Source organism: Megalobrama amblycephala, linkage group LG17 (assembly GCF_018812025.1).
Source record: "Megalobrama amblycephala isolate DHTTF-2021 linkage group LG17, ASM1881202v1, whole genome shotgun sequence".
Taxonomy (NCBI): domain Eukaryota; kingdom Metazoa; phylum Chordata; class Actinopteri; order Cypriniformes; family Xenocyprididae; genus Megalobrama; species Megalobrama amblycephala.
This window is the reverse complement of record NC_063060.1, coordinates 4,227,469-4,291,743: the sequence shown is the minus strand read 5'-3', so window position 1 is coordinate 4,291,743 and position 64,275 is coordinate 4,227,469. Positions and strand designations below refer to the sequence as shown.

The 64,275-nt window shown below is 36.9% G+C and overlaps 2 protein-coding genes across 4 annotated transcripts in view; one reads left to right on the top strand and one right to left on the bottom strand.

The window, feature by feature from the left end:
* Positions 1-14,727: 14,727 nt before the first annotated feature.
* sirt6 (sirtuin 6) lies at positions 14,728-48,249 on the bottom strand. Of its 3 annotated transcripts, none has more exons than XM_048163334.1 (8): positions 46,640-48,229; positions 46,026-46,153; positions 32,814-32,996; positions 32,167-32,226; positions 30,348-30,443; positions 29,884-29,964; positions 20,065-20,188; positions 14,728-17,269 (listed from the first exon to the last, which is right to left on the bottom strand). In XM_048163334.1, exons 1-8 carry the CDS (start codon positions 46,703-46,705, stop codon positions 16,910-16,912), a joined length of 1,098 nt encoding a protein of 365 aa, XP_048019291.1. In that variant the 5' UTR covers positions 46,706-48,229; the 3' UTR covers positions 14,728-16,909. The 3 variants fall into 3 exon arrangements, with proteins under 3 accessions (XP_048019291.1, XP_048019292.1, XP_048019293.1); XM_048163335.1 differs by lacking the exon at positions 46,640-48,229 and adding an exon at positions 46,497-46,637; XM_048163336.1 differs by lacking the exon at positions 14,728-17,269 and adding an exon at positions 18,046-18,212 and having other exon boundaries at positions 46,640-48,249.
* Positions 48,250-50,529: 2,280 nt separating this feature from the next.
* LOC125251008 (CUGBP Elav-like family member 5) overlaps positions 50,530-64,275 on the top strand; it is a 193,850-nt gene continuing 180,104 nt past the window's right edge. Inside the window, exon 1 of the mRNA XM_048163873.1 lies at positions 50,530-51,113. Within this exon, the coding sequence (XP_048019830.1) occupies positions 50,747-51,113 (367 nt within the window). The 5' untranslated portion in view covers positions 50,530-50,746. The remainder of the gene's footprint in view (positions 51,114-64,275) is intronic.

The window sequence follows — 64,275 nt, the reverse complement described above, 5'->3', positions numbered from 1 at the left end:
TGTAAAGTTCATCAATTATAAAATGATAAACACAAAAATGGCATGTTTTGCTCTCACCCAAATAGAGGCAAATTTGACAAGCTATAATAAATGATCCGTGGGGTATTTTGAGCTGAAACTTCACAAACACATTCTGGGGACACCAGAGACTTATATTACATTTTGTGTAAAGGAGCATAATAGGTCCCCTTTAAAGTGTTCCTATTATGCTGTAGTGATTTTTACTTTGTCCATCCAAGGACAGTAAAATAGGGATTTGTACTCACATCACCGCTGACGTTGTAATTTTAGGATCACACATCTCTTAAGGTGTGGTTATGAGTACATCAGATGACCACATCCCCCTTTTTCCTAGTATAGGGCACCAGTCAATGTCTTTTACCTTGGCAGTATGAGAACCCTCTCAACAGGGGCTTTTCATTCATTTAGAATTAATGTAAAGTGGTCAGCTGATTTATCTGAAAGATTGGTGAGATTGCTAACTTGTAGAGCCTCTTCTGTTTTATCAGCACAAGGAAGACGCAAGTGTAATAAAAATAAATTTTATTAACAAACAAGATCTACTAAATCTCATTCTGCCGCTGAGACATTTGCTGATCTCATGGACAGCACTCACAATCTCCTCTGGCTTCAGTTATTTCAGATTTTACTAGCCTGATTCTAATGTGACCCTCCAAGCTTGGCTTTTTAAAACTGTTTTTGGCAACTGACACAAAACCGACTACTAGGCATGTGCACCAAGACTAATTTCATTAACGTTTAAACAACTAGTGAACTAGTCTAACAAACCCCCAGAGGACAGTCAAAAAAGTCTGTAGGCCTATATGCAATACATTTTAAAATAGACAGCTTAATCTATCTGTTGATCAAAGTCAAATCTATGGAAGCCCATTTCTGCCACTACCCACTATAACACTTTAAATATGAACCTTTGGCAGCATGTTATTATTCAGCCATGCTTAACACTTCCACAGCATCAGCCTGACATTTCTCACCTTCAGACATAATTCTTCTACCCATTTGCATAATTACATGTGATAATGCACATGGAGTTTTGAAAAGAAGGAAATTGGGTTCATTGTTGGGGGGATCAATTGTCATATGTTGAAAAGAATTGCACTTCAGTATGAGCAGTTTAAATACGCATTACGGCATGATTCATAATTGTGCCCAAAGTACAAAATAATCAGACGTAAAGTTTCACTTTAGTAGCTGAAGTGATTATTCAACATATGAAATTAATCACATGGCTGGATTATAAATCATGTACCTTTAAATACTGATATAACAGGATGATGTAAACTATCCTCTATCCAGACTATTGTAGGAGATTTGACAGTTAAGAACCCAATGACCAAATATGATGAATGAAAACCCGGAGAAAGAGTTTAACATTTTACTGAACAGTAGTTTGCAGTTTCATCAGCGGAAGTCAGCTTCAACATTCACAAGGAGCTCGTAGGCTGTCCTGCGTACATTCACATTTCCACAACAGTTATATTCTCACACAAGTCACTAAATATGTCATTACTTCAGGTTAAATGTTTCTGATTGGCTAAGAATTAGATGAATTTAGAAAATGTCCATATATGGTCTTTGTCGCTTCATCTATTATACGGCTGACACCAGGACCCTGGTTTTTGGTTCAGACAGTATTCAACATTATTCTCTAGTATTTGGAGATGGAAAGTAAAATAAATGCTTTAAAATACGCTGAAGAATCATTCAAATAATGTTTAGAATGATATATATTGATTAATAACTTGATTATAAATCACTCAAAAGATATACATTGAAGCGTCAGTGGATTCCAGAATCCAGCCCCTTCACTATAGAAATAAAATGGGTTACAATTTTTCTCTAACATTGAGACTGGTGTCTCTTAGGTCAGAACTATACAGCTGCCCACAGCCAAACCCCAATCTTCACAGTGGTAACTGCAAAATTCAAAAATATTCTAAATATCAAACATAGAACTGAGCATTAAATGCTACCTTGGTTTTCGCTTTACTGAAAAAACACATAAAATAACACCTAATGTCTAGATTTACTTTCTTGCAAAGCATGCTGGGAACTACAGATCCACTCCTCAGTTAGCCATGTAAACAAAAATGATTTATGCAGTCCCACACAAATAGATTAAAGGATTAGTTCACTTTAAAATTAAAATTACCCCTAGCTTTACTCACCCTCAAGCCATCCTAGGTGTATATGACTTCAGACAAACACAATCAGAGTTATATTAATAAATATCCTGATGCATCCATATGGATGCATTACAATGGCAGTGAATGGGACCAATGAGTTTGAAGCTCAAGAAAGTGCGTCCATCCATCATAAACATACTCCACACGGCTCCGGGGGGTTAATAAAGGCCTCGTGATGCATTTATGTAAAAAAAAATATATCCATATTTAACAAGGTATAAAGTAAAATATCTAACTTCTGAAAAACTGCCTTATATATTTAACTTATGGAAAAAGCGTAATTGGCGTCACGTCAGTTAGGCTTTTTTCGTAAGTTGAATAGTTGAAAGGCGTAGTATGTAGTGTAAGTGTTTTGAACTGCGAGTGGCATTACACTTTCTTTGTAAGTTGAATACAGAAGGCGGTCTGGCGGAAGCTAGATATTTTACGCGTCAGGATATTTATTAATATAACTCTGATTGTGTTCATCAGAAAGAAGAAAGTCATATTCACACTGTTAGCCAGGATAAGTTGAATTTACTTACAAAATTTGAGAAAACTGGTTGCCCTAAAAAAATTAAGTAATGTTAACTTAATAATTCGAGTTCATTTAACTTAAAATGTTTTGTAAAATTAATTACTTTGTAGTTATTACACCTAGTATATTTAAGTTCAATGTACTAAGCAAGTTAACTTGCCACCAATCAAAATTCATCCATGCCTCCCATCATGCATTGCTGCATGAATAAATTATGAGCTGAATTGTCTTAGTAATTTTCTTTATTCTCACTATTTAAATTTTGCTGTTTTTCTGCAGGCACGTGCACAGGTAGGGCTCAACCTGTGCAGGGCACATGCCCTTTTTGTCTTTACACTCCGAAGTGCCCTTTTTTTTTGGAGGTGTTTTAATTTATTTATTTTCTTGAATAAATCAATGAATTTTCTTGAAAAAAATCAATAAATTTACAAATATATTTAGCCTAATAAAGGTATTAAAAAGAGCTTGTGACAAAATCTTTTTGGATCCGCTCAAACTGTCAGTCAAACCTCTTAACTCCGCCCCCTGAGTGTAGCAAACTGAAGTTCCACAGCAGAGCAGCTGAACGCCTTGCTACAGTAAATAAATATCTTGTTGTTTGAATAAGTAGGCTACAACGTTGTCTTTATGAAAGAAACATTAATATGTCTATAAAGTTTCATATTTTATGCATTTGAGGCCTGAGACGGGTGGCGAAGAGAGAGGGAGTGGGCTAGCATTTGCCTTCTAAGTCATAGCCAATACCAATAGCCTACAAATAGCCTTAAATAGCCTGTGCATACAGTACAGTAGTATTACATCTTTTATAAATTGAGATTTTGGCCAAACGTATTTTACAACAGGAAAAATTGAACGCTCATAACCTATTGATGACGACGTAACACATAGCCTAATGTGATGCCATCGTTTTAATGACGGACAAATTGCACATTTGCACATATTCGCTGGTCAAAAACCCGGCGTAACTGCATTTGAATTTGACAAAAAAGTGACTGAGTGATCCCCGTCGTCAGCTAGGTAAAATATATTTCTAAGGAATTTCTTCTTTGATTTATGATGGCTATCTGCATACACTTAATTAATTAACATTTAATCGTATTATATATGGTCACACAGTATGGTTAATGTTTACGATGTTAATATGTATTTGCTCGCTAGATAATATTTTTAATCTAGTATTGTATACTCCCCGCTCTTCACATGTATAAACATAGTAAAACATGGTTTTACTACAGTAATGTTGTAGGAACTAAAAAACATTACAGAATCATCAGGTCACTGTGCTTCTTTATATTTTATAATGCAGAATGTAATGTGTGTGTATTAATGTGTTGAGAGGGACATCCCTGGATCACAGTGAAGTCAAACATCTTGGCTCACAGAAGATTGCTGTTGTAATTATTTTTAAAGAAGCCCTGAAACCCTGTATATATGTGTGTGTGTGTATATATATATATATATATATATATATATATATATATATATATCGCCCTTTTTTTTCAGTTTCAGTACATGCCCCTCAAAAGGTCTGTGCACGGCCCTGTTTTTCTGTGACTTTTTAGTAGCTTGTTTTCTAATGTTCAGAGTTGATCTGTTGATCAGAATATGTTGCTTGTCACCGTTGTTGAGATTCATACGCTGATTTTTGATGTCTGTGTGTGCCTAATTTTTTTTTTTTTGTGATAAGGACAACTTTTAAAAAAAATTTGTATTGTAAAAGTTGATCTTCCGCTGTAGAATCACAGTGCTGCTGTAATCAATAATGTAAATCTAACTCAGAGATTGGGCTCTAAATGAGTTCAGTGATTCAGATCAAATAATGATTATATGAAAACATAACCAACACCAACTGATCATCTTTTAACTTTGCTTGTCTGGTTGGTTTTAATGCAGTTAAAACTGCCCAAACAAAATCTAATATTAAAAAGTCAAGGGTCAAGAGCTCAACTAAAACAAACCCTGACCTTGAAGATGGTAACTTAAAAATTGTGATTTTCTCCTTTGGTGAAAAACTATAAAAAGGTAAATGTTTGGAAAAAATGTCTGTAGAACAGCCAAAACAAATGTTCCAACTGCTCATCACCAGCTCCTTGAATTCACACACACCACGACAAAATGGCGTCATTACCTGCCGCAAACCAGTGTGTAGGAGGCGTGGTCAGGAGAAAAACTTCATAATTTAAGTGCATTTAACTTACATTTATTAACACATTCAAATACACCCACAAATTAGTAGAATATACTTATATTTTATAAGTAATGCAACCAAACTTAAATATTTTAAGTATATTGTAATTATATTTTTAAGTAAATATAAAATCCGGGCTAAGAGTGCACCTATGATGGCTTGAGGATGAGTAAAGTTTGGGTCATTTCATTTTAAAGTGAACTAATCCTTTAAGTAAACTTTAATTTTAAGATATTAGGTGGACTGAACTCAAATGTTCAAAAATCATGTTGCTTTAGCTAATTTTAATTGATTAATGCGGTCTGCACAGTGCCGATGCATCTCGAACAAGCCTGTTGTTTTCCCTTCGAAATGTCACTTCCTCGAGGATGATTAGGAACTGGCCTGAGAACTCAGGGAAATAAATATTAAACAATATCCCCAAGAATATATGAGTTGTTTGAAGCATTTCGTTTAGAGCAAGGAAAACATCTGGAATATTTCTTAATACATGTTTTTAAAGTTAATTGAAAGTTTGGGTCTGTAAGATATCTTGTTTTTGAAAAGAGTCTCTTATGTTCACCATGCAAGGCTGCATTTATGAAACAGTAATACTGTGAAATATTGCATTTTTAAATAACTGTTTTCTATATGAATATATGTTAAAATGTAATTTATTTCTGTGATGCAAATCTGAAATTTCAGCATCATTACTCAAGTCTTCAGTGTCACATGATCCTTCAGAAATCATTCTCATATGCTGATTTATTGCTCAAGAAACATTTATTATTATTATCAGTGTTGAAATCAGTTGTGCTCCTTCATATTTTTGTGGAAATGGAAGTAGAATGTTGAAGGACAGAATGTTTAAGATTCAATTGAACTGAATTTCTCCTTGTGGCAGATGTAAACAGCTAAATAAAATCAAATTTTAATAGAGATAAGAAAAATATGCTGCTGCTGTGGATAGGTCAGTAATATATTGAAGTGTCCGATAACAGCTGGAACAGATGAATGCAATCTCACCTTCTGCAGCAGAATTGCATTATCAGCATTTGACACCAACCGACGAGAACGTGAGAGTCCCTAAAGAGGCCCAGTGCTTCCCACAGGTTTGAAATATACTTGCGGTGGTAGCCTGGCAAAAAATCCTATTACCTATGGCACAAAAATGGTCTACTACATGTGACAAACAAATAATGTGTGATTTTTTTTTAACAGTATTTTTATTTATTGAAATTAATTTTAATTACATAGCATATTACATTTAATTACATACTAATATTATGCATTATTATGCATTGTAAATTATGCAAAATTACAGCATTTAAATGGTTCTCCTTTTCCTATGTTCTCCTTGCTGTCATATAGTGTCTCTCTCAGTGAATGGGACACACATTTTACTAGTAAAATTTATAAAATGAATAATATATGTGTCAAATAATGTTCTTAGTCTTTTTTTCCTGTGGGAGAGACTACAGTAATTAACTATGAATTAAATGGAAATAAAATTAAATACAATTTATTGTGTAACCAAAATACCAATAATTCCAAAAAGAAAAAGAAAACGCACATAACGAGCAAGTACGAAACGACCAGTTAATCGATCGCGGATGGTCTCATTATGTTGCGTGGATATAAAAGTATAAGAGGATAAAAATAATAAAAGCAAAAATGTGTCTCTGAATATACTTGGGCGGCCGTTATTATACGTGGGCGGGCCGCCCAAGTAAAGTCTGTGTGGGAAGCACTGGAGGCCCTTCTGCTGAAGAGGTTATTCATTTTAAAACAGTCCATTTTTGTTTTTAACCAGATTTGTTTTGCTAGCAGTGACCCTTTTTAATTAATATTGCAATTGGTCTGAGGGCTGAGGGAGCAACTTCTGGTGACACAAAAGTAAGGTGTTTCACTGTGAGATAAGGCAACACTAATGGCTCTTCGGCATCTCTGTGACAACGGAAGAGATGCGGTTGTATTTTGAGTCTTTCTATCTCTGAAGGGCAAATGGCTGTGACTGCATCTGAGCCAAGGATCATGGGATATGCCAGTGAGGTGTCTGATGTGATTTTAAGAAGCTTGTGCTGTTGTTATTTTTCAGGTTATTTATTTGGTGTTTTTTGATACTGCTCCTGGAGGCCACTTTTATGCACATTTGATGTTTCTCGGCTCATTAGTGGTGCTATGCTGTGCTTTGAATCAAGACTGCATTTCATTTGTTCAGAAGTGAATGTTTATCACTTCTATGCACCTCTCCCTGGGCGCTGCAATGTTCTTGTGATGTCACGCACACCCACATCTTCGTGAAATTGGAAGTGTTCGCTGCTCCCTACACACTCAGCAGGGGTGAAACATCATCAAATACAGATGGCACTTGAGTCATGCAAATTAGGGGTTTGGGTATGATGACATGAATATAAATACATATGATTAGTAAATTATATAATATTATATTGGTAATTAAATTGAATACAATATTTACAATATTTCATTAGTAAAATAATTTAGGCTAAATTATACCCTTTAAAAAAAAACTAAATTTAAAGGATTAGTTCACTTCAGAATAAAAATTTCCTGATAATTTCCTCACCCCCATGTCATCCAAGATGTTTATGTCTGTCTTTCTTCAGTTGAAAAGAAATTAAGGATTTTGAGGAAAACATTCCAGGATTTTTCTCCATATAGTGGACTTCACTGGGTTTCAACGGGTTGAAGGTCCAAATGTCAGTTTCAGTGCAGCTTCAAAGAGCTCTACATGATCCCAGATGAGTAATAAGAGTCTTATCTAGTGAAACGATCTGTCATTTTCTAAAAAAAAATAAAAATTGATATACTTTTTAACCACAAATGCTCGTCTTGCACTGCTCTGCGATGCTCCACACATTACATAATCATGTTACAAAGGTCACGCGTGACGTAGGTGAGAGTACAGATTAAGCCAAACTCCCTTTACAAAAGAAAAAAAAGGGCAAAACATTGACATCGGACAATTTTGAAGTTGGAGGAGAAAATGAGTTTTTCACCCAACTGCAGTACTTCTGCCTACGTCATGTGTGACATTTCTGGCGGATCGCAGAGCAGTGCAAGACGAGCGTTTGTGGTTAAAAAGTATATAAAATTTTACTTTTTTAGAAAATGGCTGTTTCGCTAGATAAGCCCCTTATTCCTCGTCTGGGATCATGTAGAGCTCTTTGAAGCTGCACTGAAACTGCAGTTTGGACCTTCAACCCGATGGCAACTGTTGAAGTCCACTATATGGAGAAAAATGATGGAATGTTTTCCTCAAAAACCTTAATTTCTTTTTGACTGAAGAAAGAAAGACATGAACATCTTGGATGACATGGGGGTGAGCTAATCATTTAATGACAAATATCTGTTGGTTTTAATATGAAAATAAATTATTTGTTTGGAGTCATCTCAACTAGGCTGTTTTGTACTCCAAGATCAAGATAATTGCTTCACTATCACTATGCTATTGACAATGGACCTTGTTCACAGAAATGGTAGGCTAATTGAACCGCAACTGAATTTTTGAGCGCTATATACCAAATACATTTGCAGAAATGCACGATGAGTGATTTTGTGTGTTTTACAAAACAAGTTGGACATTCCAATCTTCCGTGATGAGAGCAGCATTAGTTAGCACTAAATCAGTTAAAACGTAACCCCATGTTTTAACTAATGCAGATCAATAGTGATAAATCATTGATAAATGAGTTCATGTTTTACCTGACAGACTTCAGTCCTTTAGATGTGATGATGTTGACTTTTACACTCATTGACATTTAAAAAGCTTATCTTCTGCAAGAAATCCATTTAAACGGTGCAGTGTCCATTGTGCGTCACATGCTGGCGGTGCTGCAGTTTCAAAATGCCACCTGATGACACATAGATATGTATATATTTTTATATTACATTAGATTAGTCCAACCCTGTGTTAACAACTAGGCTATTCAGGAATGCCTGGTCATATAAAACTATAAAATTATTTAAAGATGTAATATTTTTACAAGATGTAAAAAGTCTCAGGTGTTCTCAGAATGTGTCTGTGAAGTTTCAGCTCAAAATACCCCACAGATCATTTATTATACCATATTTTAAATGCCCATTTTTGAGTGAAAGCAAAAACATGCTGTTTTCATGTGTGTATCGTTAAATGCAAATGAGTTGCTGCTCCCCGCCCCCTTTCCAGAAGAGGGTGAGCCCATACAGTTCATGCCTTGGATACTCTGCCAAAAACTAACAAAACATCTGTTTGGTTTTGATGATCATCTCTATCACGGCCACACTCAGGATACTTTGCAGTTCTTTATCATGAAGGTAATTATCTGCAGGTGTTTTAAAGCCATAACAGGTTAAACTTCTGATACATGATTTTCTGAGCTCACTATCCAAAGCAGAAAGCTGGCTGTCAGACTGTCAGTGTATTAAACTGATTTCTCTTACGCTTTGTCGCACTTAAACTGTGAAATACACACAAGGTTATGTCAAAAACACATAAAAGTTCACATAAACACAGTCATTTATGCAGTGTCAGACTGAGCAAAATTATGTCATTTGGTACTGCCAAAACATCTTCCCCAGAGATGTGAATTTCTGTGTGTGAGAGCGAGAGGTAGAAGTCTATATGAAAAGTTTTCTGCTGATAGTCATGACAAGGTAGTTGGGTAACAAAGCAGGAAGGTGTTAGTATGCTGCGGAGGCAACAGGACTGTTGAACAGCCTGGAGGGGGTGCTGAGATGTCCATACTGAGATGGGCTGGATGTCGAGACCGGGAATGATTGGATTGGAAAATGATCCAAGCTGTCTAAACGTTCAACAGCAGGTGGTCTGAGCTTGCAACATGGCAATCCAGGTGTCTGGCAACAGAATACTTGCCTGCTATTACAGCAATTTCTGCAGTGTCATTTTCTGGCAGACTGTACAAAATTCTGCAAAAGAGATGATTAAGGTGGTGTTTTACCCTTAAAGAAGTTGTGATAGTCTTTTCTTCTCTGTTGTGACATATATCAATTTATTCCATTGGCAGACATTTATGTTTGTTTTAAAGGAGCAATATGTACAATTTTTGCAGTAAAATATCCCAAAACCACTAGGCCAGTGTTATATATTTTGCTCACTTGAGTACTCACAATATCCCAAATGTTTCCAACTATTTGTAAATTGTGAGAAATTTGCTATTTTAACCAAGGCTCCGGGAAGTGTGAGGAGTCGCCTGTCAATGCTGTCATACCCGCGTTACCCTTGGTTTCCAGTTTTATTTTGTAGAAACCATGGATATATTACATGTTTTAATAGACAAGGGAACAACTGTTTGGTTTCATTTATAGACATAAAACTAAATTGTTATATAGCTCAACACGTTTAGTCTTATTGTTTAAATCTAATTTTCCATGCTTTACCGTGCCTCAGAGAAAAACACTATTTTGTCAAGTAGCTAACACAGCATAATCAGATGCAGCTTTATTTTTAGTAACAGTAATACAGCATTTTCTCCATCATACAATACGTTTTAAAATGAATTGCATGCCATTTATCAACACAAGCCATCCAGCATTTAATATGATATTCTAAAATCGAGATCTATCTTACTGCAGTGTGTCTCAAACAAGTGTCTCACAGCAGCCACCGAACGAACTCTCAGAGTAACATTATAACATCATTTTTAACACACTCAAATGTATCTAATATGATAAACAGTGCTGCGTTACCCCATACTTATGACCAGAAAAGCGGAAGCGGCGCCGACTACTGTGGCACAAGAAATGTTCCGCTGCTCACGGCGTGTGATGTGTTTGTCTCTAATTAACAATCGCTCCAGCGGCGTCGTTCAGCTCCACAACACTCGGTCCTGCTCTGCTTAGTAACATCTACAGTAACGTTAACAATTGCATCCATGAACATGATTTCTGCCCAAGTCCTATCCCGATTCTTTTCCACCGGCTGTGAGGTGAAGACCACATGTCCCAAGATTCCACACTCAAACTTGGCGCCATCAAGCTACGCCTTTGTTTTGAATAAGCGCCCCCTAGTTGACGTATGATGTCTGCGTGAACAGGCTGCGCAGTGCATGTAAACAAACATTGACAGGAAACATATGCTATCATTTTGTTCGGTCTGAATGCAATGATTGAACAAAGCACGGATGGTCCTACACCTTCCACAGGCAATATACATTTATAAAAATACATTTAGACCGCTTAACATAGTGATTACTATCAGGATATGAGGAGGATATCAGGAGGAGAAAATGTTTCTGTAGAGATTCACCCATTGCACCTTTAATTTTGAAATAAAATTTGTTTAATTTTTAGTTTTCAATTTCTTGATAATTTGCTCACCCCCAGGTCATCCAAGAGGTTTATGTCTTTCTTTCTTTAGTTGAAAAGAAATGAAGGTTTTTGAGGAAAACATTCCAGGATTTTTCTCCATATAGTGGACTTCAACAGTTACCAACAAGGTCCAAATATCAGTTTCAGTGCAGCTTCAAAGGGCTCTACACGATCCCAGATGAGGAATAAGAGTCTTTTTATATATAATTTATAATTTATATACTTTTTAATCACAAATGCTCGTCTTGCACTGCTCTGCGATGCACCACACGTTACGTAATCACGTTGGAAAGGTCACGCGTGACGTATGCAAAAGTACCGATCCAGTGTCTAAAAAGCGAACATGCAAAGACTAAGTCAAACGACCTTTACAAAAAAAGGTAAAACAAAGATGTTGGACAATTTTGAAGTTGGAGGAGAAAATTAGATGGATTTCTACGTCACGCGTGACCTTTCCAATGTGATTACATAATGTGTGGTGGATCGCAGAGCAGTGCACGATGAGCATTTATGGTTAAAAAGTATATCATTTATTTATTTTTTTTATATAAAATGACGAACGTTCCTCTAGATAAGCCCCTTATTCCTCGTCTAGGATCATGTAGAGCTCTTTGAAGCTGCACTGAAACTGAAATTTGAACCTTCAACCTGAAATCCACTATATGGAGAAAAATCCTGCAATGTTTTCCTCAAAAACCTTAATTTCTTTTCGACTGAAGAAAGAAAGATCTCAACATCTGGGATGACATGGGGGTGAGTAAATTATCAGGAAATTTTAATTCTGAAGTGAACTAATCCTCTAATATCTTAAGTGATTTTGCTTCTTAAGCAAATGTCTCTTGATTTAAGAATGTTTAGATATTTTTTTGCAGTCCATGCTGGGCATTTCATGTCAGTCAGGAACCAGATAAAACCAGCAGCCTTCTGATGACTGGACCGGAGCACCATTAAACACCTCCAAAAACATTTGTGCTTCAGTCTAGTATGAACTATAATTTGCTTCCTGCAACACAGCGGAATCCAGCTGGTTCTATACACACAGATCGATCTGTTGACAATCACTTCAATGACTCAACTGTTGCCATGCCTGGAAAATGAACTCATTTAGGCAAAGTGGATAAAATAGAGGACGCTTCTTCTTCTAAGACAGAATGTCCCACTTTTCAAGGTCTCTGCAGGGATTTTGTCAGAGCTATTGTTGACTAAAGGCTTTGTGCTGTTGAAAGTATCTCTGCAGACTTTTAAGGGTTCATGCGGTGAACGTACAACAGGGGGTTTCTGGAAGGAATCCAGGGCAGTGCAGCATATACGAAGACTTTGTTCTTTGCATTGTCAAAGTTCTTTGTCTGTTTTTTATAGATCTTTGATCATAAGAGAAGCTTCTGCTGACTTTACCAGAACAGCTCTGGTCCCTAGAGCGATCACAACATGAGCTGAAGCACACTTTCCCCATGCCTCTGTTGTTTCATTTGGGGTTTATGCATGAGTGCTTTTTGAAAAGGGAATGACACAAGAGGGTTAGAAAGGCTTTCAATTTTCTTTCAGAAGCGGCTGGATCACTAGAGGACTGTCAAAGCAGTCTTGATGGCACCTCGGGGACATGTTAATAGTCTCTGCGGCAGCTAGATGGATGGTTGACTTCTACTGTCCCCGCTCATCAGTCGGACACTCACCATCCAACACGAATACCCTCAGTTTAATGCAGCACTTTGAAAGGCTCGTCTGGAGAATTCAGTGGTTTGCTGCTGGTATTTTCTACATTGCTCTGTTCTGTGAGATAACATGTTTGCAAATAGCTGCCTTCTAAGGGAGAGTGGTTATCAGAATGAAACCCCACAAGTGACTGCCTTGTGTGCAAAAGCATCTATCAAATGTTTACATGTTGGAATGCTCTGAATAGTCAGTAAGTTGGTATGCTACACAAATGACTCAGTTGATTCCAATGGAGTTTAAGCGAACAACATGCTCATTTTGTGACAGTTTCATCTTTTTTATACAACTTTATTGTAAAAGTACAAAAACAATGAACTTACACAGTATGTCACTGAAGACAGAAACAAAATAATCAATAAACATCTCATCAATGTAGGGAAATTAGTAAAGAAGAGGACGTTATGAAGCATTACATGTTACACAACTAATATGAATAGCTCAAGCAAACACCAGCCTCCACACACACATAAAAAAATGTGTTTAACAAACTTATTAAATCTCATGCTAAAGCATTTGACTTTTTTTTTCTTTTAAGTTTGGAAGCTTGTCTGAGTTATTTTTCACCTCAAAATAAAAACAAAACAAAAATGTTGCATGAAATCAAAGCCTATTATTAAGTGTAGCATGACAATTAAGCATATTCCCCATGTGCCAAATGTGTCATTCTCATTGTTAAAATAATTGCATATACATACTCGTAGATTATAGTAGTACTTGTTGTACAATCATAACTACATTGTATTTTGAGAACCTAATAAAAATCATTGAGAATATAGAGAATTATATATTAAAAAAAAAAAAAGAAAGAAAAATAAGGCTACACTGTGGGAAAATGTGCTTAATTGTCATTTCATAATCTTGTATTTATTTATTTTGATATTGGGGTGAAATACAGGTGATGACAAAATTATTAGCCGCCTATGAATTATTTAATTATTTTTCAAATAATTCCCAAGTGCTGTTTAATGGAGCAAAGACTTTTTTCAAAACAGCATTTCTAAACAGTTTATAGTTTATTTAGTAAACGTGTTTATAATACAAATAGAAACTAAATTATAACCAAGAATTAAAAAAAGTCTACAGGTCAAAATTATTAGCCCTCTGATGTTAAAGGGGACCTATTATGCCCTTTTCACAAGATGTAATATAAGTCTCTGGTGTCCCCAAAATGTGTCTGTGAAGTTTCAGCTCAAAATCCCCCACAGATCATTTATTATAGCTTGTCAAATTTGCCCCTATTTGGGTGTGAGCAAAAACACGCCGTTTTTTGTGTGTCCCTTTAAATGCAAATGAGCTGCTGCTCCCGGCCCCCTTTCCAGAAGAGGGCGGAGCTTTAACAGCTCAACAACAACAAAGCTGGAGAATCTCACGCAGCCAAAATGAGGATTGCCAGGATAAATTTATGTAGTTGCTGTGGAGTTGATTCAACTCATCCACTAGCATGTGCCGTCATGTTCATCTTTTGTGTTGAATTGACCCTCGTTTGTGAAGCAGTCCGGCGTAAAATGACGGCATGACAACAACACTCTACTACAACAACTCTTCCTCTTCTCTAAAGCAGCCCAACATGGCCTGATCCCCTTTATTGTGTGTTCTCGGGGGCGGGTTTATGTAAATTCTGGGATTTGTGATGTCACCAACCCAGAAAGAAGCTTGTTGTAGTTCCTACCAGTCCTTTGTTGTAGTCCTTAAAAAGCAAATTCTGTAAAAGAAAATATCTCCCTTTGCATTGAACTTGAGCATCATAACTTTGCAGATGTTGTTTATGCTCAGACAGCAACATTACACACTAACTAAAGTTAAAAAAGTGAAATCATAATCAAGGACCCCTTTAATAGTCAATGTATCGTCATTTGTTGTTGTTTAGTTCAAGTTTCAGGCACGTCTTCTGAGTCGCCACAGCCCATTCCTCCTTAGCAAATCTCTCAAGCTCATCCAGATTTGTTGGCCACCTGGCATGGACTCTGGTCTTCGTTGTGCCCCACAGATATTTCTATTGGATTCAATTCTGGGCTTTGTGCTCATTTGGAAGTAGTTCTTCACCAGAAGTGAGGTATGTTTTGGGTCGTTATTATGCTGGAAGACAAAATATCGTCCCAAACCAAGTTTTGTTGCAGAGTGCCTGAGGTTGTCTTTCAAAATCTTCTCATCATCTTCCTTTTTCAGGATTCCCAGTCCCAAACGCACTGAAACATCCCCACAGCATTATACTCCCACTGCCATGTTTCACTGTGGGAATGATGTTCTTTGGGTTGAGCGTCTTCCCCTTCTTTCTCCAAACATATGCAACATCTCTATGGCCAAAGAGCTATAGTTTTGCCTCATTTGACCAAAGGACACATTTCCTGTATGCATCATTTTTCTCCAGGTTATCCTTGGCAAACTTCAGTCTAGCTTGGAGGTGTCTCTTCTTCAGAAGTTTTTCTTGGTCTGCAATCTCGCAGTCCATTCCTGTGCAGGGCTTTAGTGACCATCTTCGTTGAGACATCAATCCCAGACTTGGATAAATCATTCACTAGTGTCTTGGCAGTTGTTCTTGGGTCTTTAGAAACCTCTCTCACTAGTTTTCTTTCCAAAGTTTTTGAAATCTTTCGCTTCCTGCCTCTGCCAGTCTTGTGTGGGTCTCTTCAAACTTCTTGATAAAACTTCTCACAGTAGTTCTTGACACTTAAAAATGCTTTGATAAACGTGTATATCCTTCCCCTCCAGTATCTCATCAGCACATATTAATTTACTAGATGTTTTGCAAGATACTAATCCTCATCTTCAATGGACACACCCCCTACTGCTAATTGGCTCACTTTCTCTCCTCCTCCATCATAAGTGGACATGCCCCCTATTGCTGATTGGCTCACTCTGACTCCTCCCCCATTATGTGTGGACACACCCCTTCCCTTACAGCTGATCGGCTCACTTTGTCTCCTCCCTCATCATGAGTGGACACGCCCTACTGCTGATTGACTAACTCTCTCCTCTGCCATCAAGACTGGACACGCCCCCTACTGCCGATTAGCTACAAGTTTGTTGTGTTGCTTGGTCCGATCTACTTTCAATAGTGTTTCTCAGAAATCGCTTATTGCACTTTTAAGAGTGTGATTCAACTGAAATGCAAAATTACCTAAATAAACGGAAATGTTTTTAATAGATCTGAAAAAACACATACACATTACTGTTCAAAAGTTTGAAACTCTTGAAACGCTTTGATAAACGTGTATATCCTCTTCCTCCCTTGTGAGCATAAACAATTCTTTTTCTCAAGTCTAAACTAATTTCTTTTGTCTTTGCCATGATGACACTACGTATTATTTTACTAGTTGTTTTGCGAGATGCTAATCCTCAGCTTAAAGTGCAATTTAAAGGCTTACAAGATTAATTAGGTTAATTACGCAAATCATTGGATAACAGTGGTTTGTTCCGTAGCTAATAAAACATATAATTTCTTAAGGGGTGAATAATATTGACCTTTTTTTTTTTTTTTTTTTTTTTTTTTTTAATAATTCTTTTATTCCAGGCAAATAAAATAAAAAATAAGGCTTTTTCTCCAGAGGAAAATATAATAAGAAATGCCCTTGCTCTGTTAAACATCACTTGGGAAATGTTTGAAATTTTGTCTTAATTTTGTCTTCAGCTGTATCAGACGTGTTTCATGCAGTGAACCTTACTTTTACAAACCTGATTTATTAGAGGTTAAAAAAAGATCACATTATTTTACAGTACAAAACCATGATTCACCAAAACTGAATAACTGCAGGATCGGCTGACAAATAGAAATCATACCAAACTAAATTATCCACTAACTAGCTGTAATAGCACACACTCTATGACATCACTTCCTTCTGCTCAGTGTGCATACAAGAACTCAGCATCTAACAGGTTTGAGTCTAGGTTTTCCTCATGACGACGTAAACACGGGGCATATGGTGACCACACTTCCTGAGATGTGTCATTCAGTTTCTGTCTGATTGTGATACGGCTCTAAGAAGGGGGCTGTTCAATGTCCGTCTGTGCTTTGATTGGTCGAGAGTCACTAAACGCAGCTTCCTTTCCCTCTTCTTTTGTCTCTTCTTCTACTTTAACATCTTTCTTGCAGTTTATCTCGCCACCCTGCTCTTTCTTCTTTCGTTTCTTTGGGACAGCATCTTTATTTTCCTCTATCTTCAGCTCGATCTTTACTTCCTTTTTCCAGGCTCCAAAGGGGAGGATGTCCAGGTCTCCACCTGAGCTTTCACACAGCGTCGGCCCCGCCCACTCTGGAACCTCCAATCCCAGCAGCTTCATCAACTGGCCCATGACCTCATCTACATAGCCGTGGATAAGCAGGTGGGCGTGCTTGTCCTACAAAAACCAAGTAGCACTGTTAAGCAAAAACAACCAGACAGATTTTAAAGGGATTGTTCACTAAAATTTTAAATTCTGTCATTATTTACTCAAATCCCATGACTTTCTTTTTCATACAATGAAGATAAATGATGATGAACCATGTTATAAATAAAAAGGTTCCATAAACATAATAGTCATTATGACTTATGATCTCAAACAATAGCTTTTGTGAATGACAATTTAAGCCATTATTCACAGAAAACCATCACACATAGCTATTGTCTGACGACTAGAAGTACCCAAACAAACACACCCCTCCCTTCATTGCTCCGCCCCCAAAATGCACAAAATCCATTTTCAGGCCTTCCCACTTAGGTCTCTCCAGTGCTGGAAAGCGTCTCTAATATTAATGCAAATCCTAAAGCTCTTGCCTGATCATAACTCTTCTTTTTCCAGTGATATTCCTCTGATCCTTTCTCTTTTGTAATGTCTCTCAGCCATCTCTCTTTCTACAGTCTTTCTTCACATCTCCCTCTTGCTCACTCTGTCTCCTCCCACATCATGTGTGGACATGCCCCCTATTGCTGATTAGCTCACTCTCCTCCCCCATCATGATTGGACACGCCCCTTACTGCTGATTGGCTCACTCTCTCTCCTCCCCCTATCATGAGTGGACACGCCCCTTACTGCTGATTGGCTCACTCTCTCTCCTCCCCTATCATGAGTGGACACGCCCCTTACTGCTGACTGGCTCACTCTCTCCTCCCCCTATCATGAGTGGACACGCCCCATACTGCTGATTGGCTCACTCTGTCTCCTCCCCACTCATGAGTGGACACGCCCCATACTGCTGATTGGCTACAAGTGTGTTGTGCTGTTCAGTCTGATCCACTTTCAACAGCGTTTCTCTGAAATCTCTTATTGCACTTTTAAGAGTGCGACTGAGATGCAAAATTCCCTGAATAAACAGAACTGTTTTTCTGAAAAATAATATACATTACTGTTCAAAAGTTTAGGTTCACTAAGATTTTTTTTTTTTTTAAAGAAATTCATATTTTCATTCAGCAGGGACTCATCAAATTGATCAAAAGATTTGTTTAAAATAAAAATGCTGTTCTTTTGAACTTTGTATTCATCAATGAATCCTGAAAAACATGTATCACGTTTACACAAAAATATGAAGCAGCACAACTGTTTTCAACATTGATAATAATCAGAAATGTTTCTTGGGTTGCTGCAGGATTCATCATATTAGAATGATTTCTGAAGGATCATGTGACACTGAAGACTGGTGTAATGATGCTGAAAATTCAGCTTTGATCAAAGAAATAAATGACATTCTAAAATATATTCAATTAGAAAACAGCCATTTTAAATTGTAATAATATTTCAAAATATTACAGTTTTTTAAAATATAATATAATAACATTTTAACACCCCCAAACTTTTGAACCGTAGTGTATATGTGCTCCTTGAAAATTATTCGCCTGTTTCTTTCATTCTTTTTTTGCATTCTCTAGCCAGTCTGTGTGAAATGCACACTTTAATCAAACACAGCAGAGCCAGATTACCAACATTACAAAACTGCCCAAAAAATGTCAAATTCTATTTCTTTACATGTTAAGCAGCTATAATACCATAAACACCCCCACCCAAAATCTGACATGTGGAATAACACCTATATATGTCAGGCTTTGAATTTTAAACAAGATTTATAAAAAACAAATCCAATTTGGGAAATGAGATGTTGACAGGAAGTGGAATCAATGAGGCAAGTCGGAAAAAATAACCTTCAGATGAAACATGACTCAAACATGGGCCGATAACACGTCTTAAAATTAATAGGATTAATCCAATAAAAACATTCAAGCCACATGATGAGATCAGAAAGGAAACGAAAGACTGATGATATGAGCTTAAGAGAAAACCCATCTCGACTCTGACAAAGCTGCAAAGCTTCTTAATCAAAATTGTTTTAATAATGAGAATGAATGGTCAGAAAGGGTTTAGCGCAGCTGTGCTTTTGAAGGACACAAATTTGAGCGTGTGATGCTGTGTGTTCAAGCTCGCACATGCTGACAGATTTCAAACTTTCAAACTAAAATGTGTTTGTGTAAGTGTATGCATTTTAGTGTGGGTGAGGACTAAGATAAAGACTCTGCTGTCTGCATAGTCAGAATACTAACTGAAATTGATTCTAATACACTACTGCTCAAAAGTTTGGGGTCGGTAAGATACAGTACAAACAAATACAGTAAAAACAATTATACTGTGAAATATTATTACAATTTTAAAAAATCGTTTTCTATTTTAAAATGTAACTTATTCCTGTGTTTAAAGCAACATTTTCAGCATCATTACTCCAGTCTTCAGTGTCACATGATACTTCAGAAATCATTCTAATATGCTGATTTGCTGCTCAAGAAACATTTCTGATTATCATCAATGTTAAAAACAGTAGTACTGATTCATATTTTTGTGGAAACAATGATACATGTTTTCATCTTTGATGAATACAAAGTTCAAAAGAACAGCATTTATTTGAAATACAAATCTTTTCTAACATTATAAATGTCTTTACGGTCACTTTTGGTCAATTTAATGCGTCTTTGCTGAATAAATGTAGTAATTTCTTTAAAAATCTTACCGACCTCAAACTTTTGAACAGTAATGCAAGTGACTATTAAACACTGTTATACAAACAGTGCTCATCAAGTGAGATTTGACAATTAATTTCAAAAGACATCATATGCTAAAAACGTAAAATAGTCAAAACATGTTTGTGCATTTTGAGTGTTGGTGAGACATACATGTTTTGTAGGCTGAAGGTTGACTATAACCACCTTCCCTCCTGTACGTTTGGTTAGAAGAGGAAGATCTCCACTAGGTTTAATCTGAAGAGATGTACCCAACGTCAAGGCCAAGTCGGCTCGCCTGTGGAAACACACACACACACACACAATATCACCTGCTAGGGTCTGTTGTTCTCTTCTCAGAATTGGTGAATAGGTACATTCACATTAGTCTCAGCCTCTGTCGGTACACCCACAGGCCATCTGAGTCATAATGAACACACACAAATGTCACGTTTCAGTCTGAATAGCTTCAGCAATCACATTGTGGAAATGTGTTTATCCTTTTAATGATCCGTTTCTGCTCCATTAAGACCAATAAAAGGCTTAACAACTCTATAACCTTCAAGTGCTCATTATATACTGCAAATAAACTATTAAGCCAAACCTTCTGCTGTTTCTACCCAGTTTCTTCTCTGATTCCATTCATCATCATTTATTAATGCAAATTTGTATCATTAATATGCAAAACCTGTAAAGAACATGTTTCAGTCATATTTCGGCTCAAAGACAAAAGAAAGAAAGTAAGAAATTATATTTCACATATAGAAAGAATTCAGATCTTAAGAACCAAATTCTCATTATTGTAATGGCAAAAAAAAAAAAAGTCATTAAAGGTGCCATCGAACATTTTTTTACAAGATGTAATATAAGTCTAAGGTGTCCCCTGAATGTGTCTGTAAAGTTTCAGCTCAAAATACCCCATAGATTTTTTTTTAATTAAATTTTTTTAACTGCCTATTTTGGGGCATAATTAGAAATGCGCCAATTCAGGCTGCGGCCCCTTTAATAGCTCGCGCTCTCCGCCCCCTCCCGAGCTCTCGACTCCATTATTGCATAAACAAAGTTCACACAGCTAATATAACCCTCAAAACGGACCTTTACAAAGTGTCCGTCATACATGCTGCATGCATACATCGGATCATGTGAGTATAGTATTTATTTGGATGTTTACATTTGATTCTGAATGAGTTTGAGGCTGTGCTCCATCGCTAACAGCTAATGCTACACTGTTGGAGAGATTTATAAAGAATGAAGTTGTGTTTATGAATTATACAGACTGCAAGTGTTTAATAATGAAAATAATGACGGCTCTTGTCTCTGTGAATACAGTAAGAAACAATGGTGACTTTAACCACATTTAACAGTACATTAGCAACATGCTAACGAAACATTTAGAAAGGCAATTTACAAATATCACTAAAAATATCATGTTATCATGGATCATGTCAGTTATTATCGCTCCATCTGCCATTTTTCGCTGTTGTCCTTGCTTGCTTACCTAGTCTGATGATTCAGCTGTGCACAGATCCAGACGTTAATACTGGCTGCCCTTGTCTAATGCTTTGAACATGAGCTGGCATATGCAAATATTGGGGGCGTACATATTAATGATCCCGACTGTTACGTAACAGTCGGTGTTATGTTGAGATTTGCATAAGAAGGAGGAAACAATGATGTTTGAGACTCACTGTATGCCATTTCCATGTACTGAACTCTTGTTATTTAACTATGCCAAGGTAAATTCAATTTTTAATTCTAAGGCACCTTTAAAAGGTACTACAGAGGTTGTTTTCGATGACTGAGAAACCAAAGACTGTTACTGAGTTTTTGAAATGAGCGCATGCATAAGAACAACCCCCCTCCTTCACAGCTCATTTCGAGGGAACGCCTCCCAAAACCCATGCACGAGTACTGGAACACGAGTGTTTACCACCGGCATTCGCTGTGTCATATTAGTGGATTCATTATGTCGGACTCACCGCAGGTAACTCATAATCTGCAGTTGTTACTCCTGTCTCCTGACAAAAACATTTCATGTGGTGCCTGTGGAGTGTGGAAAGTTACTTGAGCGCGCAGCTGCCCACGTCTCTCACAAGGAACGTCATGGCAGTAATTGACAAGCCAGAGGGCCAATCCGCGCATGTCTCGCACAAGGAACGTAATGGCAGTGATTGACAAGCCAGAGGGCCAATCGTTTGGCTATTGAACTAGCATATTGCATATAAAAATTAGTTCAAAACCTGTGGAGGGCAGTAATACGCTTAGCAGCGTCTACACTGCTGGAATTCTAATAGAGGAGAAGAAGAAGAGAGCTAGTTCAAGATGAGCATTTCTGGTTAAAATTTATATAATTTTCAATTTTTTTCAGAAAATGAGTGATGGTTTCACTAGATAAGACCCTTATTTCTCATCTGGGATTGTGTTGAACAATTTGAAGCTGCAGTGAAACTAATTTTGACCTTCAACTGTTTGGTGCCCATTGAAGTCTACTATAAGGAGAAAAATCCTGGAATGTTTTCATCAAAAACTTTAATTTCTTTTCGACTGAAGAAAGAAAGACATGGACATCTTGGATGACATGGGGGTGAGTAAATTATCAGGAAAAGTTTATTTAAAAGTGGACTAATCCTTTAATTATCAACTAAATAATTTAACATTTTTTTTAGATTTTGAGCTGAAATACAGTATTTAAAAAAATAAAGAAAATTCTGAATCAAGCAGAATGGGTCAAAATGTCTGACTAGTCAGTTGTTGGATGGACCATTTTGTCTCCTAAATAAATGTCATTGCTATCCTGACATTTTAGAAAATATTTAATTACGAACACAAAATGCAACAGTAGTGGGGAAAAGGCTATAAGATTTTCACAGACCTGAACTGAACTGTAAAATGAGCAAAGCTGTAATAGCGCAATGACCTTGTACCTTTAATCACTCCTGAAATCTCTTTTCATCTGAATGGCATTAACTTTATAAAGTACAAGATTCAAAAGAAACCGCACAATACTTATATTTGATTAAATATTAATAAAAGAGCTGTTTACAAGATAAAGAATGCTGGTTCACTAAAAGCTCCATTAAATTTCCATTAACTATTATGACTTAGATGAAGAGCAACTTTCTGAATGCATGTGTAAAAGAGAGATTGGTTGAAAATCCAGACAAAAAAATCCAGACATCTTACAAAATGAATTATTGCAGAAGGCTAAGAAAATACAAGTTTTCTTCTAAAGAAACCACAAGTGACCTCAGACCATGAGAGAGAAAACTGAAAGAGTGAAAATCAGTGAATGTGAGAATTACGAATCTCCTTTAAGCCTGAACAGGAGCTTGCAGGAGTCTGATTGGTCTTCTCATGTGATTTCGGCATGTCCTGATTTCACCTGAATACACCATCAATCCCAGAATACTGTGCGTCCACTGTGAAAACTACATGCTTAGGCATGCTTTTGCCTAAAACACATTTGAAATACATCTAAAAAGGTGTGGTCACATTTCAAATACATTTTGCAAGCAAAAAAGGTCATTGTCTATTGTCAATAATGATGTATGAAGCACAGCTCACACATTACTCAATTTCAAACCAAGCAGCTTTCTGTTGGTCAATACAGTGAATCCGCATTACCAACACTAAACCCTGCGAGGGGTAATCTTTTGCCCTCATGCAAAATTCCTTTGTGCCTGGATTACTATCGAATCTATATCTACCTGACCTGCAGTTGAAGACATCAGCTGTTAAAGGGGACCTATTATGCAAAATTCACTTTTGCATGGTGTTTGGACATAAATGTGTGTTGGCAGTGTATGTACACAACCAACCTATGATGATAAAAATCTAACCACTCCTTTTTAAAAAAAAAAAAAAAAAAAAAAAAATCCCCATAAATCATAAAATCATAAGCAGTGTCTCAGAACAAGCAGTTTCCAGATCCCTGGCAATGTAAAGTCACAAAAGCCACACTGCCGTTTTAACATAGAACTGCCTTGAGCGAGCTCACAGCAAGTCCACAGTCCGCCATTGCTGCACTGATGAGAATGTCTCCCAGGCATTTTAGGTGTTCTGTAGCTGGATGGATTCATCCACATAGCTCTTTCCATTTGCTCCCTAAATCTGAGCCGCTGAAGACAAGGTGGATTCATTTTGTTTTTGAAGAAAATGCTCCGAAATTTGTTTATGTCTGCGCAAATCATTGCTTTGTGAAGAATGTCAATACAAAGGGACAATACGAAACATAAAGTCTCCAGAGTGATACTGGATACGGCAGTAATAAAGGTGAGGGGACTTTATCACAGTTCATCTGAGTTGATTTATGGATAAAGTTTACCAGTTTATTAAGCACCACCCGAAAAGGCATAATGTATATATTTGTTAGTTCTAATGAGTGTTTCTGTGTACTTCACTGTGTATCTTGATGATAATGCAAGGGAGAAAGAGAGAGAGAGAGAGTTTATGGATAATATTTTAATGCACATTTGCACTGTGTTTTATTAAGCTCTTACAGTGATTTTCTAGTGTGAAAACAGACGCTTCATATTTTGTGTGAAGTACAATAACCGTCATAAAACTCATCGGTAAACTGGCTTGTACTAATATAGTGGATAAAAAGAAGACAATATAAGTTATAACTGTAATTGAACTAAAATATACCTGTTCTATCTCCGTGCAGCATATTATGGCAAGCCGTTTTGACTTTTATTCACATCTCAGGATATGAATTCTTGATATCAACAATTCAGTTGTTGATATCAGGAATTACATTTCCACTAGTAACAATGTTCATTCTTGATATCAACATTTGAATTTCCACTAGTAAAAAGTAGCATTCTTGATATCTGTAATTGTATTTTCACTAGTGAAATGTCACCATAGGCTGCCATTCAAATTCAATTGTTGATATCAAGAATTGAGTTCTTACTAGTTGAAATTCCAATTTCACATATCAGAAATGCAGTTCTTACTAGTAAAAATAGTCATTTTTGATATCAATAATTACATTGCTACTAGTAAAATGCGAATTTTTGATATCAAGAATTCAATTGTCACTAGTTGAAATGTCAGTTCTTGAAATCAACAATTGAATTGCTACTAGTAAAAATGTTCATTTTTGATATCTGAAAATGTATTTCTGGAACATCAATTCCAGAACTCAATTCTTGATATCAACAATTGAATTTGGATGGCAGCCTATGGTGACATTTCACTAGTGAAAATACAATTACAGATATCAAGAATTCTAGTGGAAAATTAATATAAAAAATTTACCTTGTTACTAGTGGAAATGTAATTCTTGATACCAAAAATTGCCATTGTTACTAGTGGAAATCAGTGATGCACGGGTCAATGTATAAACAACCCGCACCCGACCGACGTTTTTAACTAACCCGCCCGCAACTAACCCGGACCGCAAAAAAAAGGAAAATATTGTACCCGACCCGCTTCCTGACCCGCATTTTTTTTTTAAGTAGTAAATGCTTATTGTAGCGTCATTGGGCCATAGACGTAAGAAATAGGGGTGTGGGGGGGTGTGGCCGCCCCCCTCCCATACGCCCCCCATCAGCCTCCCTGCCCAATAATATCCATTAATCCAGACTGTGGAGGAGAGAAATGTTTCAGGACCTGACGTGGTGCGCTCAGAGGTGCAGTGGCGAGAGCAGGCAGTTCTTGAGGCGGCCCATCATTTTCCATTTCAGCTGTCTAGATGCATATTATTGATGAATGCGATGTTTATGTTTCGACCTTGCTTGAAGAATTAATCAGCAGGTCAACTGAGAGAAGGCCCACGTTTGGAATAGTGTGAAAGCCCTTAGGAGCGCAAACTGTTCTTTTTCTGAATGTTGTATGATATAGCCTAGTGTTATGTAATAAAGGCTTGATTTATTCATTTATTTCGTTTCATTTTCTTAACAATTAAGATGCTGCATGTGTTTATCCAGTCTAAACGAAGTGTGCGTCTCTCCCCCGACTTTCCCAACAAAAATCCCGCCCCCTCTCAGAAAATACATAAAACTGACATTAATGAGCTATATGCGTTTAAAAGTAGCCTATTAAAATGGTACAATGGCATTGCTCAGTTCAACGTGTTGGGAAATCGGGCATTTTGTCCCGCGTCAGCATTTATTCAAAAGTTAATAACGCTCAACATTCAAAAGGTAAATAAGGATTTCCCACTTGTATTAGTAGGCTTAGGCTATTTCGCCACGTGAATGCCCAATTGAAGCTCTCACAAGCACAAAATGCAGGGATAGAATATGTTAATAAAGTATTTATTAATGCATTTTAGACGAACAAAAACAGGTAGGCTAAGCCAAAGACTGAGGCTACAATAGCTATCCATAAATAAATGTTCACAAATACCCATGAAAGTAAAACTGAAACCTTTAGTAAGTAAAACTGAAAATTACAAAGGTTTAATTGGCATCTTTATTTCAAACGACCCGACCGACCGCGACCCGAATATCATTAAAAATATTTTTGGATGACTCGTAACCGCGGGTGACCGCAGGCACCCACTCATTTTGGATCAACCCGCGCATCACTGGTGGAAATGTAATTCCTGATATCAAGAATTAGCATTTTAACTAGTGAAAACTGAATTGTTGATATCAAGAATTCATATCCTGAGAATGAATAAAAGTCAAAACGGCTTGCCATAGCATATATTCACAGTTTCTGACATTATAGTGTGTCCTGACTGAAACTTGACAGGGGAGAACAAGCTCTTGAAGCTCCGCCCTCTTAGGTCAGCACAGCAGCTCATTTGCATTTAAAGGGACCACACTGAAATGGCGCGTTTTTGCTCAACCCCAAAAAGTGGCAATTTTAACATGCTATAAAATATTGTCTGTGGGGTATTTTGAGCTAAAATGTCACATACACACTCTGGGGACATCAGAGGTTTATAAGCATAATATTAAAGAACTACAAGCTGCATCACATTATGAAATACAAAAACATAAAGACAAACCAATCGAACAATAAAAACTATCAAATTTTACTAGAAACTGGACTTCAGAGTAATGTTTACCTATACAAAATGTCACTAATCCCAAGTATGACCAATAGTATGTACTACTTATAGTAGGAAGCACCATTAATAACACACATCCCAATGTTTTTATATGAAGAAACTCATTCTTAAATCATGTAATATTGAGTGATCTTGTAAACTAGTAAACAAAAGGGCTTTTCACACTGCGCTTAAGCCCTGGGATGTCTTCGTTCTAAACACCGCTTTTAACCCCAGGTAAAGGAACGTTTCACATTTAGAATTTAGAAGCAGGGCTAGCACTGCTTTTTACCCAGGGTTTTGAAACCCTGCTCCGGAGCAATGACAGTGACACCGCAAATATGCAAATAAGAACGTTAACGCAGGGTAATGTACAGTGTAAAAGATTCATGATTACCCAGAATTAATCGTTAACCCTGGGTAAATTATGAGCAGTGTGAAACGTGAAGCAAGATAACCCAGGATTCCACTTACCTGGGGATTAGAATGACCCAGGGTTAACTATTTAAAGTGTGAAAAGCCCTAAAGTTATATTACAGGAAGGCACATGCAGCTTATGCCTTAAAGCAAACTCTTGACAGCCTAAAGAAACAAATCAATAAATCACTGGAGGAACTCAAATTGTAACTATTGTGAATTACAAAAAAGAAAGGGGAAAAAACCATATTCAAGCAATGCCTACTTCCAAATTCACATTTATTTTCCTTCAAACTCCAGTGGGTTTAAAAAAGCATGTGTAAGCCCAGAGGACAGTCACGACTCACGGGTCAGATGTGCAGCTGGTTTTGTGTGATTGTTTTGTATGTGTGTGTGTGTGTGTGTCTGTGTGTCGAGTTTTGTGAGACTGCAGTACATTCGCCGTATTATAATTAAGCTGGATCTGATGCTGTTGATAAAGATTGAGTATCTTAAGGATTTCTAGTTCTAGTTCTAGTTTTAATACTTGTAAATTAAAATGGCTATAAGTAATTACAAGCATAAACAATTTGCATGCAACACTTCAACAACCCTGAAGGTTTTACTGCAGTTGTACTTCAATATACTGCAGTTCTTTTTTTGTAAGGGAAATTTTGAGGATGTTATACAGGAAGGGAGGTCAAATTTACAATGCATCACTGCCAGAACACACTGTAGCAGTTTGGCTATATAAATAAATGTATAAATGAAATACAAAATTCATTTTACTTTTGCAATACTTTAACCTAAATCATGATTTATCTCTCTGCGCATTCATACGGATTCTTTAAAATCGGCATGTTGGCAAAAATTGGATAAATCATTTATAATAAACAACGTTCCATAACAAAAAAGAAGAAAAAAAGAATTGTCCTGTTTTCAAAGTCAATTTTAATGTCTGTCATGTGAAACAATTTGCATACATTACTGCAATTTATTTATCTTCACAAATCATTGCAAGTATCACCGTCACAATTCCCTGAGAATACCACATAATTTGGGTTACAGCTCCACAAACCAGTGTTATTTTAGTGTCATTGAGATACTACTACTGCTACTGTTTTTATTAATAGTTTGAATGAAGTTTTACTTGTTATTTTTATATTTTCCATTTTCATTTAAATACGTTTTTAGCAATTTTGTTGTGTTTTGTCAGTTTTATTAGTTTTTTTTTTTTTTAATGTTTATATGCCATTTACTTCGGTTTTGTTTTAGTTATGTTAGTATAGCAAGTTTAAAGGTGCCCTAGATTCAAAAATTGAATTTATCTTGGCATAGTTGAATAACAAGAGTTCAGTACATGGAAATGACATACAGTGAGTCTCAAACTTCATTGTTTCCTCCTTCTTATATAAATCTCATTTGTTTAAAAGACCTCCGAAGAACAGGTGAATCTCAACATAACACCGACTGTTACGTAACAGTCGGGGTGTACGCCCCCAATATTTGCATATGCCAGCCCATGTTCCCAACATTATGAAAGGCATTAGACAAGGGCAGAACGTCTGGATCTGTGCAGAGCTGAATCAACAGACTAGGTAAGCAAGCAAGGACAAGAGCAAAAAATTGCAGATGGAGCAATAATAACTGACATGATTCATGATAACATGATATTTTTAGTGATATTTGTAAATTGTCTTTCTAAATGTTTCGTTAGCATGTTGCTAATGTACTGTTAAATGTGGTTAAAGTTACCATCGTTTCTTACTGTATTCACGGAGACAAGAGAGCCGTTGCTATTTTCATTTTTAAACACTTGCAGTCTGTATAATTCATAAACACGACTTCATTCTTTATAAATCTCTCCAACAGTGTAGCATTAGCCGTTAGCCACGGAGCATAGCCTCAAACTCATTCAGAATCAAATGTAAACATCAAAATAAACACTGTACTTACGCGATTAGACATGCTGCATGACGAACACTTTGTAAAGATCCATTTTGAGGGTTATATTAGCTGTTTGAACTTTTTTTATGTTTTTTAAGGCAAGCGCGAGCTCTTGGGGCGTGGAGCACCAGATTTAAAGGGCCACACACACTGAATCGGCTCATTTCTAATTATGCCCCAAAATAGGCAGTTAAAAAAATGAATAAAAAAAAATCTATGGGGTATTTTGAGCTGAAACTTCACAGACACATTCAGGGGACACCTTAGACTTATATTACATCTTTTTAAAAAAAGTTCTAGGGCACCTTTAACTAAATGAAAATATGAAAGGCTACCTTGGCAACTAGCTAAAATAAAATATTTTAGTTTATTTCAGTTAGTATAGTTTCAGTTAACTATAATAACCCAGCCACCAACTGGTCAAAAGATACTTATAAAGTATACATAATAGTAAACCTAGTAACTGCCTTTGAATTGCATTTCCTAAATTCACCTGTCAATCACCAAACGAATGTGCTCAACCTGCTTGCCTTGTTCTCAATGAGCACCGTTGTTGATTCCCTAAATGTAATGTCCTTCTCTCTGTATTGTTAGTACACACCTTCCTCATTCAGTCTCAGTCTCGGGATATTCATCTTCCTTACCTACATGCCTCATCAGCTCTGTTCAGGTCTCTGTCAGGCAGCGAGTCCTCCCAGTCCAATATAGTGCTGATCAGCTTCCCTCTGCAGAGAAAACACACACACAGTGATGAGACAGAACAAATAGCTCATGACAAGCACAGAAATCTGAGGGGGCGCGTGGGCAGGATGCGTTCTAGCCATTTTAAAATTGTTTTATGTTTATATGCGTCAGATGAATGTCTTTGAGTGCTTCATCATGTCAAGTTAAGAAAGCAGCGCATAATTTCATAATTAAAATTCATAGGTTTTTGGGCCTGGAAACACCAGTTTAAAAATGACTGATATTCCCAGGGTTTCAATTATGGTAGTTCACAGCAATAAACATGTAGAAATGATTTGTGTGTACATAGTTGTGAAATTCCCACCATCATGGGAAATCATGATGGACCTGATTATGGTCTACTTCTCTAAAATGGTGCAATCACCTGCAAGATCGGAGTCCTCTGGAACGGGTGACATCGCAGTAGCGTCCGGTTGGCTTCAGACCCATCACTCCAATTACCGTGTCCCGAACATACTGCCTGAAACAGTCCAGGGCACAAGTGCTTATCGCTGTGGCAGTGACAGAACCTGCACACGACCCGTTGCCGCCTTTGATAAAGATTTGTGTCTGTGATCAATAGCACAGCATCAATACTGCACCTATTCATTGTCAAACATACAGTGTGAACTAGAAAAATAAACCTGAAATCAATGTGTTTGGAGACTGTAAATTTGGCAGCTTTAGGGCTGAGCACCAAAAACTTTTCTGTAAATAAAATGTTTTTTTTTAGCTATTTTTCTGTCCAAAACTGGTGGAATTATATATTTTAGGATACAATGCAGGATTTATTGTGTATACACTCCAGGTTAAAATAATTAGCATTTAGTGAATTTCGCAAACAAAAAATGCTGTGAAAGCACTTACACAGCATTAAGTTTCTAAAGTCTTTGAACATTTAAGGAATATCCTGGATTCAGCACAATTTAAGTTTAATTAACAACAACAGCATTATGGCATAAAGTTGATTACCACAAAAATAATAACTCATTGCATTTTTTTCTGAAAAAACAAAACAAAAAACAAAATCAGCTACAATGAAGTGCTTACAATGAAAGTGAATGGGGCCAATTCTGGAGGAGTTAGAAGCAGAAATGTAAAATGTATAATAAAATCACTTAAATAAATTCTTCTATTAAAATGTGTACATTCTTTGAACTAAGCTATGTAAAGCTGTTTAAATAATCTTTTTAGGGGTTAATGACAACAAAGTTGGGATATAAAGGTTAGTATGTTTTTTTTTTTTTCCATATTAAAATCATGTTAACACATTGTTTATCTGGTTGCTGTACTATTGAAAGAGTATTTTAATGTTTACAGATTGGCCCATTGACATTCATTGCAAGTACTTCAATGCATGTTTTAAAAATGAGGGACAAATGGAAATTATTTTTTTGTGGTAATGAACAACAAATGCTGTCGACTGAACTTAACTTGTAATGAAGCTGGAATATTGCTTTAAACTGGGATAAGAGAAAGTATTTTAACATACAAAAGTACACACTTTAAAGCCATTTAAAACTTTCTGTAAAAAAAAAAAAAAAAAAGCTGAAGATCATAGGAAACAGGGTTTCTGCTGGTCTTAAAAAGACTTAAAATCGCCTTTATACAAATTAAAGCCTAAAAAAGGTCTTAAATCAGAGCAGAAGGTCTTAAATTTGTAAAGTTATTGCATTAAATGTTGCATGCTATGCAAAATTATTAATTAATTAATATCTTGCTCAAAATTTTGTCCTGTTTTCCAATGCAAATATCTAAAAAAAAGAAAAAGAAAAGGCATTTAAGCTTTTTTTTTCTTTCTTTTTTTTATGTAAAATGAATTAAAAAATAATGGTTATCTTTTGGAGGTTGTATATTCAAAATCTGAAGTGTTGCTAATACAACTCATTGTGTTTCTCCCTAGACATTTACATTTAGATAACATATTAGAGGCATTGTGTTCACTTTAAATTATTCCTTAAATGTTCTTTATTTGGCTGTTTCTGCTACTATATGCTGCTGGTCAAATAAATGAGTTAAAGTCTGTTTTTTTTATACCATTATCTGCCCTTAGCAACCAGTAACACAGCAACAAGTTTAAATCCATTCTGAATGTCTTCTGCCTGTAAATGATTTATTAAACTACATCAGAAAATGCAATTATTCTTGGTCTTGACGTGTACAGACAGACTTCATTAACATGTTCAGAGAGATCGATTACATACTTGCCACACTTCTCACACTCTTCAACAAACATGTTCCCGTGCAGCTCCGACAATCGATCCCTAGCAGATACAGAGAAAAATTAACAAAGCCAATAAGACGAGAAGAATGAGAAATTAATCAAAATTCATAATGAGAGAATGGAGCTATTAAAGAAAAGATGACAATCATTCATATGCCATTACAGTTTTTATAAATATTTTGTAATATGCCATTTCATTTTATTTCAGTTAACGTTTATTTTATACCAAATAGCGATACTTTTTTTTTTAATGGTAGTTTTAGTAAGATAAATACCCTGATTTAAATACAAAACGTTAATAAAAAAGACAATATATGAAGACTGAGGGCTTTTAATTAGGTCTGCCTGAATATAATAGGCAATTCATCATGTCAATATGCTACATTTAATATGAACAGATTCAACTCATCTGATCAGAATAAGACATGCTGATTGCATTCGCTTATGGGAGGGGAAAATTAGAAGAGCTAATCAGCATGACACATCTGACATCACATGCAGGACAGAGGTCAAAACGGTTTCTAATCAAACCGTATGAGAGATGTGGGATCTGCATGAAGCCAGCCAATCAGACTGCAAATGTTTGAGAAAGCTTTTGCTATTTTTGTGTGCAATATCCAGCATTACCTGGGGAAGCCGGAGCGCAGGTGAAGGCCGTCTACATTCTGGCTGATGAGGTATTTAAGGTGTCCCGCCCTCTGCAGCTGTAGCAGAGCCATGTGAGTCACGCTGGGACGCGCATCCTCAAACGTGGTGTTAAAGTGAGGCGTCTCGCCTCTCTCTTCCATTGTCCACACTCCTTTAGGTCCTCTGATAATCACAGACATCAGAGCACAGTGATCACAAACATGCCTTTGTTGAAATACAGCCACTTGGCCTCAATTTCAGTGAGGAGTACATTCTGTCTAAGCATTTAAATGGACCCATTTAATGTTCAGAAAGACTGTACTGCTCACTGAAATTATAAAAAACTGAATGTTCCTTGATCTTTTGAAACATAGACCTTAATGAACTTTGAAAACATACTGTTACTTTCAAACTTAAAAAGTATGGGTGGAAAAAAAAAAAAATAATAATTTACTGCCAACAGATCTAGTTCTGAAATCTGTGCACAATGACGTGTGCATATTAATAGGGTACTTGATTATAATTTCACTTTTTTAACTTTAGTTAGTGTGTAATGTTACTGTTTGAGACATAAACCACATCTGCAAAGTTATGATGCTCAAAGTTCAATGCAAAGGGAGATATTTTCTTTTACAGAAATCGCTTTTTAAGGACTACAACAAACTGCTGGTAGGGACTACAACAAGCTTCTTCCTGGGTTGGTGACATCACAAACCCCAAAATTTACATAAACCCCACCCCTGGGAACATGCAACAAAGGGGGTGAGGCCATGTTGAGCTGCTTTACAGAAGAGGAAGAGTTGTTGTAGTAGAGTGTTGTTGTCATGCCGTCATTTTACGCCAGACTGCTTCACAAACCATTAAGAAACATCCATTTGCATTCTAAAACTCCTTCCTGAGTCTCTCCATCAGTGTCGACTCCAGTTTGAACAATGTAAGGCTGAACACCGTTACTGACAATCCTCATTTTGGCTGCGTGAGATTCTCCAGCTTTGTTGTTGTTGAGCAACCAAAGCATGAGCTGTTAAAGCTCCGCCCTCTTCTGGAAAGGGGGCGGGAGCAGCAGCTCATTTGCATTTAAAGGGACACAGAAAAACTGTTTTTGCTCACACCCAAATAGGGGCAAATTTGACAAGCTATAATCAATGATCTGTGGGGTATTTTGAGCTGAAACTTCACAGACACATTCTGGGGACACCAGAGACTTACATTACATCTTGTGAAAAGAGGCATAATAGGTACCCTTTAACATACAAACATGCATCTATATGAAGTGCATCTATGCTACCATTCAAAAGTTTGGCATTAGTAAGTTTTGTTTAAAAAAAATATTATTATTATTATTTTTTTTTAGCAAAGATGCATTAAATTGATAAAAAGTGACAGTAAAGACACTTATAATATTACAAAAGGTTTATTAAGCAGCATAACGGTTTTCAACAAATGTTTCTTGAGCAGCAAATCAGCGAATTAGAATGATTTCTGAAAGATCATGTGGCACTGAAGACTGGAGTAATGATGCTGAAAATTCAGCTTTGTATCACTGGAATAATTAAAAATTACATTTTACAATATATTCAAATAGAACAGTTATTTTAAATAGCAATAATATTTCAAATATTACAGTTTTTACTGTATTTTTGTTCAAATAAAATGCAACCTAGCTAAGCATTTTGTTAACATAAAAAAAAATTCTAAACTTTTGAACGCTACTGCGTATAGTAATAGCAACACCGAAGTCATGGGTTCGAATCCCAGAGAGTCAATTAAACGAACTGATAAAATACCATAACTTGAGAAATGCAATGTAATTTGCATAAAAGCATCTTCCAAATGCATAAATGTAAATTATTCCAGAATTACAGTGCTATGCATGTTTTGGTTTTTGGTGTAAGGTTTGAAAACCGTTATATAAAACTACACTCCGTCTGTGCAAAAAACCTTGGCTAACATTATAAGTGAACTTGAGAGGGAAAAAACAAAATGATTATGGATTTCCACAACCCTTGTTCCCCGGTCTGATCCTCCTCTCCCTCTGTGATTTCAGTAAGCACTGCTGAGCTGAGCTGCTGGGAATCTCAGATGACAAAGATGGGGTTTTAGTTATCATGGAGAACAGCAGGAGGTTACTGTGCTTTCTAATGACTGCAGATGCAGTTACTAAGAGGGAAGACTCAAAAGTTCACTTAAACAAGCTCTTGCGAGCAGAAACCTTGCTCTTGTGCACTTGGGAATTTGCATTAACACACACACACACACACATACACACACAACAGCCAATCCTTCTGAAATCCAGTTTGCTTTTTTCATGCCTTCCTAGTTAGACGCATGCAGCAGCTTTCCCTGCCTGACTTATCAAAAGTTTTCTGTTCTTACTAAACTTGGATAAGCTCTTTCAAGTACTGCATAAACCCCTAAATAAGTCCTAGTCAGACTTTAGGCTATTGATCAAAGTCTTGTACACACTGAAGCATATTCTGGCCAAGAATCACCCGCTTAGACAGAAAGAGGGCGTCTGACTGACATGTAAACCGTCAAACACAGTTAGCTTTTGCTTAATGTGACATTTAGGGGTGGGTAAATCTGAAATCGGATGAAAACAAAGTGGAAGATACATGTCTGTTCAAGGATTTCTTGTGAACTAAGTATCTCAAATGAAACTTTTGACTGTCTTGCAAAGATTCCATATCACAAACTTTAACAAATGCAGTGTTAAGTTCTTCCTAAAGCAAACTCAAGTTTGTGCATTTAAACCTGAGCACCTTGACTCTTGAAAACTGCATAAAGCCAGGCAATCAGAATTGAGCTCAGAATGTGCACTATACGCGAAAGGTCAGTAAACAGTCTGTGAGCTTGCCGTCTGAGCCTCAGACTATATGTCCCCACTAAGATCTCCACTTATGAAATACTGCATGGCACACCAACAAAGCTGACTAAACAGGCCGGTGTTAAGAACAGGAGGCAGTATAGTTGTGCAATTTTGGAAATTGGAATGAGATTGCAGTGCACTGCTGTTTAAATGCTTGCAGAAAAAATGTTAACCTGTTCTCCTGAAGCAATACCAGTGCGACGTTGTTTTGTCTTCATTTACTTACCCTCACATCACTCCAAACGTTCATTTCTTTCTTCAGAAGAAAAGCTTTAATCATTTCATTATATTTGTGCTAAGTGACAGTATTGTATTTCAAATAAATGCTGTTCTTTTAAACTTTCTATTCATCAAAGAAATCTGAAAAAATGTATCACTGTTTTAACAATATTAAGTAAATATGAAGCAGTACAACTGTTTCCAATAACAATATTAAATGTTTCTTGAGCAGAAAATCATCATATTAGAATGATTTCTGAAGGATCATGTGACACTGAAGACTGGAGTAATGATGCTGAAAAGCTGCTTTGATTTTTTTTTTTTTTTTTTTTTTTACATCTAGTTTTGATGAGGAAAAAAAGGCAGGGACATTCTGCTAAATAACTCAAAATAAGTAAAATTTCTGCAATTGGCAAATAGCTTTATCCATGACTTGCATTGCATTCAAACTACACATTTCATCAGTAGGATTGACCCTTGGGAATTAAACTCCTTTTGCATTCCACAGACAAATCTAATTTAGTTCAGATGGCATGAGGTGAATAAATGGTGACAAAATTGTCATTTTTTTAAGTGAATTTCTTTGCGTGTTATATGCGATCTTGACAGTCAGGCAGAGCCCTATTTGCACCTATAGAAGCATCGCCTCTGAAAATAGATTTGATAGACAGGTGTTCTTATGAAAATTTCATATAAGAAGAGAACACAGGAGGAAAAATGTGCAGTTGCCCAACGCATCACATACGTTCTCTGATAACAAGCCGATGGAATAACAAAGAGGAGAGAAAGGAAAACCAACCAGGTGAAAGGAGAATAAATGTAAGAGGAGGCATCATTCAACATGACGTCAGCACCCTCTAAAATTAAAACCCCTGCACAGTGTTAGCAAATTATAATGACAAACTAGATGAAGGTGAATCCAATTAAATCACCCTTAAATTCATGGAACATTAAAAATTTGTACATCAAACGCAAATCTAAAAAGTAAACCTAAGTGAATTGAGGTCATCTTGGATCAGCAGCATAAAAAAGCAGTGCAAACACACACACACACGCACTCATAATGAACATGAGATTGAGACTGTAGTACAAAATGAGATGAGACTGCAGTACTACACCCAGTTTAAATCTAGATTAAAGATGCATCTCTTTAGCCAAGCATTCACATAATGCATCTCATATCAGATCAATTGCACATGACTATCTTTGCTTAAAGGGCACCTATTATGCAAAATTCACTTTTACATGGTGTTTGACCATAAATGTGTGTTGGCAGTGTGTGAGCAAAACCACCCTAGAATGAGAAAAATCCACCCAGTGGTTTTTTTACAATCTCAATAATTCATAAGCACTGTCTCAGAACGCCCTGTTCTAAGATTGCTCTCACTGTGACGTAGAATTGCGCTAAGCCCCACCCACGTGGTTTGATTGACAATCTGGTTTTGGCATAGACCCCGCCCTCGGTGATCGGTCAACCATCCTCCATTGTTTCAACGACAGCCGGTAATGTCTCCTAAGAAACATAAGTGTTCTGTTGTGGGATGTAATAATGAACATAGTAGTTTTCACTTACTTCCGACATCAGAGCCACTGAAAACGCAGTGGATGGATTTTATTTACGAAGGAAAGGCGCCACTCAAAATTCCAAAATACGTTTATGTTTGCGCGAATCATTTTTTGACTGACTGTTTTGAGAACGAGGGTCAATTCAAAGCAGGTCTTGCTTCAAAGTTAATCCTCAAGTGTGGATCGTTGCCTACTGTTCGCAATCCAACGTCACCTCCAGAAGAAGTAAGTGTATTTAATGTTTTTTGAGCAAATAGTCATTTCAGTCGATGTCAGCCAGTTCAATAACAAATGCGTCTAAAGTTGTTGTCGTCGTCGTAGAATGTCTGTGTATATAATTTAAACCTTGTTTGTATAGTGTGTATCCACACGTATATATATATATTTTTTAAAGATATTGTATTAAAAACTGTGTATGTTTTCCGGGATGGTCTACCATACATGATGGAGTGACTTGAAGTTGTTTCATCCGTCTTGTAACCTTTGATACAACAAATAGCGTCAGACAGTTTTATGTCACGTATTATTTTTTGCAACAATTACAAATGTAAATAAATTAATACCTGTTCTATCTCCCTGCAGCATATATTTTCTGGTTCTGTAGCCATCTTCTCACATTTGCCACATAAGCACCTGTACGACAAGTAATGTCAACATGACGCAACCGTTCCCTCGCATAAATATAATTTTGTTTGTACTTAGCAAACGTTATCACAGTATTTGTGTTTGTAGTTTCAAAAAATTGCGCGAACGTTATCACAGTGTGTGTGTGTGTGTGTTGCACATCCATAATTGCAAAGGGGACGCGATTAAAACTCTATAAGTACATAAATGTATCAAATAACCATTCAGAGACGTCCTGCTCCATTCTCAATTGTGTTTCTTCTGCCGGAGTCTCTTCATCATCTGGGTCTGATTCCGGTTCAAACATGTACGGCTGAATGCCATACAAAACAGCGGGTCTCTCACTCTCAGCCATTCTGCTTCTACCGACTGTTTATTGCCATAGGTATGCAAGTTACGCCCTCGTCGAAAGGCAGGGCGGGGATATGCAGCTCATTTATATTTAAGGTGGTATACACCAAAACAGCTCTTTTTAAAACAGGCCCCAAAAATGACATTTTCAAATGGTTATAATAAATTAACTGTGGGGTATTTTGTGCTGAAACTTCACAAATACATTCTGGGGACACCCAAGACCAATATTACATCTTGTAAAAAGGGGCATAATAGGTGTCCTTTAATGTTATGAACAGCAGCTACGCTAATTATTCTCTATTTGCTTTTCTGTTTTACCTGGGGACGTCTGTCCCGAGGTGACTAGAGAGTACATCAGCTTCAGTTTGGATCCAGCCTCTTAAGAAGACCTCAGATGACCTACACCTTTGAAGAGACGGTGCCAACGCCTGCGAGGACTTCAGAAGACGCTATCATCTGGATCAACATGCACATTCACAAATTCCTATATATCCTAATTATTGTTAATATGTAATTCATTTTTCCAGGAGCTCATTGCTTCTACCTTCAGTTAAACTGCTAACAGTGATTGTAAATTAATTGCCTAAATTATTACATTATTTGCTAACTGCATTCTTTAAATTGTAATGTTGACATGCATTCTCTGTAAAGCTGCTTTGAAATGATATGTATTGTGAAAAGCACTATACAAATAAATGTGATTTGAAGCCACTGTCTACAGTCAGGATATGAAAATGTCCTTTAAATAAGTTTTTTTCCCCTTTTGTTTGGATGGAAAACACCTGCCATATTTCACCCAAAAATTTACACATTTACATTTTTTGTGCAAGTATACAAACTAATAAATACATGTTTTGCATACGAAATGAATGCTACTTTATGACCATTAAGATTTTTTTGCATTGTGACATTTAAGCACAACTCCTCATCCTTATTATCACAACGTAAAAAACAAAAACAATGTCTAAATTAACATGACATGTTAACCCTCAGGTTGTGTTCATGTCATTTTGACAAAGAGAATTTTCTTTTTCACTGAAAATGCTAAGTTGCGTTCCACATGACGCACTACACACTATGCACTTATGCACTATTTACTCATCCATGTAGTGCGTGAATTGTATAAAGTTATTTTATCATTTAACAACGGAATTTTTGTAATTTCTTTAACTAAATGTTTCTCTTATTTTCAATCTCACATAATCATTTTCAATGGATGGTCATTTTTGGCCAAAATAAGCTCAGATCAATGAGGCGTACAATCAACCAGTTTCAAATATAAATACAAAACCTGTGATAATTGAAAGAAAACAAGTTGACAAAAAGATTGAATCCAATATTTGGTGATAATTATAGCATAGCGAGAGATTTTTAAGCTATTTTTTTGCAGTCCGGTCATTTTTAACAGGGAACACCACAAGTATGACTCTGTTCTATTTTGTACAAAATAAAAGCATTTCAAAACAAACTTTGTGCTTAAAAATTAAAGCACACTAGTGTGATAAACAGTGCAAATTGTTTCCATATTTTGTTGAATACTGTCAAATTTACCCACATTTTTTTTTTCACTCAAAAAATGAGGTGCATGAGCTCAGATTAATGAGGCCTACAATCAATCATTTCGAAAAGAAATACAAAACCTGTCCTAATTAAAAGAAAACAAGTTGACAAAAAGATTGAATCCAATATTTGGTGATAATATAATATAGCATAAGCAACTTACAAGCAATTTTTAAAAGGTCGGTTATTTTAAACACAAAAGGGTTTTAATTGATAAAGTAACCGTGCCTGGACAGACACAATTTTACATTCATCTAAAAAGTCATGAGTATCTAATAAGAATTATTATTGAGAATAATTAGAATTACTAACAAGCAAACAAGAAAAATATTCTGACACATAATGACAATAGCTACATCTAATATTGAAGGCTGAGTCATTTGGAGCTCACATTTGTCGACCACATACGTCATCAAGGAGGTCTCATTTCAGAACCAATATAAAATTTTCCATTATTCCTTGTGAATCAAGCATAAATTGTTGTAATTTATTTATGATTCTTCACGATTTCTTTATGATATATGAATGTAATGGTTACTTTTGAAATGAGGTGACCTCAATGACGCATACAGCTGATAAATGAGACCTCCGGAGGACGCAGCCTTCGAAATGAGACACAGCAACTGACAACTAGGGTCCCAAATGTCACAGTGCAATAAAATCTGGTTCATGGTTCATAAAGCAGTTTCTTATTATTTCTTTGTTGATTCTGGGGTATAATATAAGGCAGATGTTCTTATTGAAAGTCCCCCAAATATGAGTACAGAATATATTGCAAAAGAAACAATGCATAATATGGCAGCTTGACCATACAAATTAAATAAACTCAATAAGGATCATGGCTGTTATACTGATTTATAGAAGTACTTAGTACTTAAATGGTTCTAAGCAAGTCAATGCTTTCATATGCTCCCAACTAGGTGAGTAGATCAATAAAGCAAAAGTGCTCATCTTTGCATCAGTCAGAGCTGATCAATTATGTGGTGTGAAACTGGAAGATTCAATATTAGATAGAAAGAAGCACTAGAGTAAAGCGGCAGGCTTCATTTAGAAACTGCCCAAGAGCTTTCTATGAACATACTGAGATCAGAATAATTTTTTCAATTATTCTCCCATGAATTTTCATCAAGACAGGTAATAGGTTATCACAGCGTTCATTAAAATGAATGATTTCTACTTTTTTTGATTTGGCTTTGTGATGCTGAAGCCATCATGAGAGCAGAATCAAAGCATGCATCTCGCTGACTGGACTGAAAAGTTTGTCTATCCTTTCGTCAAACATAACTGATATAAGTTCTAAAAACACAAACTTGTGGATCCAAGTTCAATAAGTATTAAGCTGAGCAATAACATTATACATAAGAGTGTGACGAGCAGGGCGGGCGAGAGCCATGAGGGAACGGCGCGAGGCCGGTGACGCGAGTGATAATGAGCATCACCTGCGAGGCGCGCCGGCCTCGAGTCTCTCACGGAGGAGCTCCGGAGGCATAAAAGGAGGAGCGACGACAGTGAAGGACGAGAGAGGACCAGGCCTGGACTTTATTTTATGTTTTATTATGTTTGTGTGGCCGGCAGACGTCCGCGAGGGTCTGCTGGCATTACTTTCGTTTTGTTTGTTTATTTTGAGATTAAAGTTGTGTTCAACGTTCTCCGGTTCCCACCTCCTTCTTCCCGTATCTACGAACTGTGTTACATTGGTGCCGAAACCCGGGAGGAAGGAGGGACATGCTGTCGGAGAGCCCTCGCTGCTGAAGGGGATCGCGGTGCTGTGGAGTTCAGGCAGTGCAGGAGTGTGAAGACCGCGAGAGGCTGCCCGAGGCGGTGGTGCTGGAGCATAGTGAGTGGTGGGACGTAGAGCTCGGTGCCGTGCCCCTGGGACGAGGTGGGGTGGCTGCCGTCCAAGAGGGAGCGGAGGAGTTGCCGCCGTTCGCCGTGGGCCGGAGCCTGCTGCCATCCGCCATGAAGGGGAGGAGCAGGGAACGGGGGACTCGCTGCCGGCTGCCCTCAGTCGGAGGAGCCATTGCCGGCCTCCAGGGAGCGGAGGAGGATCGAGCCGTCCACGGAGCGTCCAGTACCATCGCATGGCACCACGAGGAAGAGCCTCCCGGCTGGCTGAGGACCGAGCGGCAGTGTGTCTGGGAACCGGACCAAGAATTTTTTTTTTCTCTCTTTTTCCTTTCTCCCCTCTCTCGTCCTGTCACTCCCCTTGCTTCCGTCTCCTTTCTCTCGTCTCGTCTGTCCTTACCCCCAGGTGCTGCAGCCGCCGAGACAGGCCCCGGGGGGGTGTAGAGCGCAGTCTCGGGAGTACCCTCCGGCCTGCGAGGGGCGATGGGGGTATGTGATGAGCAGGGTGGGCGAGAGCCGTGAGGGAACGGCGCGAGGCCGGTGACGCGAGTGATAATGAGCATCACCTACGAGGCGCACCGGCCTCGAGTCTCTCACGGAGGAGCTCCGGAGGCATAAAAAAAGGAGCGACGACAGTGAAGGGCGAGAGAGGACCAGGCCTGGACTTCATTTTATGTTTTATTATGTTTGTGTGGCCGGCAGACGTCCGCGAGGGTCTGCTGGCATTACTTTTGTTTTGTTTGTTTATTTTGAGATTAAAGTTGTGTTCAATGTTCGCTGGTTCCCGCCTCCTTCTTCCCGTATCTACGAACTGTGTTACAAATAGTGAAACAGAACTTTCTTAATTTGTCTAACTTGTGTATCAGTTTAAGCAGACTGAAAAGGTAATGGTTACTTCTGCACTGTAAAAAAAAAAATCAAAAGTTGAGAAAACTTAAAAGTTTAAGGCAACAAACTTCAGCAGATTTTTGAGTTCTCAACTTTTTGTATTCAGTTTATATAACAAAAAGTTGAGAAAACTCAAAAATCCACTGAAGTTTGTTGCCTTAAACTTTTAAGTTTTCTGAACTGTTGATTTTAGTGTATACACCAAAACAAGTTGGAAATACTCATTGAAAATGGATGAAACTTAACAGAAGTGAACATAATTACTTTAATGGTGACTTGAACTTTTACAACAAAATAAAATAAAAAAACACTATACAGAGCTAAACAATCTATTAAAAGAAGGGTAGGCAATTTTGGAGAGGCTAGAAAAAGCAAGCTAGCTTTGAAAGCATAAGATCCCATCCTTCCCTTCTCCTAAGCCACACCTCCTCCAAAACACATGAACGCGCACAGCCAGAGTCTGCAAAGTGTCACGAGAGACGGCGGTAAATTACTTTATGTCTCAAAGCAGATAACATTAGAATAATTATGAACATAAATAACTTAAAGAGCTCCAACTTGCACCACCTGATTGCTGCAGATGCATTTCGTCATGGATAGTGTTGGGAAACTTCTGGTGGTGCGCAGATCCAAAATAACTCCAAGATCAAAAAACATGGATAGTGTTGCCATAGAAACGCATAAATCCACTCAGTGTAAAACATCAGGGGTTGTCATGTTGTAAGCACTAGTTCGACCCTCACAGCAAACCTCACATTAAGTTCTTGCCGTTTAATATTTTAAGTTTCCCATCCTTAATGGCCTAAAAGATTACTTTAATTCATTATTTAATGTCATCCTTTTCCACATTCGATAGTTCAATCAACCTTTAAAATAAAGTTTGTCTGACAAAATGGAAATTTAATTTTATTTCCCACAATACTGAATACCTGGATGACCCACTACATTTGACTAAATGTGGAGTATACAAAAGACTGAAACACTCATTGCTGGATATTACTGCTTCACATTCTTAAAAACTGTGAGCTGTATGCAGTATATACTGTGCAGTATGCAAATATGCTAGACACAGCCTAAGATGAATGAGAGTTTCAGCTGTTATTTGTAATAAAACTTCATATCTCCCTCTAGTGGATTACTGTGATTATGGCAGACAAGTATAACATGTCGTTCTTAACACATGCCAATTTAATCATCTTTGAGGACATATTAATGTCGAAGTTCATTGATATTTTTCATTACTATTGCACAAGCAAGTTGTATCTGTACAGTAAAAAAGAAAAAGAGCAAACACACAAACTGAACCAGCATGCAAAGAAATATGGAAACAAACAAAAGCTTTATTTCTGGCTAAGAAAGCCATGGTTTTAGTCATCTCTGAAGGATTAAATCCACAGGATTATCCTTATTTCCTTCTACTGGGCTGCCAGAAGATTAGGAATGTGGGTGGAAAACATAAATGCATCACTGCCCATTGGCTTTAGCTCAGTTGATGGCATTACAATGAGAATACCTATAAATATTTTAGTCCTGATTTTAAAGAGGCTCTATGAAGAAAAGCGCACTGCTCCTAAAGGGTTAATTCACCCAAAAATGAACATTACAAATCCGTAAGACTTCCATTCATCTTCAGAACACAAATGAAGACATTTTTTTCATGAAATCTAAGAGATTTCTGTCCCTCCACTGAAAAAGTCTGATGGTTCAAAACGTTCATAAAGAAATTGTAAAATAAATCCATATGAATTGAGCAGTTTAATCCAAGTCTTCTGAAGAGACACAATCGCTTAACGGATTTTATTTAGGCTTTTATTCACATAGAAATGTTGATTTTGGTTAAACAGAAGCTCAAGCATGAAGCAATGAGGTTTATTTTTAAGTGTCACACACACACGTTTGAGCTTCCGCAAGAACCAGTGAGGTATATTCTCGCACACCAAGCAAATATGGTTGAGCTTATGTCTGCCAATCAATGCTTAAATGTGAATAAAAACCTAAATTAATCATTTTGTTCAAAGTTTTGAGTAAACTGACTTTCAATTGAGGGACAGAAATCTCTCAGATTTTATTAAAAATATCTGTATTTGTATTTCAAAGATGAATGGAAATCTTATGGGTTTGGAACGGTGAGGGCGAGTATTTTTATTTTTTTGGTTGAACTATCCCTTTAAAGCAGGGGTCTCCAAACTCGGTCCTGGAGGAACACTGTCCTGCAGAGTTTAGCTCCAACTTTCCTCAACACACCTGCCTGGAAGTTTCTAGTATGCCTAATTAAAACCTTGATTAGCTAGTTCAGGTGTGTTTAATTGCAGTTGGAGCTAAACTCTACAGGACAGTGGTCCCTCCAGGACCAAAACTGGAGACCCCTGCTTTAAAGGAATAGTTCACCCAAAAATGATCCCATATTTTACTCACCTCCAAGCCATCCTTGTTGTGCATGATGGATGGATGCACTTTTTGGATTCAAAAACCTGGGCAATATTCAATGTGGTGAACGTGATTTCACCAAGTACAACATGTTCCTGGATCAACACCTTTGTTGATCCTGGAACAACATTCCAATCAACTAATCAGATTTGAGGGACAAGTTTACCATTTATATCAAGTTTAGGTTTACAACCTGGGTTAGGTGCTTCCACAACAGTGTTATTCAACTACCATTTCCCTCTGATTTTAGGGATAAGTTATGGGTAGGTTTAGGTTTAGGGGTTGGGAAAAGGTTAGGACTAAATCTTCGGACAGGAATGTTGTTCCAAGATCAACAAAATATCTTGATCCAGGAACATGTCTTACTTGGCAAAATCACGGTGACCATTCAATGCCAATACAAAGCTGGGAAAAGCCAGGATATTATTTAATGTAACTCAGCTTGTGTTCGGCTGAAAGAAGAAAGCTATTCCTTTAAGAATTCTTATGTGAATTATGTACATAAAACAAGACTTGAAAGCTAATTAAGAAGTCAAAATTTTCAGTGAATAGCTGAAAATTATACAAAAAAACTATTGTATGGCTTCATATGACACATAAAGGGAAACAAAACTGACGCTGACTACTTTTGTGATGCTTTTTGTCCATTTTGGTGCTTGACAGCTAGTCAGCATACATGAATTCAAAAGAGCAGTTAGAGCGCCCTCTATCATAATACAGATGAACAGCAATAAAATTCTATACTAGCTTTCCCACAAAAAACCTCTATGATCCCATTGAAATATATTGTTTTTAGACTTTTGAAAATAACATCAATGCAAGCATGTTTGTCACCCTCTTCTGCAAGTTGTGAGGAGTACCTGAAGTCCGGGATCCCTGTGGACGTGCTGATTCCAGCTCCTGAATGCACCACCATGTACTGCGACTCCTTGATCCACTGGGCCAGTGTCTCCACTTTAGTCTTCAACTCCTCTGGGCTGTCAAACACCTGCAGAGTGCAGACGTACACACACAAGCATATAAATACAGAAGTGTTACTGTCGGAGCATTTTTAACGTGATATAAATGATATAATCAACGTGCTACGTTGCTTGGCAACCATAAACAGCTGTACATTTGGGCTAGTGAACTGTTACATGGCGTTAGATTTGCGGTAATTTGTAACTTTTGTAACTTTTATCACATTAATACAGTTTCCCCTTCACTGTAGAAAAACCTAAGTAACACACGATCTCTCATGTCTTAATTATTACTATGTTAATTCAGTAACGTTAACTGTTTAATGTTTGTTTGGAAGCCATTAAGTTATTAACTGCATACAATGGTCATACCTGCGTGTGTCTACAGAGACTGCAACAGCTTTCAATACAGAATGGTAGTACATTTCACAAAGCAAACCTCAAATATGACGCTAATGTGCACGAAATTAAGCTAATTCTAGCTAGCCGGCTAACATCAACAATGTAAACATCACCTCCGGGAGGCCGCAAATGCCTTTATCCGCATATGGAGACAGTCCCGCGGCGTAATTCACCGACATGGCTAACTTCCTTATAAAAAGGTAAGTTAAAATTTGTCAGTAAAAGCAAGAATTTCTGTTGCTCCGTTCAATCGCTTCTGTGTGCTGGTCCTCTGTGTGACGTCACGAATGTGTGTACTGCGTGGAATTCTGCTGTGCACATCCTGGATTACGTCAGTGAGGTTGCGCGCAGGTGGTGGATCAGCTATACGTGGTTAATTAGAGATCTATCTTTGACTGGTAGAATATTGCTATCAAAAGCTGAAGGATTGTCAAGACTAGCCTATACAGCAATGGTTTTAGATGCTCCAAAGTCAATTATTACACAGGTTAATAAGAAAATGTATAATTTTATTTGGAAGAATAGGCCACATTACTTGAATAGAGGTATAATAGGGAATTTATTTCATCAAGGTGGTTTAAATGCTATTGACTTTGAAGTTTCTGATACTATCTTTAAAATTAAATGGATTCAGAATTGTATTAGCCTAAATCTAATAACAAATTGTGGTTTTTAACAAAATTGGCGGTATTAAATTTCTCCTCAGTTGTAACTTTGATATTAATAAAATCCCCATTAAGCTGTCTAACTTTCATAGGCAAGCTCTGTTATCCTGGTTATTGGCGTATAAACACAATTTCTCTACCCACAGATGTTTGATATGGAATAATAAGGATATTAAATATAAGAATAAAACACTTTTTTTTAAATATTGGTTTAGGAACAACATTTTACAGTTATTTCCTATATCTGCAAAGGATTATGCAGTTGTTTTTGATGCTATACCTTCTGGCCTCCTTCAGTTGTTGCGAAGTGCTAATGTTGTTGATTTGGATGCAACTATTGATTTTAATTTAAGGTTAGATGGTATAAGTATTGTTGATAAAAAAAATGCAGCAATTTCCTTAGACAGATTTGTCATTCACTTAGGATACCCCCAAGCTAAAAGCTTTTGGAATTCACAATTCCGGGACATTCAGTGGGAGAAGGTTTTTTTAGTTTCTAGGAGATACTGTGTCACCAATAAGATCCATGAGGTTTCATTTAAAATGATTAATTTACCCAGTTAATCAGGTTATAAAAAGATTTAAGAAAGATATTGATTTGAAATGTCTGTTTTGTAATTTGTATGATGAGACTCTTTATAAATTTTTTTTGAGTGTATTTGCACTAAATTGTTCTGGTGTGATTTTGAGGTCTTTTTTAAGGAGATCTCTGGAGCTGACATTAATCTGGAGGACAAAAATATTTTATTTTTTTACGACACGCCTTTAGAAAAGAAAATTTGTTTTGTTCTTAATTTGTTTATTATTTTAGGGAAATATCATATTCATAAATGTCGATGGGCAAAAAATACGCCTAGTTTAATACAGTTTAAATTTGAGCTTTGTAGGAACACCAAAGCAAAAAAGACTATAGACTGTTGTAAGGCCTTGAAATTTCATCCTTTCTAAGAATCTTTGTATTTATTTTGTTATTAGAGATATGCATTTGATCTCAATACCCCTGTGTATATAGTTATTTATCCTTGTATTATCTGTGTTTATTTTTTATTTAATTTATTTATTTATTAAATTTAATATATTTTTGTACCATTGTTATTTTTGTTATGTAATGTATATTATTATTATTTTGTTACTGAATAAAGCATTAAAATACGGTGGCCCAGTAGTGCACAACACAACGAAATTAAAAAAGCAAACATAAGTTCACAACACAACGGAAACAAGCCACAACACAACGAAATAAAGCCACAACACAACGGAATAAGCCACAACACAACGGAATTAAACCACAACACAACGGAATAAGCCACAACACAACGGAATCAAGCCACAACACAACGGAATTAAACCACAACACAACGGAATAAGCCACAACACAACGGAATCAAGCCACAACACAACGGAATAAAGCCACAACACAACGGAATAAAGCCACAACACAACGGAATCAAGCCACAACACAACGGAAATGCTCCCGACCACTTGGGGGCGCTCAGAGCTAGGTAATATTACTATTCCTTGCCACCGTTCTATAAAGTCAACAGTTTTACAAAGATATCAATACCATGATTAGTTTTAAGTATGTAAGCATTGTATATCGACATGGTATATTAATTAAAAATCAACTACGTTCACAATAGCTTCATATTTATACTTGTGAATGATTTGACGCGATACCACGGCGCATGATAAAGGGAACATCCACCAATTCCACCAAGTGGTTAAAACGTATAATTTGTATTCATTAAAATTACTTTTAACATTTAAAAACAGACATGTTCAAATTCCAAAGGTTGTTAGTTCCTGTTGGTAAGACTGACAAGCTTTGGAATTTGAATATGTCTGTTTTTAAATGTTAAAAGTAATTTTAATGAATACAAATTATACGTTTTAACCACTTAGTGGGATTGGCAGACGTTCCCTTCATCATGCGCCGTGGTAGCGCGTCAAATCATTCACAAGTATAGGCCTAAATATGAAGGTATTTTGCACGTAGGTGATATTGAATTAATATTTCATGTCGATATGCAGTGGTTACATACTGTTTAAACTAATCGTGGTATTGATATTACTGCCGACTCTATAGAACAGTGGCAAGGAAAACTAACTTTACCGAGCTCTGAGAGCCCCCTAGTGGTCGGGAGCATTTCCGTTGTGTTGTGGCTTTATTCCGTTGTGTTGTGGCTCGATTTCGTTGTGTTGTGGCTTTATTCCGTTGTGTTGTGGCTCGATTCTGTTGTGTTGTGTCTCGATTTCGTTGTGTTGTGAACTTATGTTTGCTTTTTTAATTTCGTTGTGTTGTGCACTACTGGGCCACCGTATTAAAAAAATCAACTATACTACTTACTGTTTTTTTCTCAAGCATTTAATAATAATAATAATAATAAATAGAGCAAGATGAATCACAAAAAAAAAAAAAAAAAAAAAAATTCAGATATTCTACTTTTGTAAGACCATTTTGGTAAAATATTTGTGATTTTATGGCAAAGAATATTGATGATGACCAATCTGTGTTGTCATGGAAAGATTTATTATTTGGTCTTATGGAGGACTGTACAGACAAGCGCAGTCAGATTTATATTTAAAAAAATTATACTTTTAATAGCAAAATTCCATATTCACAAATGTAAGTTTTCTTGCAAAAACCCTGTTTTATATCTTTCAAGAAAGAAATTGAACATTATATTGACTCTATACGATTTTCTATGAAGCAAAAAGCACTTGTAAATTTGTAAACCGTTTAATATTTTTATGTAGATTTATATAAAGCCCTCTCTAGTGTACATTTGTTTGTTATATGTATGATGTTATATATTGTATTTTGACGCATCTGTAACATTTTTAATAGCCTAATAATATTAATAATAAAAAAACATACTACATAGGTGAAATTTGTTTTTCTTTCCACCACCATAATAGATCCAAAAGAGCCTTGTTTCATGTTCAAATATGATTTCATATTAGGATATTTTTTTAAAAGATTATATTGTTTAGGGAAAAAAAGGTCCCTTTATCCCCAGTTGATAGGATATAAATTGAAAGGTCTAGTCATAATATTTACCTTGCTGAATAGCATTTAAAAAGAAACCTAAATAACAGATGCCATGAAACTGCAGTTCAGTTGATTTCTTATTGGCAATTTGTAAGATTTTATTTGGAAGATACTAAACAAATATATATGATAAACTTTATGATTATGTTGGCTATCTGTCATATCTCAAAAACACACAACACAATTAGCCTACTAAAACTTTAACTAAAATTAAAATGAAAACAGAAAATATTAAAATAAAATAAAATTCTACCTAATCTATCCATCGGTGCAGTTAAGTATTGGTCGGCAGATGGCGCTACGGGGCCGCGCATGTGAGTCGTGACCGCGCTCTGCTCCCATCTCCTCTTCCTCCTCCTCCTCCCAGGTGCGAGGGGCGCGAGCTTGACATGTTTCGAATAGAAAGCGAGCGTCTCGTTTCCAGCTGAGCGCGTACTCTCTCCCGGCGCGTGTGCGTGCGTGTGTATGTTGTTATTATTATCGCGCTCTCCGCCGCGCGCAGAATGGCTAGATTCACCCAGACTGAAGCGAGGAGGCAGCAGCATCCTCAGCAGCATCCTCAGCCTGCCCACGCCAGCCTGCTCCTCACCGGACCGGGGGCGGTACCGAGCCAGGCAGCGGCACCACTGCTCCTGATCCCGCACCAGCCCCAGTACGCGCACATCACCTTCCCCAAGCCCATGAACGGCTCAGAGTCCATCTCCATCCACCCCGACAACGGCACCATGAAAGACCAGGATGCCATCAAGCTCTTTATAGGACAGATCCCGCGCAACCTGGAGGAGAAGGACCTGAAGCCTCTTTTCGAACAGTTTGGAAAGATCCACGAACTGACTGTCCTCAAGGACCGTTACACCGGCATGCACAAAGGTAACGATGCTTTTGAATGGGTGTTGAGGGCTTTGGCCACATGAGTAACCTTTTATATGATGCATTACGAGGTGTGTGCTTGGAAAAAATATGTTTACTCGTTACTGTTAAACGCTGTAAACATGAATTTCCTTCTGTTGCGCATATTTATTCTTTACGCGCAGAGCGTATATTGTTCTGTAGTCTTATTTTTCACTCATTCTGGTCTCGCATACAACAGTCAGTACGACTGCAAGTGATTGACATTTGAGTGATATGACAGCATGCATAAATGGAAATCAAACCTGTCTTTTTAGTCTAATAGTCTAATTAGACTAACATAGTCTAATTTTCATCCACTACACTGATGGATTGTGGTTTCATATTTGCGCACCCGGTTAACCAATCTTATGAAATATAAGATATGTGATTGAAAACATACGCTTTCACGTTACTGTTTATTACTTTATAAGCATCGGATTGGTTCAGTTGCACGCACATTTGTTCTTTACACACTGTGTGTAGGCTATCCCTGTCTTTAGATATTTTAACTCGTTGTACTCCTTTATGCAATACTGAACCACAGTCAGATTGCAACTGATTTCCATGCTGTTAGATGTCATTCTAATCTACTGCTCACTTTTTCGAGTAACATAGTTTAAAGTTTACTTAAAATAACAAGATCAATTTTTTATTGTGCATGATTTATTCATCATGCACACTGTGTATTCTTGTCCATGCCACATTTTCCCCTCATTACCCTCCCTCACAGTATTTTTAAGCACATTCAGTACAGTTGCAACTGATTTTCATCAGAGCATGTTGTTCGATGTCATTCAAACCTATCTCTGTCACTCTTTTTAGAGTAACATGGTCTATTTCTCGTGATGCATTGTTTTTGTGCTGGTTCACGCCGTGCAGCTGGTTAACATTTATTATGCATTATAAGATATGCGATAGAAAAACATGATTGTTTACTTAAAATATTTATATCGCTCATATTTGTGTCCCACATTACAGTATGACTGCAACTGATTTCCATCAGTGCATGCTGTCAGATGTCATTCAGACTCATCTAGTTTTGACAGATTTCTCTTTTAGAGTAACATGGTCTATTTCTCATGCAGTACACTAATGCATTGTGTTTTTCCGCTTGTATTCAGTGTCACGACAATAAAAAAGATGCTGGATGTACTGTGGTCACTCCCACTTGTGTATCATCTCATATTTTCATGTGTGCTCGCAGAAGTAGGGCAGCCCCGCTTTGCGCGCAGATGATGCATACTAAGAACTCCCAGTGTGCCATGTGAAACGAAACATTTGGTGTGATTTTTCTCATTCACAGCAAATCGTGAACCTTGCATTATACGCTAATTTATGCATTTAAAGAAATCACAAACACACAGAAGGTTCTGTGCTCCTTTGTTTGGCATTTGAGCATTTCATTATTTCATTATTTTTTTCCAAATTCCCAAACAAAGTCTAATCCAAATGAATGCGGCAAGGGGAATTAGGGCATGATGGTTCAAGAAGTAGGTGGTTTGTTATGGATCCGTGTAATGATTTTTTTGCATTCTTAAAAATAAAGGTTCCAAAAAGGGGTTTTCACAGCGATGCCATAGAAGAACCATTTTTTGGTTTCCCAAAGAACCTTTCATTGAAAGACCATTATTTTTATCTTAGTGTTTAATAAACTAAAGAACCTTTTTTTCACTATAACGAACCTGTAGTGGGTTCCATGGATTTTTAATGTTCTTCACAGAACCATCAATGCCAATAAAGAACCTTTATTTTTAAGAGTATAGGCCAGAAGATAAAGATATATTGCTCAGAGATCTCTTTTTATACTCAGTCAAGTTGGCAAATTGCAAATAGTCAAATCTAGGGACAAATAGTTGCCATATAGCAAGAGTACTGAGTTATAAAATGAATGTGGTAAGCATCTCAGATCATTTGATTGTGGAAGAAATTTTTGAGTTTATATTGAGATCTCTTCTTAAATTCTAGATTCGGCACATGTAAGATTCTTGGGGTCTTTTTTTAAGGATTAAAATAAATCAAATGTCTCATTTTGCATTTAACTTCATCTTGGAGAAAGAAATGTATGGAAGCTTGTTTCCCCCATGAAACAAAAGAAAAAAAGTAATTGTGACTATTTATCTCACAATTCTGACTTTTTTTCCTGCAATTGCATGATATAAACTCGCAATTACGAGAAAATTCATACTCATAAACTCGCAGTTCTGACTTTATATCATGCAATTATGACTTTATAACTCACAATTGCTTTTTTATTTTTTCATGTAGTGGCAGAAATAAGCTTCCATAGAAATGAAATCTTAAAGAGATCTAATTTTTTTATTTTTTTATTTTTTATAAGGATCAGTACTGAATATATATTGTATCCTATGTAAAATATAAATATTCCTGTATTTTTGTAAAGCTTAGAATAGTGTTAGTTCTGAAAATATTCCTCGATTTCTCTTTAGTCTTACGCAGGTCATCTCACTTGACTGAACTGAGCTCTAATTTGATTTGAGAGCAGTGCTAGAGGGAAGTAATACGTTTCATATGCATTTTAAACAGACAGTTTCTTGCCCAGGTTTTCTGTGATTATTTCATTTATTAGTGAAAGAAAACTTAGTCCTCTAATTCATTAAAACCGTCATGTTAATTGAACTTGAAATCCCATTTAAAGCAACACACTCCTCTGTGAGTATCTGCGCGCCCCCTCCCTTCCTCTACTCGAAATATTCCCTCTTTCTGTCACGCTCAGAGGCACACACATGCTCACACACACACCGCACAAATGAATAATGGTTTATGCCCATAGGAGGGTGCGAGAGGGAGGATGAATCAGCGTAGGAGGCCTGTCACACTCACACACGCGCACACGCACTCACTCTCTGTTGACTGCTATCTCAGTGGGACATTATTAGTACAGTGCTGTTAGATTATCATTTACATTGACATTAAATTACTGCTATGAAATGTGGTTTATAAGTGTGCAAGACCTGAAATCAATGGAAAACAGCATTAGATGCACATTTCAATTACTCTTTTTCACAACACTTCTGAGAAAAGCCTGCCTACGGTGGTTCACTGGCCTTAACTGGTTTATGCTGGTTTAGCAGGTATCCTGCACTGAATAGGTGATAAGTTCCTGAAAACCAGCAAAACAAACCATACAAGTCAGCTTGGCTGCACTGGGAGACCAGCTATCCTCTTTAGGCTTTTTAAAAGTCACAATGAAACTGAAGAAGTGACAGATCTTCATATATTGTGGCATATATTTGAGTTCAATGGATTATCAAAAAGAAAAAATGTAGAACAGGGACTTGATTTTATGCATCAGGTGTTTATTGGATGTTGAGATGTGGGCGTTGCACTCAAAAGTGGCAGATGAACGCGAGCTTTCAGGGGGTTTTAAAGTGCCCCTATTATGCTTTTACGAATATTACCTTTCATGCAGTGTGTAATGTAGCTGTTTGTGAATTTAAAAGGTCTGCAGTTTTAAAGATAAAAGTGCACAACAAACAAAGTTATTGTCTCCTAAAATAAACAATTGGTTCTGAACTGCCGAAAGAGTCAACAGTAATTCCAGTCTCACCTCCTGCACGAGCCTACGTGGGTTTGTAACATATTTGCATAATGCCAGCCTATGGTTTTCATTGGCTGCCCACAAACAACATCTATTTGACCCTCAAAAAAAAAAAAAAAGCATCAGCCATTGAGTCCCTGGACCTCAGAGATCCAGGGAGCTCAAAATCTCAAAGTCCAGACTTCCAGTCATCCATCGTGGTCAAATGCGAATTTTTACCCCATCCAGGGTAAGCCCTGGGAGGCTTCAGCATCAGCCGTTGAGCCCCTTGACCTCAGAGATCCAGAGCTCAAAAACTCTAAGTTGAGACTTCCAGTGATCCATCAAGATCAAATTTGAATTCTATGCCCACCCAGAGTGACTCTGAGTGGGTCTCGTGACGGTTTGGGGAGAGCCCTCCACCTCCTCTTCCAACACCTTGATGGCCCTTGAACCACCTCCAGAGAGGGCGGATGGATCTGACTTTGCCCGGGAATGAGCCACCTTCCTGGGCTGGGGAAGGAGGTTGGAGAGCATGGAGGTCTGACCAAACCTCCGAGATTGGGTCTGCTCTCCTAGGGACAGTTGGTCACCGATCCCCAGCACCCTGATGGTAGGTCTTCGTAGACCCTAGGCTCACGGTTGCCCTCCAGGGTCGCGGGCAAATCTGAATTACATCGGGAAGGGTGCAACTTTACCGGCCATAACTCCAGAACCCATCCACAGATTCCCTTGAAATTTGAATCCTTATATTTCCTTTCCATTGAGCCTGGTTGTAGGGTCATGCCTCTCAGGGGGGCAGAGATATGACTTTTCAAATTTTTGTAGGAAAAAAGTCTATAACCCCCGAACCTTCGTAAGATCAGTCTCATCAATATCTAGATATGGTTCAAATTTCAGGACGATCTGCCTTGTTTTTGCGGAGATATTTGCCAAAAACCTCCGGGCGCGATTCAAAATGGTGGCCCCCATAGATGAGTGCTATTTTCAGGCAACTTTCGCTCATAACTTGGGAACGGAAAGTGGGTGAATTTTCATTTCACGGTGACTCCTTTTCTTTCTACATAAGAAACATTTTAAAGCATCATCAGGATGATGCAAATGCTGTTGGGCTTTTTACTAGCCATGATGCTTTAAATTGTTGTAGAGATGATTATTCTGCCATCTAAAATACAATAATTTAAGGCAGAATCACATGCACCCTTACAGCAATCTCAGAATGCATTATGACAATCAATCCAAGATGGCAGACCATAAAAACAGTTCAGTGTATTTAAAAAGAGACTTTTACCCAATATTTGTTTGTGCTATTTTTTTTTTTTTTTTTACACTTATTGGAAAATCAATTTGTTAGCTTAGCAACATGATAACAGTGAACTCAACTGAAATCATTTAGTTTTTAGAAGAGAGTGGTTATGTATTTGTGTGTGTGCATCAGTTAGACAAACAGCCACTGCGGTAAACATTAATCATCACTACCAGAGTGTTTACAGGCTTCCCTTTGACCTGCGCTCACATGCACATATTTAATCAGAGTTGTCAATAAATGCCTGGATTGTGCCGTCCGAGTAGGTGTGCAAAAGCTTGTTATTTAAACTAACGTCCACACTCAATGCAAGGTGAAACATTGAGGTAATTACTATTTAACATGATGTCAGATTATGAAATATGTTATAGGGAATATTGGTTTTGTTGAGAAGGAAATTAAGGATAATGGTAGCCTTCAGGCCATACTATTAGTCATGATTCTCTCTATCTAGCTCTCTCTATCTCTGCATGTTTTATTTTATACAGTATAATGCATTTGATAGCTACATTTCATCTTCAAAATCTGAAGTACATTGTTAAAAACAAGTTTATTCAGTGGTTGATGGGTTCAGTATTAAAGCCTCTTCTTATCAAGAACCATTTTTAGATGTATAGGGTTCTTGAGTTGCTATATGGTTCTTGATTTTACATTACAGGTCCTTTAGATCTTCAGATGGTTTGGGGCTCTTTAAAGTACCAGTACATAGATGGTTTTCTAAAGAATTAGAGGATAAAAAGTTTCATCTACAGAAATAAAACTCTTTATCCTTTATTTTTAAGAGTTCTATGTTATTAAGGTAACCTTACCTGTTGAGCTCTTTCAAGTGGATGTGAAGGTATTTAGTGCATGTAAATATTGTAATGTGCATAAAGTTTTCCTTATGGAAGAGTAATGTGAAATGTAATGGTGTTTCTAATGATCCCCACATGAAAATTGCTGCAGATAGTGTCATGTTAGGGTGATTTGACCAATTACTGTATTAATTTGCATTGAATATTTAATGTGTATAGTATGATGATCACTATAATATGATGATTCTCTCAATAGCTATGTTTCCATCCTCCTATTTTTATGGGCATTTTGGAATTTCACATAAAAAATGCTGCTGGAAATTCTAATATTCGCATAAAAAAAACGTATGTGCTCAATTGAGTCAGATAAATATTTTATCCGATAAGAAAACATGCGCATAAACTATGATGGAAACGCATTTACCAAATAAATGCCTCGATGCACAACAAAAAAGACGTGCCTTTGCGATGTGACGGCATAACTCATTGCATAGCATCTGAAATGCTCTTTTTGTCATTCTGAAATGCCTAAGCAAATTCTGACGTCAAAGTGGATCGGTATAATTCCCTCCCAGTCTTACATGACTGCGTTCTCAAACAGCAGGCATCATCCTCTGAAAGCAGGATGACAAGCAGTTGCAAGTAATTTATTATATACAAAAAGTATTATATACAGTGGATTCGCCTAATTTTCTTAGTGGTATTTAGCGCCAGTTTATGAAGAAGTAATGATTTTGATCTTTTCGACTCACTAGTCCTCAAAACATTTAAGTAAACTAACTCAGTTTTTAAAGTTGGTAGAACTTAACATTTTTGTGACAAGTGGGGCGAGGCCGAGAGCCGTGGAAGTGGTTCAAGGCCAGTGTGGTGCACAGGTGTCTCTCACTAACAATCCCGCCACTGGCATCCCTTGCCCAAACTCATCATAATGTTAATTACATACAGTTAATTTATATAAACATCACATTCAGATCTTGGTTAAATGTTACATAGCAAATAACACATGCTATTATAACTATCAGAGAGACTGTCATTATATACTTGCATATATATGTAATCAAACAACATATGTGGTCTTAAATGTTTTGCAGCTCATCCTCAACCTAACCACAGGCTCTACTCTTCACCACAATGGTAACCCTACAAAACTAACATAACATAACCCCCCTGAATCCCAACATAACACAACTTATATCTCCATATGTTAATCTTGTGCAAAAACACACAGAATAACACTTAATTTCAACAGTTATTTATATGGTCTGACGCAAAGCATGCTGGGAATTAGAGTTATTGCTGCAGCTCAACTCAATCATATTAAGTTCAGCTTACTACAATGGAATTTTGAGTTCATGCAACTTTTTTCTATTAAGTACAATGAACTTTCATTATTATTTGAGTGAAACAAACTCGTTTAATTTAATTAAATTCACTGTTCGGTTTTACAGTGTACAGTTTCTCTTTTATCTTGTTGTATTTTTGTGCCAGTACCACCCACACAATGGCACATCATGCAAATTATCTGGCAATCAATGGCTGTGCTTTGAAAAGTCAGTGGAGTCAAAGTTAAAATAGTTTGAACTTTAGATGTTCAAACTATTTCAGCAATAGACCATATATCAGATTTATTGGGTGATATTTATCTATTTTCAGATAACAGAAGTTAGAAATCTTTCAACAGCCAATGTTAATTGAAAAAGCATGAATTTTGTGTGCACAGTATGTTTGTTTAATCACGGCAAATATATTTGTACAATTTATGTGAAAGGTAGGGGTGTAACGATACGCTCAGGTCACGATACGGTACGTTTCTCGATACGGAGTTCACGATACGATACGTATCACGATATTTTGAACAAAATGAAACTGAAATTCAAATAAGATTTATTAAAAAAACATGAACAAATTTCAATAATTTTCCTTGTTGTACATACAAGATCACATTTCAATAAAATAAATAAATATAAAATTTTAATAAAAACCTTCTGTATTCAAATTAACAGTTGAATAGGGCTGTCTGTCACTGAAAAAAAATGTTACATTTAACATGAACTTAGAATTATGAATAGGGACCGTTCACATATCGCGTCTAAAAACGCGTGGAAGGCGCGGCCGCACCGCTTCTCCTTCTTTCCAAAGCGCTTGCGCTCCTGTGGCGTCGGTCGTTGCTATGCAACCATGAACTGAGCTCTCCAAGAGGATCAGGATGTTTCTGCAAAGGATAAATGATTTCTAGCCCTTGCATTAGTTTTACTACGACATATATTGATGGAGATAAGATATAAAAACCACCATGTATAGCTATGATCAGCTGTTCGGCTGAGCTTTTGATGTTTTGTTACGGAAAGGCCATAGCTGATCGGTTGATTCTTGTCACACGACCTGCGGTGCGCTTGCGGCATTCTGAGAAGTTGAGAATTGCATGCGCGTCGCGACCACGTTGATCCCATTATGAGCGCGCCTGCCGCGCGGCTACATTTGAAAATAATAACTGACTTGCACGCGGAAAAGACGCAATATGTGAACGGCCCCACAGAACTTCTTAAAGCAAAGCATCGCAAGCGTCTTTTGCTTTTCTGTGAGCACAGCTGTTCCTGTGCACTGCGGTGAAAGAAAGCCACGACTTTTCTCACGCGACCATGCAAGAGACTTACATGAGAAACGTTTAAACCTGCTTGCAAGATTCAATGTGTGCCCGAAACACTTACTGAACTAGAGAGCTGATTGAGACACACCATACGATAAATCGTTACACCCCTAATACTTATAGTAATTTAAAAATGTGGTAGCATTGGATCTGGACAGGAAGGATAACTCTGGGAGTTGGAAGGGGTGTGTCGCGATTCTGCCTTCTCACATCGCGATACAGGTTCGTGGACCTGCGTATCGCGATTTCGGTTTCATATCGCATATCGTTACAGCCCTAGTGAAAGGCCATTAAGACGGCCGAACTCGACTTATGTCACAATTACATTTTTGGACAGACAAACTATATATACTTGAAAGATCAAGCCATATAATGTAATGGTTATTTAATGTAAGGTAATGGAGTGTCGTTTTAGAAACACATTTCATTGCCATTTCATTGAAAAACCTGTGAGAGGACCACATTTCTGAGCTTGTGGAAAAACTGTAGGTGTTTTTATGATCTCTGTGTGGATGGTCCATTATGCTTCAGACAAGTAATGAGATACATGTGCTAATGTGTTGAATGATAAACCATAAATATTAAACTTCAGCATGTTGTGCATCCTGCATGTCCATGAATGATTCTTCAAACCATGTGTCTTGTTGAGGTGTGTTAAGCACTTCGATTTATATTGGTCTGATGATAAAACATAGTTTACAAATCTAACAAACTAGATTTTGGCTAAAAATGACTGCCACTCGTCTAAATTTATTCCAACCCTAAAGCTGTTTTACGCCCAAGTCGTTCGGACGTAATGAAGTCAAGTTGAGTTAAAACACACATGAATAATTGCCAATACAGTAGTTTAATTCAGAAATAACCTCTGTGGCTATATTTAACGGTGTCCAAAAACTCTTTGGCATCCAGTGCTTTGTATTTCCTGCGCCGAGATTTATTTTAGGGGAGAAAATGAAATTACTACAACGGAGAGATTTTAATATAATTTATAGACCATAATCCAGTGCGGCCTGCTTTTGGAGCGTTTGGGGGCAAACAGAGGAGATAAAGTTGTTTTTATGGGGCTACAAAAACCTTTCTCTTTCTCTCTATCTCCCTGTTGCCCCATCTCCCTATCATTTTCATTCCTTCTCTCTCGCTTTTCACATCCCTTCCCACCAGCCTGTGATGAAATGTTATCAAAAGAGGATTTTAATGGAAAATGATAAGGAGATAACTATCATTTTCTGCTCCCAGAATGTATTGATCTGAGCTTGATACAACATAGATACCACATGCACCGAATAACACTGCCTGAATCCAATTTTCTTTCTCTATCTTAAATTAGCCAGCGTGTAATCCTCTGGTGTATAAAGCCAAACACAGTGTTCTTTTTGTTAGTGCTGTAGTTGTGGTGTACTGTCCCGAATATACTGAATCACAGCGTTGATTGCCTGTTTTACATTAACATTAGGGGTGACCGATATATGGTTAGACACGATTAACCTGTAGAAACGTCAACCGGTAGAGATTTTGGACTATCGTCTCTATCGCGGTTATGTCATGTGACGTTGCTGTGCTGCGTGGTCATGAAAGCTTATCATTTGCATGTGTTTTTGAGCATTGTGGTTTAAAAGCATGTGATTTTAAACCATTTAAGTGCTGTAAGCAGTGAAAGACAACTCATTTTGCTATATGTATCACTGTCTGAGAGATGGTTTCTGAGCCTGTCTGAGAGATGTGCGCATATGAAGCCACTGCTCATAGAGCCTGTGAGTACTGAAATGAGTTCTTTTTGTTGTCTAATTGGTTAAAGGTGCCCTAGAACTTTTTTTTTAAAGATGTAATATAAGTCTAAGGTGTCCCCTGAATGTGTCTGTGAAGTTTCAGCTCAAAATACCCCATAGATTTTTTTTAATTCATTTTTTTTAACTGCCTATTTTGGTGCATCATTATAAATGAGCCGATTCAGGGCTGCTGGCCCTTTAATTGCTCGTGCTCTCCGCCCACAGAGCTCGCGCTTGCCTTAAACAACATAAAAAAAGTTCAAACAGCTAATATAACCCTCAAAAGGGATCTTTACAAAGTGTTCGTCATGCAGCATGTCTAATCACGTAAGTACAGTGTTTATTTGAATGTTTACATTTGATTCTGAACGAGTTTGATAGTGCTCCGTGGCTAAAGCTAACATTACACACTGTTGGAGAAATTTATAAAGAATTAAGTTGTGTTTATGAATTATACAGACTGCAAGTGTTTAATAATGAAAATAGCGACGGCTCTTGTCTCCGTGAATACAGTAAGAAACGATGGTAACTTTAACCACATTTAACAGTACATTAGCAACATGCTAACGAAACATTTAGAAAGACAATTCACAAATATCACTAAAAAAATCATGTTATCATGGATCATGTCAGTTATTATTGCTCCATCTGCCATTTTTCGCTTACCTAGTCTGATGATTCAGCTGTGCTGCTCCAGACGTTAATACTGCCTGCCCTTGTCTAATGCCTTTCATAATGTTGGGAACATGGGCTGGCATATGCAAATATTGGGGGCGTACACCCCGACTGTTACGTAACAGTCGGTATTATGTTGAGATTCGCCTGTTCTTCGGAGGTCTTTTAAACAAATGAGATTTATATAAAGAAGGAGGAAACAATGGAGTTTGAGACTCACTCTATGTCTTTTCCATGTACTGAACTCTTGTTATTTAACTATGCCAAGATAAATTAAATTTTTGAATCAAGGGCACCTTTAAATACACTTACTTATGTGTCAAAGTGACCATGTCTTTGCAAGTAAACAGTCATTTATGTCTTAAGTGAACATTTGTGTTTTTGTTCTATTGGAGTTTTTTCTTATATGCTTGTAATCAGTTTCTTTGTCCTTTTTTTTAACAGTCTACTTTTCTTCAGTAATCTTTTTTTTTTTTTTTTCACTTAGGCTAGTATTAGATTTTCAACATCATTACTCCAGTTTTCAGTGTCAGATGATCACATGATGTTGAAAAAAGTTTTTGCTGCTTAACATTTCTGAGACTATTTGTTGAAAGATTAATAATACAAAAATATAAATTAGGCCTAATACTTTCATTCATCAAGTATGCATTAAATTTATCAAAATTGACAGTGAAGACATTTGTTAATGTTATAAAAGATTTCTATTTAATACATTCTTTATTACATTTAATGAAAAAAAATAATAATAAATGCAAATAAATGCTGTTCAATGAACTTTTCTATTCATCAAAAAATCCTGAAAAAAGTATCAGCATTTTCATAAAATATATTTAAGTAGCAGAACTGTTTTCATCATTGATAATAATAATAAATGTTTCTTGAGCAGCAAATCATATTAGAATGATTTCTGAAGGATCATGTGACACTGAAGACTGGAGTAATGATGCTGAAAATTCACCTTTTTTTACAGGAATAAATTATATTTTTTACAATATATTCAAATAGAAAACACTTATTTAAAATTGTAATAATATTTCACAATATTACTGATTTTACTGTATTTTTTGCCTTGGTGAGCAAAAAAGACTTTGTTCAGACATTAAAAGAGAGGAAAAAATGTGGGATTTTATCCCAAGAATTTGTTAGGTTGGGAAAAGTGTCTTTACAGATGGTTCAAAGGGAGCCTTTGACGATTTGGTGATGTCATCCATTTCATGGAGGAGCAAGTTATTGCATTTTGATGAAAGTTTACAAAGACAGACCAGAAAATTAAAGAAAGTTTTGACATTGTTTTTGTCATTAATATAAGTTGTCAAGTTGCCAGGCTATAATATAACCTAAAGGCTTTTGGATGCTAATAAAAAAGAGAAGCCTTTCTGGTAACACTTTACAATACGGTGTATAACTAAATTTCTGTCACGACAACTCTCGGGAGATTGGTATGGTAGATTGCATGGTAATGGATATGGCAATGACAATGTATTTGGTCATGGTGCAATAAATCTGCTACACTGTTGCTGCTGCAGAGCAATTAGTGAGACTTGCTATTGCCAATACCTTTACAGACATTGCTGTGAGCATGTAAGACATGGAGCTGTTGCTGCATACATGCATTAACTCCTGTAGCAGATCTATACAGGTGGAGCTGGGGAAGGTGGAGGGTTTCTGAAAAGTGTGCTGCAGACTGCTAACAGCAAACACTACAGTATTTGTTGAATGTTGAGCCGCAGCTCCTTGGCTGCTGATGCAACAACAACCAATCAGCTGTGCTACTACTTCTAAAACATTTATTAATCTTAGTTAATGTCAACGTTTAGTAATAGGCCTACATTATTTAAATCAAAAGTTGTATCTATTGTGTTAATATTATTTAATGGACCTGAGCTAACATGAAAAAACAACGAGCAGTTGTTTTTGATTAATAATGTTAACAAAGATTAATAAATACTGCAAGAAAAGAAATGCTCATTGTTAGTTAATGTTAGTTAATGCATTAACTAAAGTTAACTAATGGGATCTTATTCTAAAGTGTTTTGAATATTTTCCAGCTCAATGTCTTGTTTCAACAGATAATACTGTACATCAATGCAGGGAAGTAAAGTGTGCATGTCAAAACAATTTATGGGGTCTTTAAAACTAGTTTTACAACCTTCCTAATCGGTTCTGGCTTGGGTGAGCTGCTAATGAGATTGTGTTGATTTATAGAGTGTGTTTGTTGTCTTCATGCTGTGCCGGTGTCCATGTATTAGCATGATATTCTTGTTGAACGGACACAGGTGGACAACACGAATACATATGAGAGCTGTTACACTCTTTGCTCTCTATAAAAAAAACGCCATTCCTTGTGTGTGTGTGTGTGTGTGTGTGTGATTAGTTCTACATGATCTACACGAGGCTTCGCTCGGAGGGCCG

Coding starts and splice junctions, on each gene's coding strand:
- sirt6 (XM_048163334.1), bottom strand. CDS start 46,705: ATGTCGGTGAATTACGCCGCGGGACTGTCTCCATATGCGGATAAAGGC. Junction 30,444..32,166: donor GAGTGTGAGAAGTGTGGCAA/GTATGTAATCGA, acceptor GGACTGTTTCAG/GCAGTATGTTCGGGACACGG. Junction 17,270..20,064: donor ACCTTCAGCCTACAAAACAT/GTATGTCTCACC, acceptor TGGTTTTTGTAG/GACAAGCACGCCCACCTGCT.